Here is a 71,349-nt window from a genome sequence, read left to right on the forward strand (position 1 = left end):
TAATAGAAAAAACACCCTACAGGGTGGCCAGCGGACATACACCACGGGGGCAGCCTGACCGCCAATCGGTCATCCTCGCAGGCCACCACCAGACAATCGCTCTGTGCGGAGTGACTGACCACCAGCAGGTAGTCAGTTTGGCAACAACCAAGTGCCAAACTTTGAGTTGCCTGACAGCTCAGCACGCAGGCACCTTTGCATCACCAAAAGTGTAGGTGTGCGCAATCTGCAGGTGGCCTGCAGACCACTTTGACCACCCGCAGGCCACCAGTTTGGGGCAGGCATTCAATTGGAACTGTCTGGATTGGAATCGGGCGGGGCACGGGCACGGGCTGCTCTGATTCAAAAATGGGCATGAATAGCATAAAGCGCAGTGCATTACTAGGCGGTGGCATCGTCAAGAGTGGCAGTTATTGGAAGAACAGCTTGTGTAGAATGATAATGCACAACAGGAATGATTGAATTACATGAAAACACTTTAAATGAAAAAGAAGATCAATATCACGGTCATCAGTGTCCTCCTCACAATGATTTGTGATCTATGAGGATAAGAGTTTGGTCAGAAGATTGTCAGTCTTGATGGCAAATCAACCACTTACCCAATAGATGAGTCTCTTGATGTTTGTGATCGTGCTCTCAGCCGGAATGTTTGGCTCGCGTGGGTTGCTCAGGAGTTTGATTTGCTCAAGGTTCAAGCAGGTGATCTTTGAGCTGTTCCACCTTTTTGGTCACTCAGTCCAGCTTGTTAGACAAGGTATTGTGCTGTTCAACACTGTTGTTAGACATGGCTGCATTTTCTTCATTGAGTTTGTCAGAGAGATTGGCAATATCCAAGTCAATGTTTTCTGACAACCTTGCAATCACATCCAAAATCTTTTCAGTTGAAACTGAAATGCTCTTGCGAGCAGTCGCACTCGCGTCATTGTTCTGAATAGCCAACACAAACAAGTAATCAGTAAATGATAGTCAATGGGAGATAAACTAAAGAGAGAAGAAGAACGAGGCTGACCCCTGAACACAAGCACTGGTGTTATCAGAACTCATGGGACCCGCATTCGGGCCGCCTCCATTATAAACTGTGATAAGGATGTCAGTAAAACAACCTGGATGCGTGAAAGAGAAAGATCACTTGCCTGATGAGACTCCGACACTTTGGTGAGTTGCGCTACCACGGAAGGACCGGTTTACCAAAGATAACACATGGTTCTCCGAGAGCGTGGCAGACATAGTGTTGATTCAATCTGAATGGATAGGTTGATAAATTATCATCCTGAAAGATTGAGAGAGAAAGGATTTGAGAGAAAAAAATGTTTAAAAGGGGAGTGCTAACTCATGAACGGAGTTGACAACCTATGAGGTCCCACCGTGTGTGATCGTTGAGACAACATTACAAATGGAGTTGACTGAGGTGAAGGTAATTGAGAGAACTTCAAAACTGTGAAGGTGACTGAAGACATTGATTTTTTTTTTGAAAAATGACAACTCAAACTTGGGGGGGAAACCAAACAAGTGGGCATTTTATCTCATGTCACCACGCAAGAAAGACCTGACCCCTGGGGGAGGACAGGGGAGGACACAACACACGAAAAGATTGTACGCAGGGGTCAGCAAAGTCTCTCTTGCCCACGCGGTTATTTGGCTCAGCGGTCAGTTTTGTGAAGGTACCACGGGTCCCGGGATACTGACTGCTGACCAAAAAGGCCGCCTATGGGCTCACAGGGTGCGCCCATAAGTCGCGCTGTAGGCTGTTTTGAGCTCACACAGGGGCAGCTGGGGGCGGCCACCACAAGGTGGCCTTTGGTCTACCCAGGGACAAGCTTTGGGTTGGATTGCAACCTGACGTTTTTCAGACCAGTTAGGACCAATTTCCAACCCAGGATCCCCCTGTGGTGTACATAAACAACTACAAAAAAACGTGAGAATAAAAAAGAATTCAGACCACAATAACAATTAACTTAAAAAAGAAACATAACATATCAAAAAGAAACTTAAAAAATGTAAAACATAAGAAATTAAATAAAGAATACAAAATTAAAAAACAGGATAACAAGTAGAAGAAATTAATCTAAACCATACAGAAAACCAGTGTAAAAATAAGACCAAGGCAGAAAAAACTTGATACTGCAAAGGGAATGTGACTAGCAAAACAAGGGTGGGTGGGACGCAAAAAAGCAACCGTATAAGATAAGAATGAAGAGAAACGGTTGTGAAACTCAATAGGAAAGATAAAGTTGGTAAAGAAGGTAAACAGCTGATGACCTCATAGTTGTGGTAATATATGTAATGAAAAGAACCCGACCCGTCAGTATTTCACACATGTACAAAAGACTGAATCTATCCACATTCCCATTGGTTAATAACAAGTTACCAACTCCTAGATATTGTTACTGTCAGTGGAGTGAGTAGTTGGGTAAAATGTGGGTATGGAGGGGGTGGGTTTAAAAGGAAATGGGAACAAAGGGCTTGTACAAATATATTTTAGGGAAATTGATATGAATTGAGATCTGGGGTGTTATCATGAGTAATTGTTTGTTGTTCACCAGGATGAATCAACTCTGATCTTAAAATTTAGGGACTGCATTAGAGTTTGTGGTCTAATCTGTGACATGGATTGCAACTTCTTTGGTGGAGTTTGAGGAATTGACATATGTTTGGATGCTGAAGGTGGTTGGTCTTACACTACAAGCTCCAGCAAGATGAGGTCAATTTGATTAAAAGGTGACACTAGTGCTCATAAGCTATGATGAATAGGACAATGGCCCCATGAGTTCTCATCTTCAAGGTATTGATCTCCAATGTATTACATATAACAGATAGGACAACAGCTTGTCAGTCCTCTTCTCCAAGGGGTAGGCTTCCACACAGATGATGAAGTGGAAGCTCCCGGCCAAGAAGCAGAGACTATATATGCTACAACTAGCTGTACACTAATCATGCAACTTCCTGGGGCACAGCCATGTACACACTCACACCTCTACAACACTCTCCTAATCACTTGATGATGCTGGTCTGAAGATTCCCCAACACTTAAACTCAGCTAAGTCCCTTGCTGATTCTTGCACATTTTGAGCACAGCAAGGGACTTATGACAAACTCACAATGAGTACCTTATGAAACCTTTTTCTCCTTCTAGGGATTTTTGTCGACCTAAGAAACTTTCTGTTCACCTCTTGGAGACACACAGATTTATCAAAAAAATTCCAAGGAGACCAAGCAAACATCTCTCAGGGAATGGGTCTCTTTTGCGTTTTGGATACTTTGAAGTATCTGGTTCACGCTAAACGGCCGCAGAGGGCAGGCTTGAATTGAATCATGAGAGAGGAAGCCTGAACTACGTATACACACAAATGAAACAGAGAAATGAGATAAGCACGTGTTCTGTGGGCGGTTTGTGTGTCACACACTCCTAATTACAATATAGAGATATAACATCTAGGATAATATATTGGAACTATTTTTTCTAAATAATTTTTTGTTTTCTAGCTAAGTTAAATTGAAAAAAAAGGAAGTGTCATATTTTTTATAAGATTTTTAAAACTGAATACTGTAATAATAAGTTGGGTGGGTGGGAGGTAAATAAAAATATCTTTTTAAGAAATGTTTCGCAGAGGAAGGAAGGATTTCAGGATAATGACGATAATGAGTTCTAACAATAATAATGATTTTTGTTACGAATGAAGTGGGAATCATTAGGGAATTCCACTTCCTAATCATCCATTTCTTTGCTGACGACATATTTGATCTAGCTATAAGAGTGAGAAAATGTTGCACATCATCTGAGAAGAAATGGATAACGAAGAGACGCGTGACCCGGTACTCCATTATCCGAAACTCCTTTTCCCCGACCCATTCCCATTCTTCAATACCTTGTACCGACTACTAGGAATGGGTCTCTTTTGCGTTTTGGATACTTTGAAGTATCTGGTTCACGCTAAACGGCCGCAGAGGGCAGGCTTGAATTGAATCATGAGAGAGGAAGCCTGAACTACGTATACACACAAATGAAACAGAGAAATGAGATAAGCACGTGTTCTACCACCCTCGTAGTATATAGAGTAGTGATGGTAGGTTTTTGAGTAGTGATGTAGAATGATGATTTAGTCAAATCTGAATGAAGGTGTAGGACTCTATGTGCTTAATCTAAATGTGAATAAACTGTTTGCCAAACGGTGTAACCACGTATCAGCCGTCTATGGGATTGAAGCTGTTAATTTTTCTGAAAACATTCAACGAGAATGACTGACAATCTTCCATGAAGTGGTATTTCCACATTGGAAGGAGGTAGGAATTGCAGAGGCTGCACCCTATGAAGGAACCCTGTGTGATTCCTTGAATGTTAGCGTGTATTCGACAGAGGATTACAGTCTTGAATGAAGACTTACTCAATGCTGCCCATGACTATACGTGTCAAATGGGTTGATCACTTATTTCTGGCCCACGGCTGTAGGAAGAAAAAAGTAATGAAACATCAGCGGATCGTTTTCCTGTGGTGTTTGAGAAAAATCTGGAAGATTTTTTGAATAAGCTGGGCTTATGAATGATGTGGAGGCTTACGAGAACAGCTCCAGGAAATTGAATGTGTTTTCCCGTGGTGAAACCAGAGGCTTGAGTGACGCGTTGGGTTTTGTTCAAGTTCAGGAGCGGGTGCGTGCAAATGTAGGTGCGAAACGCTTCTGATGACCATTGTCCTATGCATTGGATGGTATCCATGTCCATTCCGTTTTGTGCATAGGCCGTTGCTCCTCCTGCGCGAAGTGAATGGCCGGATCTTGAATTTCCAAATATTTCTTGAATGCGCTTCATAAACCAGCTTCGCGTGGGTTGGCGACCATTTTCTCGAATCAGCCAGAATGGTTGAATTGGGAATCTTTTGTCGCGAGCTTGAGTATAGTTGAGAAGTGTTCTTACTGGACATGTTCGGTCTCCTGGTCTATTGACTATGGTGACTGGAGTACCTTTAAAATTTGGGTCGCCTTTGTGGTAAGGAAGATTGTAGCATGCGACGGATCCACATAGGGAAATGACAAGAGAAGATCTTCTAATTGATTTTCTTTCGTTTTGGAGATTTAAGGTATCCGGTATGGTGAGTTCCCCTAGGCGATGTAGGCCTGAGAAACCTAGTGCTAAGATGGTGTTAAACAGAGCATCGTCAAACGAGGAGTTGAAGTAATTTGCTGAGATGGTGATGTCGTAGATGGTAAAGGCGTTGGCTCGTACAACAGGTTTTGAAAAGAGTTTCTGACAACCTCGTAGCGATTCTTTAACCTTAAGGGAATTGCGGGTGATTAGGACTATAGGATACTGATCACGCATGGAGTGGGAGATGCCAGTGAGGTATTTTCCCACTGTGTCAGGTAGCACCTCTCTGGAGATGACGGAAATGAAATGACATAAGTTGGTCTCGCTAGGGTATGGTCGAATGTGGTGCTCCTTGCAGAATTTCATGAATCTTCTATAGCCGGAGGTGTACTTTGCGACTGTAGATTTCTCCAGACGATTGTTTATGTCGAATTTGTTCAATGATTCTCGCTCTTTGAAGGAGAGGGGAACTTGCAGGATCTTTTTGCTTCTCGTCATCTTCGACTATGATAGAGATGGGAGAGAACGGTCTTGGTGGCCTCCTACAAGGGTAGAAGGATCGGGAGAAAACGTTCTAAGGTGAAGACGTGGAACCAAAGAGCGGGCTAAGTCGAATTGGCCTTTTGAGAGAGCGTCCGCGACTCGATTGTTTTGTCGTGGAACAAATCAAACCTTGACGTCTATTGGGTGATAGAGCATTAAGTTGATAGCATATTTGAAAAGTGACCTAGCGGTTGAGGTTGGACGGTGAGAGGAGAACAGGTACAAGACTGATTCGGAGTCCGTAAAGATAACTGTTTTTGAGGCTTTGAAGTCAACCGCCATCCTAATGGCTGAGACAACGGCTAAAAGCTCTGCCCAGAAGCTGTTACGGGATGGTGGTGGTAGTGAGCAGCTCCAGGCACAGCCATTTGATGGTTGCCAGAAACCAAAACCTGTAGGACACGCGTCTGTGAAAAACATACAGTCAGCGTCAGAGATAGCCCAATGCAGGTGTTTCAGTACGTGTCGGCCTGGCCAAGCTTCGAGTGCATCCGCTAGCCAGTTTAAATCTTCAACGTTCAGACGGTTGAGGGGAATATGCGCATTTCTAAGTGATTTTCCTGCCATTTTATCCCATGAGGACTGTAAAGCCCATCTTCCCAAAGGAAAAATGTTGAGGCCCCAGTTGGCCCAACCCGTGATGCGCTGCCAGTCAATCAGGGGGTGTGAGAGAATAGAAGTGAAAGCACGAAGAGCCACAATGAGGGAGATACGTTTTCCTTCAGGAAGGGAAATGGAAACTTCTTCACAATTGACTGAATATCCAATAATATCTAAGGTGCTGCCGAAAATTTGTTTTTCCCAAGCCCACGGAAGGTTAATGAAGTCGAAAATGGATAGGAATTTAGCTTGATTCAAAGGGATCTGTTTGCCTTTGAAAGAAACCATGTCTGTAGCTAGACTTATACCCCATGAGTCGTCCATATATGCATTGAGTTCTGTAATATTAAACTCATAATATGTGATCCAAAGGATCAGTGAAAAGAATGCACACCATAACTTTGGGGAGCTGGAACAACCAAAGTTAATGTTCCTATCCGCGTGAAAAGCATCTTTCACTCTGATGATTTGGCGAACTTGCCACTGGCGAGAGACAGGAAGATTTTGAAAGGCGGCGTCAACGTCGGATTTCCAAAGGATAAATTTATGTTTACCGAAATAATGATAAAGCATAAATGGGATGAAATAAGGGATGCCATCTAAATCTATCTGGATGTCTTCCTTTTCGATGAGATCGTTTGGAGAGGGATTGCCAAAGGACTTGTTGCCAGACATAAGGGTGACACTTTCATACCTGGAAGGAGGGTATAAAAAGGTGGAGAGAACCTATTGAGCTTGACTTCTTTGTCTCGAGTTTTCGTAAGGACCTCTTCCGCCTCTGGACCTGTAGCGTGGTTTTTGTTGAAAACTGTGTCGTCTGAAGGTAAAGATGAAATTGGCCAAAATCCATCTGTAAGGCCGAGGATAATAGAATCTACAAATGGTTTGTTCGGGTGATTTTTGAGAAGGGATTGTAAGTTTTTTACATTGATTGAGCAGTTGATTTGAAAAAGGTCGGGTCTTCTTTTAATAGCGTAAGCTGCTAAAGGATCAGAAGAAAGAGGTGGGGCTGAAGGAAGAGGGGCTGCATGGATAGATGATTCCACTGCTGCAGAGTAACCTTTACTGAGAACATCGATTTCAAGACCTCTCAGAAAGGTTCGGGCGTTAGGCTCATTTGTGAGCGACGCTTCCCTGATGATTCTCAAAGCATCCATCTTTGTTGCATACCCCGTGTACTCGGTCGCAGTCATTGTTGCTGTAGGGACACACGCAAGCATTCCAGTTATTACAAGGCTGATCAGCCACAGGAAGAGTTTCGGAGTCGCGAATTTTATACTTGGGCTTGACTCGTCGACCTCGCGGCTTCTTAATAGCGGAGCGAGAGGAAGACTGGCAGGGAGCAGGAGCTGCTTCAATGGCGAGCCTAGGGGTTCAAGGAGTGGATTGAGTTGTAGGATATTTGGAGGAAGGAATAGCTGCACGGCCCAATTTTCTGGTTGAGCTGTAAAGAATTTGGTTGTCGATGCCCTTAAGGGATTTGTGCTCGTAGTCTCCCCAAACAAGACTGGGACGTGAGGCAAATTCTTTCCGGAGTTCAGCATCAAAATCACGTACATCTTCCCAGTGAACTCTAGCTTGAAAGAGACCTGGGAGGCTGAGGATGTAGTCAAAATAGCTTTTAATTGAAACAGCTGCAGGAGGAAATGCTGCAATGTAGGCGTGTTTGAGGACCGTGAGTAAGTTCTGCCAGTGATTATTATCAGTAATTTCTTTGGGAGCTGATCCTTCAACGTTTTTAAGATCTCCATCAGCGTTGATGCGGAGACGACTTTGAGGGGGATCAGATGATGCAACTGCTCCATAAAACTTTCAAAGATCCACGAAGCTGTATTCGAGGAGATCTTTCGTGAGAGAATTCTGCCAGTTCGCAGGTCTATTTCTACAGGAGTTGAAAGCACTGATGTGGTGTTTAATGTCGGATTTATACAATAGCGCAATTTGATTAACCTGGAAAGAGACGGGGGAGAACTCTTCGGGAACGAGGTGCTCGTTGTCATCCAAATACGGCGCAGAAGTAATAGCACCTGTAAAGGGACCAGCGAAAGCTGGGATTCCAGAGGTAGCTGGTGCTCCAGATACAGCTGGTGCTGGGACAAAAGAAGAAAGACCAGGGTGACCTGGGATGCCAGAGACAGCTGGTGCTGTAATAAAGGGGGGGATTGAAGAACGGGATGATGAGAAAGATGAATCTCTCTTTCTCTTTCCCTTGTCGATCCTTTCAAAGATGGGACGAGAAGGAATAGGCTGTTGTTTAACCACAGTACGGCGAGAGATGGTTGGATGATCAGATCGAGCTGTAACTGGGGGGTTTTGAGGGAACCAAGGACTTTTAGAAAAAGTGATACGATGAAGGAGTGATGGTCCTTGAGTTGGAGGGGGGTCAACTGCAGGGGGGCTTGGCATACGAGCACCGACTGAAAAAGCCTGGGGTAAAAGAGGAGGTGGTGGAGGGGCTTCGCCAGAGTTTGTGATAGGATTAGAGGGAAACATCGATAAATCCTCAAACCTGGAAGGTGAGGGTTGGATCGGTCTATCGAAGAACCCTTCAATGACACCGTAGACATCAATGGTGGGAGGAGGTGAAAGTCTACCGCTGAGGACAATAGGCGGAATGCTTTGAGGGTCAGGATTCTCTGGCCACTCATAAGTGAGAGGGAAACACGATCGGTTTGCTCGAGCGTCCAGATTGATGGCGGCGCGAGCCACGGAAGACCAGTGATAAAGGAAATTTGGGTCCTCATAAGGGTAGATTGAAGCAACTTGGGTACGAAGTTGCGCCATCGAGTTGTTCTTACTGCCACCGGTATCATCGTAATTGGCAAGGATTTTGTCGATATTGTCAAAAATGGCAGTTGTTTCATTGACATGATTAATAGTATCCAAATCAGTCGTCATAATAAAACAAACGAGCAAAAGATTGTATTTATTATAGAAATAAAAATATCTTTTTAAGAAATGTTTCGCAGAGGAAGGAAGGATTTCAGGATAATGACGATAATGACTTCTAACAATAATAATGATTTTTGTTACGAATGAAGTGGGAATCATTAGGGAATTCCACTTCCTAATCATCCATTTCTTTGATGACAACATATTTGATCTAGCTATAAGAGTGAGAAAATGTTGCACATCATCTGAGAAGAAATGGATAACGAAGAGACGCGTGACCCGGTACTCCATTATCCGAAACTCCTTTTCCCCGACCCATTCCCATTCTTCAATACCTTGTACCGACTACTAGCTGGTGGACGTCCACGAATCGAGAAACTTTGATCTCTTCTCAGGTACCACGCCTTTCGCTAGAGGCGCTTAAGTGAAGCCTCGTGTGTCACAGTCTATCATCCGAACACACTTTGTGCATTCCTTATTGTCATGTCTTTTTTTGATTCGATGTCGGCTCTTGAAAGATCCTGAGGACGTAGCTAGCTGTTTTGTTTCGCCTCATCAGCTTTCGTGTCTAGACTTGTTCAAAGCGATTGTTCCCTTCAAGTTATAGTCATCTAGAATCAGTACAATGCCCTCGTTCATAAATGCTCAAGTTGAGTCTTGAAGTTGAGAGCTTGATTTTTGGCAAAGTCTGTGAAAGGTACGGGTGCGCCTGTCATCTGTAAGCACACATGTCACGTTTCGCGTCCACCTCTGTCCAGGTCCGAGCCCGGGTCGGCTGAGGAAAATTATAAAACTCAAGTCTTTCAGGATCAGAATTCTGCAAAAGAAACCAAAATGGCTCAACCAAAACCAATCAACGTAGTCATCGGTAAGTCTCTTCATTCAAAACATTTGAAAAGAGAATAGGAACTAACCTGAACTTTGGTAAATATTCCTAACTAAAATGTATATGACTCATGATACACGAAACCGAAAAAATGGAGATTAGTCGGAGTAGGATTAGTTGGAGAAAGAGTAGTACATCAACTTGATACCCAAAACTTACGCAAGATCTTCCAAATCAACTCACTTTACACATCCAAAAAATGCATCAAAGTTTCTAAAGATGATACCAATTATACATCCACAAGTTTAATCAATGAACTAAAATCAACTTCAGCTTCAACAAATCAAGATGGTTTAAAAGGAATTCTAGAATACATTTTAGATCCAATTTGTTTACCAAGACCTGCAATTGTGATAGATTGTACATCAAACCAAGATCTAGCCAATCTTTATCCCGAAATCTTGGCTTCTAGTTCACCAATCCATCTAGTCACACCAAACAAGAAAGCTTTCTCTGGACTCGAATCACTTAACCAAGCCATCGATCAAGTCTCAAATAAAACCCATAATTTAGTATTCAAGGAATCGACTGTAGGTGCTGGACTTCCGATCATGAGTACTTTACGAGAATTGGTGGTCACAGGGGATGAGGTTTTGAAGATCGAAGGTGTTTTTAGTGGAACGATGAGTTATTTGTTTAATCAGTTCAGTCAACCTAACATACGTACAGGAACCAAGTTTTCAGAAGTCGTAGCTGAAGCTAAATCGAAGGGGTATACTGAACCTCATCCAGCTGACGATTTAAATGGATCAGATGTAGCCCGAAAGTTATGTATCTTGGCTCGAAACCTATCGACTCCAGTCTCTTTACCTGAAGGATATCAATCTGTACCTACTCAATCTTTAGTACCTAATCAATTATCTACAGTTCAAGATCCTTTTGAGTTTATGAATCGATTACCAAACTTTGATGATGAGTTTGAAAGACTTAAAGATCAAGCCTTTCAAGAAGGATGTGTTTTAAGATTTGTTGGAATCATCGACTTGACTTCTAATCCGAATGGTGAACTTAAAGCTGGATTAGAAAAGTGAGTAAATCTTGTTTAAAAAAATCACATCATGAGCTTTATGAACTGATTGTGACATGTTTTGTTAAATCTTACGACAGATACCCATTTTCTCATCCGTTTGCTACTCTAAGTGGATCTGATAATATCATCTCGTTTTCTACTAAACGGTATTCACCAAACCCTTTGATCATTCAAGGAGCAGGTGCAGGTGCAGATGTGACTGCAATGGGTGTGGTGGGTGATATGATCAAAGTAGCTGAACGTACCTTGGGTTACAACATTTAAGCTTGATGATTTGAAATTTATAGTCTTGTATATAAACGTCTATATGAGATTACTTGAGATTCTAATGAAGAAATTTGTTTCAGTTTATCTTGTTCTCTACCACAATTATTATGCTTTGTTTTATTTCAAAATGATTGGATATTCTTTCATTTATGTGAAGGCATCAAATGTAACATGATCACTTCCCTTCCATAGGGTAGGTTTCTTTGCATATATGAAAGGAAAAATGGGGACCTGGGTCTATAATAGATATATATTCGTCAGGAACACAATGGTCTACAATGGTCCAGTGAATTTTCATACATCAAAAGAATGGTCTCTCCTTTTTACGATTGTTTAACATGTTCTGGATCTCATAGATAAAAGACTCATCTATATGAAAAAAGCAAGAAAATTTAAGGCAATTGAGCTCTAACTTCATCTGTGTAGGTTCTTGTAAGTCGTAGAATTGTGGTTCGAAGGTTCAAAAAAAATGTGTGACTTGAGAATTTGATTCGCATTTGGTGTAATCACCGTCCGGTAACAAATTCTTTGCGAAGGAGCCAATAATACAACGGATGATGAGTGTGCACTGTGGGTGGAATAGTGGAACTTACCACGATTCCCTCCATATGGGTCGCAAAACCAAGCTGTCCCCACGACTTTGTTTGCAGAGAATTGATAAACTCACTCTCGCCGCTCGCGGTCTTATCGCTCCGATGCTAAAAGTTGAAACTGCGGAAAGGGCGTGCTCTGGCGTGCTTTGTTTGTGCTTGATATATGTATGAAATGACTTCTTTTGTTTTGGTGCGCCAAAATCTCGATTGGATGGATCTTGGGAAACCAACAGCCCGCTTGAACTTAACTTCCCTATTTAGGTGATTCAGGGTCGGATGAAAGTATCAAACGATATATGTTGTATGGTATCCAAAGCTGGCCGGCGGAAGTGAGTATCCTGAATCAAATCCAATCTGTCAAAAAAAAGCCTTGGCAGGTTTACATGAAAACACAGCCTCACTCAAAGACCTTTTGAAGAGTCAGAAATCTAAAAGTGTGCAACGTGAACTGATTCTTCCGTTGTATTCGATTGTGGTTCAAGGTTTATAAAAGGTAGACTCGAGTCTCGATTTGTTACTCATTCCTTCAACTCTCGTTTGAGTATATGCACTTGATTGAATCAAATCTTTGAGAAGCAGATCATATTATCGAAATCATGAAGGCTTTTCAATCAATTCCAAAGGCAATCTTATATTTCTTTGATAAATCTATTTGGGTTTCAGTACCTGAACTTGGTTTAATTGAAAAAGGTTATACGAGTCAAGATTATGATCATAAAGTGGTTGATTTAAGTGAGTTCCTTTATAGATATCTTTTTTGCTAGACGTCAAATTTAACTAAGATCTTACGAATCTTATTGCGTAGTGAAGGGAGAGAACTTTAAGTAAGTTGTTGGTTTCTTCGGATTATGATGTTCCTGAATAAAGGATTCCTAATAAAATGTTCTTTTTAGCCCAGAGTTCTTGAAATTGAATCCGACGGGAACGATTCCAGTTTTTGTTGCACCAATGTAAGTCACTCAACTTTGAGCCAGTCTCAACTAGAAGTGACATACATAGTCCACTAATCCTTCTTCGAGTTCCTCGTAGAAACATTCCAGAGGGAAATCAAAAACAAGAATACAAAATCTTGACTCAATCAACAGATATACTGGAGTACGTAGACACAACATGGAAACCACTGAACCGAGCCACCAACGAGAAACCACTTCCGTCACTCTCGCCTGAGACCGCTAGTCTTAAATCTGAATCTGATCAACTTATCAGTCTACTTCATGAAGATGTCCACGATCCGAATTTCCTCTTACTTGGTTGTATAAATGATGATCAACTTAAAGAAAGAGGTGCTGAAGGTTCAATGATGAGACAGTATGTAGAGAATAGAGTTAATGCTCTTAAAAATAATTTGGTCACTTATCCAACAGCTGATAAAACTATCAAAGACTTTTGGCAATGTAAGCTTCCCTTTTATCATGTAACTTTTACTTCTTGAGGTTTAGGGTACTCATGTGTTTCTTGTGTGAATTTTGTTCGAGTACATAGCAAAACTACAGACTGAACAAAAGACTTTAGATATCTTATTGATGAAGGCTCCTCAATCAGATGTGGAAGCTTTCTTCAATCGAACTAGAGTAAGCTGGAAAAGTTGTGTATCTTTATTAGGACAATTTGTTAATACTATCACCACCAACAAAGGTTAGTTTGATCACACTCTATTCTTGAAAACTGAATGATTTCAAAACAGATTTGATACTAAAGTTTTATTCTTGATATCAAGGTGAATTCATCTTGGGTCAAAAAGTTACATTAGTAGATATCCAACTTGCACCATGGTTAGCAAGGTTTTTATTAATCCTTGGTTATACAACACCACCACCTTCTTCACTCACTTCAATTGAACTTCAACAAAGACTTGAAAAGGTTTTAAAATTAATTCCAGCTTATGAGATTGATCAAAATCAATTAGGAAAGACTTGTGTTGGTTTAGAAAAGTATTGGAACTCATGGAGTAAACGTGAAAGTTTTAAGAAAGTTTATGCGGATGGACTTCATTGATTTAATATTTATGATTAGATACTAAACTCGATTGATATTTGATGTGGAATAAAACAAGTCTGCTCAGTCTTGATCATTTTTGTCTGTGTAGCAAAGAAAGATTATCATTTGAAAAGGAACATGGATGGAATGTAACTGCTTATACAGCCTGTTTGATATACAACTTTCTTACTCGATTGATAAATGTGTTTTGATCATCCCCTGCCAGGTAGGCTGTAGCGCGCTCAACCCCCCCATTCTGAGTCTGACAGACAGAGAGCTGGTCGTGATGAAAAATATGCCCCATGTGAGATCAGTCTTGTTTATCCTCAAGGCAACATTGGCAATGAATTGTTGTGATCTACCTTATATCTGATGATGATTGAAATGATCATCTCATCTTCATGAAATAAACACTGTAGTGATACATAGATCGTTAAGCAATGCTACCAAAAGCCGTGGAATGGAATGATACCATCTATTTCTCACATGTTACAATTGCTCTCAGAAAATTGAATAATCTCTATATTTGAAGAAACCATCTTTCTTATACATGTTTATCTTTTCTATTTAATCAAAAACTTGAAATTGGTATTTACAATCCAAGTTCTCTGTTAGATGATTTTTTTCTTGATCTATTTTTTTTTTTTTTTTTTTTTTTTTAAAGTGCTTTCGATTTCACATTCCGCACTAACTAACATATTGAGCTAAAAGTAAAATTAAATAATACAAGCTTCCTCTTTGTTGTTTAAGTTTAAGTCGGACTCCCAAGCCTTCCTAATCATCTCTTCGTACAAATTTTCGCACCCATAATTATGAAACAATGAAAATAAAAGTAAGAGAAAAAAAATAAATCATAAAAAAAGGAAGTATAGCATAAGATAATCATTCAACTGAGTACATTTTCACTTGTCTAAATAGGTTTTAAGATGAATAAATCTGCCTGTGTCTACAATATAATTCGCCAGGTACGGAAAAACTGCTGGGGTATCCAATAACTTAATCGCAGAATTAATATCAACTTTGATCTTTTCTTTCTTGATCTTCTTTCTGAATGCTTGACGTTGCTGGTTATATCTCTTGCAGAAAATCAGGAAATGATTTGGTGTTTCTTTCACTTTGCATGATTCACATTTATCATCATCTTCCGCTCCTATTCGGTGTAAGAATTTTTGTAATGGACTATGTCCACAACGGAGCTGGAAAATGGCAGCCGCTTGCCCCTTTTCCAGCCCATCAAGTGCGTCAGCTATGTATTTACTATTGGTTTTAAATTGTTTAATTGGAATATCTCCCCTTTTGAATTTTTCCCTCGTGTGTCGCATTAGTCCTCCTAGGCTCACTGGCAGTAAGACCACCTCAGTGTCACCTTCTGCCACGTTTTTCGCCACCTCGTCTGCTTTCTCATTCAACTCGATTCCTTCGTGTCCGGGTGTCCAATATAGGGAGATTGTGTAGTTCGACGGGATTTGGTTTTGCGCCTTGGCAAGGAGTTTTGCTAAGTACTGGAGCGTCTTGGGTTGAATCGGTTTGGCTAAGAGTTCCAATGCCGCTTGACTGTCACTGAAGATCGCCAGTGATGTGTACTTGGTTGGCTGTTCCGCTATTATGGTCCTAAATTTAACCAAACCAATGATCAGTGCCATGGCTTCCATTTCGTAGTTTGAGATACCCTCCAGTGGTCCGTAGGCATGGCTTGCCACCCCGTCGTCCGTCGCGGCTGCCGCCCCACATCCCACTTCTGGGATATACGATCCATCCGTAAATATGATGCAAGCCCCCTTTTCTTTCTCTTCTCTGATTTGCGTTGGAATTTGTTCTTTGACGGTGTCTCGTTTCTCGTCCATATTGTTCACCTCCCATCTTGCCTCCTTCCACGGGGGTTCGGGGAATGGATGTATTGTTTCTAGCTTCCACACATTGGATAAGGACAGGTCAGCTTTTCGTAGTATTTGGTGTATTGGACTTAACAGGTTACGTGGTGTTTTGGAAAACTCGTTAATCAATATTCGTTTCGTGGGATGTGATATAGGTGCCGTTAATCGTTTGTAAACAAATTTGTGGTTATAAATGATAGCTAGACTCTTGAAAGAAGACAAGTTAGCATCATGGTTCATGTGGTCCGTCGGCGAGCTCCTAAAGGCTCCCAACACTAATCTGTTAGCCATGTTTTGCAATAAATTAAAATTTTTTGTTACTTTACCTTCAGTCCGAGTGTTAAACCATACAACACAGCCAAAGAGGATCCTAGGTTTGAGGATTGCCATGATTAAGTTCTTTGTTTCTTTGGGATTTGTTCCCCAGTAACACTTGTTGATCCTGACTAATTGTGCTACGGTCGTCTTTCCTCATTGATTCATTTTCTGTATATGTACTCCAAAATTGAGTTTTGGATCCAGCCACAATCCCAACCACCGCAGTTCCTTCTTAGGCATCAACAATTGATTACCAAAATTCACGTTAGGATTGTTGTGCTTCCTATTCGTGAAATGCATCACTTGGGCCTTCTTCTGATCAAAGATGGCTCCATGGAGACGGCCCCAGGCTAGCGCTCGGTCTCCTTCATCCTCTAGATCCATGATGTTCATATCGATGTCCTTATTTGCAACTAGATGAGTGATATCGTCAATAAAACCTAGCGAGATCCTATCAGAAGTCACATCAACATTCAGGTTAATCAGCAATGCGGAATTGTAGATAATATACAGGATGACTGATAGAGGAGATCCCTGAGGCAATCCATCCTCAACCTCGAATTTCTCAGAAACAAAGTCCTGTAGCCTCAAGTCTGTCGTTCGGTCAGCAAGGTAATCCTCCACCTGTCGTACCAGGTATTCAGGACAATCTTTCTTCCTGAGTGTGTCAGCTAATCTTCGTTTGTGAACTGATGGATAGGCAGACTTTACATCTAAGAACAGTCCTGAGACGATTTTCCCTTCTCTCCATTTGTGGTGGATCCACGATGTTAGTATCACAAAAGCGTCGTCCGTACTATGTTGGCGTCTGCCTCCCATATGGCCTTGTGCCAGGGCTGCATGAGTTTCCGCCCAGTAAGTTAGTCGTCGGGCCAGTATTGTTTCCAACACTTTTCCCAAACAACTTAGGAGTGCTATAGGCCTATAGGCCCCTGCTTCTGAGTAATCGTCCTTATCATTCTTTCTTAGTATTGCTGTCGTCGCTGTCCTCCATGCCCTGGGGAAGTAGCATTGTGTCAGGCACATTTCAAAGATTCTTGTTAGGACAGGTATGAGACTTGACTCAGCTAATTTAATTAATTCATTTGGTACCCCATCGCCTCCTTTTGCCTTTTTAGTTGGGAGTTTCCTGATCACTTCAGCCACCTCTTGTTCCGTAATATGTTGATGGTCCATATCCCTGTTCTCGCCGAGGATATCTGCAATGTCCAATGTGTCACATACATTGTTTACTACTGATGTGCCAGCAAATAGTAACTTAGCTTGTTCGCTTTTGTCTGTTGCCAATGTTCTGTCCTCTCGGTATAGGGGTACCACCGCGTGCGAGCCCTGGGTTTGGGTGTATTTGAACGCCTTGAAGGTGAGTCCGCTCTGTGTTTTAGCTAGGAAAGACCTCCAATGTTTACGTTTGAGTTCATGGATAAAATACTTTACGTGATTACTCCACTCTTGATTTGGTTCCACGAACATCGCGTTTTCACACGCGTTCGACACGTTTGGGCGGCCTGACATCGGGGTAAAACGTTGTTTGCTGGTTAAGGAAGGGGGATCGGGTGGCATAGGAGGATTCTGAGATCAATAAGAGGGTTTTGAGGTGTTTTGATGATGTGAAGATGGATTGAAGGTACAGTCGATCCAGAATAGCTTGATAAAATGAAATTTATTTTTTTTTAATTCACAGCAATACAGCCCAATACAGGCATTCCTATAAGCATAGCCTACAGTTGAGATAGGTGATTCGAGGTTCAACCTCGGGTTCACCCTTATCTCAACTTCCTCGATAACAACCATTCCTTATGGTTGAATCATTCGTCCATCAATTAGTCCACTATCTTTCTCATATCCGTTATGCCATATGTCAAATACTCCCCTCAGTTGAAGGTTATCGCTCTCAATAAGTTCATATCAGGTCAACCAGTTGCCTCCATCAACAATGATCTCCTCACTTCGATCTCAGCGCAAACCTTCACACGTTGGAAAGAACTCTACGACCTTACTCATGCGGTCATCAGAGATCCGGATTCATATGATAAACGAGGACGTCCGACTCTGTATTCCGACCAAGACCGACAGTTCATGCTTGAACTTATCGAAGCCGATCCGTGCATGTTCCTGGACGAGGTCCAGGAGGCGATGTATGATCATACTGATCTACTCGCTTGTCGACAAACTATCGCCAATGACCTCAAGGAACGGCTTTACCTCACCGTTCACAAGGTTGCAAAGGTCGATAGCAACCAATCACCCGAGCTTTGAGCAGCGTATTTGGGTCAAGTTGCCCATCTTCCACCAGAGTGTCTGGTCTTCTTAGGTAAGCATCCATCTCCTTCTAAGCCTTCTATCTTCTTCTTTATATCCAATCTGACTCTATCATTTCATCCATCATGAAGATGAGACCGGGCTTCGACCACAAGATGTCGAACGAAACCACGTTAGGTCCAAGAAAGGCAAAAGACCGAAGTCTTTGAAGCGTACGAGGGCGGGGAATCACTATACTGTGCTGGCTGCCATCTGTGAATTGGGCTTACTCGCAGTCAACGCCAAGGTCAATGGCTATTGTCGAGACGAATTGCAGGCCTTTTTGAAACACATCTTGGTAAGTGACTGTCTCTCTCGCTTATTTAACTGTGCATAATGAGCTGATGCTCTCGATCTGTTTCAAGCTCCCTGTCATGGGTCTCTTCCCGAATCGAAACTCGGTTCTGGTGATGGATAACGCAACTATCCATCGCTGTGGTGGAATTCTAGCGTTGTGCGAGGCAGTTGGAGTTCTATTGGTCTATCTTTCACCTTGCTCGCCCGACTTCAACCCAATCGAGCGCACATTCAAGGTATTCAAAGATGCTCTCCGCAGGAATGGTACGCTGGCTGAGGCTGTTGATAAGTTGAAATGTCTGACAAGGGTAATGAGCCAGATTTGTACTAGCTTGTTCCTTGTCAATCTTTACAAGACTGGTGGTTACAGACCTAAAGATGATGAAGATGAGTTTTAAAAAAATGTTGTTGTACTGCTTAAATCGAGATATTGAAAATATGCAAAGAAAGATATTGTCTTATTGAGATCTCCAGTGAAATACACTGCAACATTGAGGAGGTGAATCGAATTGATGGAACACTCAAGGAAATGAGATTCTTCTATCTCATGTTTCTCAAAACATGAGATAGATTATAAGATATTTTGAGAAACGTAAAACAAGAAAAATCCTATGATTGGTTTGATCTTGATTTGAGTGAGAGGCATAAGGATTACCTTTGCAGAAATTCACTCTCATTTGGAATCTCGATCACACTTGGAGCTTTTTTTTAAAATTTACTCTCATTTGGAATCTCAATCACACTTGGAGCTTTGTTTTTTTACTAAACAACAGTTTGATTACAGCATATTTCTTTCACAACAAACAAACAATAATAGATAGCGAGTCATTTTGCTATAGTATACTGTGGCTACAACATAAGAATGTTACTCTTTAACACAAGGAGGCCAGTACATGTTTTTTTTGATTGGAGGTGGGATGTGAGGTTTAGAAAGTAGGATTAGCTTCATCCTTGAGATGCTATCGATATGATATGGCATTTTCATGGAGTCGGACACGTTGTCCAAACCCAAACCCAAAACCTGCCATCACTGCGCAGCTAAGCTCGGAGGATAAAAACATCTCAAAATTGACGATGTTGTATTTGTTGAGCAAATCGCGAGTTTCTTGATCGTCCTTCTCAATCGAACAATAGTCAAGGTAACATTCAAAGTGAGGGAGTGGCCTTGGGGCCGGGGAATCTGATCGGGGTGTGGACTCGTAGCGTGAGACCATTGGGAGTTGAGAGGTTGACTGAACAGAGCTGGAAGCCGTACTAGTAGCCTTTCGGGAATGTAACTTGCTGATCGGCAACCATTGAAACTCGGGTCCGGTAGGTGGTCTCATTAAGGTGACTCCAGGCTTATGAATGGCCTAAATTTAAATGATCAACGCACATTAATCAGTGTCAGTATCTTGAAAGAACAATTTTTAGGGGTAGAAAGTGACTTACAAGGAGTTCTGCCCATATGTCCATTGCCAAATGCGAGAGATGCATTGCCTCGTTGGTGTTGGCTGGGTTGATAATACCCATACACTCTTTACCTCCGATTGAAACACAGCCATACATCTTCATTAGAGTCACTCTATGGGCCTGAACATCCGGTTCAACATGTATAGTCTGTTTGAAAGATTGATTCTTATCAATTGAAAATTCGAAAAGATTATATAAAAACTTACCGCCATCTCCATCTCATCGACTTGATCATCGTTCAACACATTTGGAGGTTGGTGTTGCAACGCCCGATTAAAATCCACTGTCTGTTCAATTGATTTAAACAAAATCAATACCAAATTGAGAATGAGAAGAATAAGAAAGACAAAAAGGGCTTACTTTGGAATTGTTTTTGGCGGTTTTCTTTGGGTTGTCCATGAAGAGACTGAAGCCGACCTCCTTCCCCTTCTTCAAGATGATCATGGCTTGGAAATCCTTCAAAGTATCCTCGGATGAAATTTTTGGCATTGCAGTCTTACCAAAGATGCCACCAGTAGTCACGTAACCCTTAAGTATAACTCTTCCTTTGCTGTCAGCTACCCTCAACATCTTGCCACATCCCTTCTTGTGGCTGTCACACGCATTGAAAAGGGACGACTTGACCTGCCCGAGTGATTGTCCATCGACTTGGATCATGATGTCCAAAGGAGTCTTGACTGGGATGCCGTATTCGATGTACGAGATGGGCACACCGGATCGTTTGTCGGCGTCAGTGAGGGGATTGGCTAGGAAAAGGTTGAAGTAGAACTTGGCCGGGATCGGTTTGCGCTCCACGGGTTCGACATGGTGATCAGCGTCGCCAGGGCCTGGGCTTGGTGATTGAGTTAGATCCACATATCGATGTGGATCTACTGATCAAGAGATCAGTTGCTTGCTTTTTGGTGGCTTCTGAAAGATAAGATGAAAACTTACTTTCATCAACTCGGTTTCTGGCCTCTTGAACACCAAAGAGAGGGTCCCGATGGACATCTAAATCGTGTTGATGTTCTCCAACAGCCACCATAGGCATTCCAAAGCCTTGGTGGGCTATTGGAAGAACTATCGGTGTGATACCAGCATCAACATTGATTTCTACAAATCAATCGAAGGTCAGTTGATATTGAAATGAGAAGGAAGTGAGATTTTAAAAAAAGAACTCACCGGGACAAAATTGGAAAGGGCAAGAAAATTCCTGGAAGCCTGGCTCGGCGAAGGGATCGATGTGGACTGAATCGGTGTTGAGGTATTGGCGTCTGCCGTATCGACGGTCCTCCCAGTGATGACCGGGTCTGAAAACCAAACAGAAGCTGATCAGAGACTCTTGAAGACAACGAAAGAGAAAAAAAGAAAAGGAACTCACTTGTCAAAATAACAAGGAGTCCCAGTCCTGCCGGGATCAGGACTAAGGCCTTCTGGCCCAGCCTGACGGGCTCGGCGTCGCGCACTACAAATAAGATGGTCAGTAACAAGTATCAAAAGAAGGAAACAATTTAAAATACTCACAAATCTTTCTTTCTGGCCTCTTCTTCCTCAGCGATTTGTTTCTTCGTTTTTCTGGTGGGCATGATGGTATACTGGTGGTTTGGAATGGGTATTGGAAGGTATCGATGGGAAAGAGGTGGTATTGGAAGGTATCGATGGGAAAGAAGTGGTGGGATCAAGGGTAAAGAGGTGAAACGGTAAGCAGCCCAAATTCAATCGAGGGTTTCTCGACTGTAGGCTACATATGCTTATAGGAATGCCTGTATTGGGCTGTATTGCTGTGAAATTTAAAAAAAATAAATTTCATTTTATCAAGCTATTCTGGATCGACTGTAAGACGAAAAAGAGATTGGAACACGAATCCGCAGTCACTGCGGAAAAGTTAACTGTAGTGGTTCGAGTTCAGAATTCTCCTTCTTGATCTATGTCACAGTTTATAATCAGTTCTCCACACAAGCAGATCGAGCGTTTTTTCTTCAGGTTTATCAAAACGTATTGGACTCTTTTATTATCAAATCTAAAAGTTTATTTCAAACTTCCAATGCAAGAATTTCATTATGGATAGAAGAGTCTTGAACCAAAGAAGATAAAGATGTGTGGCATCGACTCTGGTTAAAACATGATGAGTGGGAAGTTGCCAGGATTAACATATGGAACACGCATGAATCCAACTTTCTCTATCGTAATCGTACATGATGTATTGCGGTAAGTGAGTACATGATCAAAGTTCTTCTTCTTTTGCTTTCTTTTGTCATCTCAGCGGTTGTTGGCATCTTCTTTGTGGCTAACTAGGCTTCACTGGAAAGCTTGGCACGACTTTTCCATTCTGGACCTTATCATGAAGCCTCTCGCCCGAGTTGGATAAATCATAATAGGGACTGGGCGAAGCTCTGCAAAATTGCAATTCAACCGTAATTGAAAGCGAGTTGCAAACAGCTAAGCCACTGTTCAATCAATATGAAATTTCCTTATTTTTTTTAGTAAGCTTTATGGCACTAAAAAAAATAGGGTGGCGCACAGGCATGACCCTCCCTAAGACAAGCTGTCTATTCAAAATTTCCCCCCCACCTCAGCCAAAAGCCTATGGCAGAACGCTTCTGGATAGCCTGATATACCTTTCACAGGTTGCTCTCGCTCTGGTTTTGGTGAAATCATCTGACAGTCGGGTCTCTTGGGCTTGTAGGAGTAATCCTGACACCTCCTGTTTGCATAAATCGCTTCGGTCGACTTCCAGGGGATTCATGCGCTTATTGAGGTGGCTAAATCCTCTGTCGGTCAAAACCTCGCCCAGTCCCTAATTCCTTCCATGTGGAAGGAATTTGTGGTTCACAAGTTTGGTTGCCACTGTTAGCCAGACAAACGGGTCTTTTCTTAGATCACGAACACTTTGGCGCATACTTAAGCTTTGTTGTAAAAGACAAAGGTGAATGGTTTCATCCGACTACAGTCGCATCTCATACCTTCTAACGGTTGATCGTAGTCTATGGTGGAGATGAATAACTAGCAACGCGTGTATGTATGCATGTTTGAATTCAAACCCGCGCATCCATTGCTGTCCATTGTACTTTCAATTGATCACGAGACGCGATTGTTGCAAAGCAACCTTCATGGTGGCGTTCACTTGGAAAAATGATCGTGACGAAGTAATTGGTATAACCGGACTTCGCATCATATCTTTTCCATCTATTTAAGAGCCTTCCAATTGACCCACAACTCGATTGACCAACCATCTCTCTAACTTCAATCATTTTCACAAGAACAATTTCCAATAAATATTTCCATTAAATAAATAAGTTTTTTAAGACGATAGACTGGTTCTCATCAATTAAAATCTCTTATACTATTCTTGTTTATCTTCTATCAATAAAGCTTTGAGAAATCAATCCTTGAACTATCAAGTCTTTCTTTCATATTCTTATATATAACTTTTTTTTTCCGAAATTTCTTTTTGAAATACTCAAAGATGTCATCAAATCGATTTCTTATCACTCTCTTTACATTCCTAGTGGCTGGATGTATGTTAGTATCATGTGTTGTTCCAGTTAACTCAAACCAAGAAGCGATCATGAGGCTAAAAGCAGAAGTAGCCAAAGTAAATCAAATCAGTCAAACTTTAGCTTCCAACGACCTTCGTAAAGACCAAATAGCCGGTTTAGCACAAGATGGGATCAATTCAGAACACGTTCAAAATGCCGATCGACTTTGGTTAGCTCAACATCAAATTAAAAATGCAAGGATTAGTAAATCTATGGATGTTTATAATGATATCCTTCATAAAATCAATGCTATTATGTATGTCAAAGCTTCTGTCTTTAGTTCCTTGACTGATTTGTTTTCTATCAAATCGAATCAAACTGACATGAAATGCTTTTTACATTTCGTATTTTCCAAAGTACCATCTTCAAAGAGATGTTGAAAAAAGGTGTAACCATTGATGATGCTCATCAAAAGATCGCCAGGATTGCTCAAATTCGTAGCGTAGCTAAACCACGTAAGTTCCCTTTTCGCGTCTTTTCCAAGTCATCTAATCAAACCGACCTCTTTGCTTACTTTGAATGTCGTTCTCAATAATGTATTTTTTATATACAGTTAACGCCAAGTTGATGGACAATGCGGGTTACAACGGTCCATAAATTGTATCTCTTCATCTCTTACTTTGAATCTTTGGGAGTCTTTGATTATATATAGGATGTGGATATTTTTTGATCATCTCTTTTTGTGAAATATGACAATGCACATTTTTTGTTATGGGTTGGTAAAGATTGGAAATTTTCATCAACGAAAATTTCTTTTGCGATGAACAAAGAGTACTGCTACCCTAATATGAGTTTGAGAGAGGTTCAGGATATATGTTGCGATTTCTCTTGTATGTGTTACCTTGCAGAGGAAACAAGAAATTCCAGTCAGCAATCACCGTATCGGAGTTCTTACAAACAAAACATAAAGGTCACAGCAACTTGACGTTAGACACACTTTACACTAGAGAAGCAAGTAGGTAGATGCAAGAAATGATTAGGGGCCACAAGAATGACAAACGTACTATTGACGAGTTCATGCAGACTCGTTTTTTTGTTTCCAGAAAGAAAGAGATCAAAGCAAATATAGATACCTGAATGATTTCCCGGGACAAATGGATCTTCAAGGAGTGGGATTTAAAAAAATAACAAACATCATTGGAGTCGAAGAGGTCCCACATAACCTTATAGAAACCCGAATTATGGATTTGAGTTCTTTTATAAAAAGAAAATCAAATTGAGACCCGAATGGACTCGAAGGGCTGGGCTAATATAGAAAAATAAGAATATCCAATCAAGGATAGTTCAGACCACTTGATCGATAACATAAAAGTATTAGGAAAATTGACTGACACTGGGGTTGGAGTTAAGCCCTTTGCACGTGGTGCGCGGTTTGTAAGATGTCAAGTAATTAGATCATGAATATGCTCGTATTTTGTCCCGCATCCTTGTATAGAGCCATCATCTAAATACATTATCCAATCAGTCTGTCCAATGTTTATGAAAGATTGATGAAATAAGGAAACAAAAGATACTCACTTAGCTATGTTTCTGGTCCACAGGTGTTCTGAAGTTGGATTTGTTTGGATCAAACTTGTCGCATTTTGGGCAATTCACGCGCTCTATTTTCCATTCGGTTCAGGATCGTGCTCCCTTGTTCTCGTATTTGGGCTCGGATAGGTCCCACAAATTACTCCACGTTTTTAGATGGCTCAAGAGCTCTGAGATACCTGCTGGGTCCAGCAGTGGCATTCACGGTTTTCAAAGACGGCCCTATCGCTGTGAATGTTGATCGCCGGTATGCGACTTGATTGAACAGCGTTTGTTCAAGTAATAGCCTGCCTGTCATTCCATTTTACACAAAAGGGGAAAGTTCAGATGTAGAAAAGACTTGCCGTCAAGATAGCATAACTTACGATTTGGTCGAAAGAGCTGGAAGAAATTCTTAGAGTGAGGCCCAAGGTTTACAGCTGAGTCCGGCACTTAAGCTTGAGGGGTTGTGAGTTGATCCATGAGATGGGCATCGGGCTGTATAGGTCAAAGGAATGAGGTATTGAGAATCTTGTAAAGCAGAAACCAAATTTTTCACGAAAGATTAATTCACACAATAGCTTATAATTGTTAGATTCTAGTCTCAAGATCCCAGTGGTATAGCTGGATCTGGGCGCCAATTCTTGGCTTGAGATCCTGGATATCCGGATTGCATAATTCGGCTTTCTGTTGAAGCCGCTATTCTTGATTTGAGAAAGTCTTGGAAGAGACTTCAGGTGAGGCATCCGGTATCGAGCCAGGTAAGAGTGCAGCAAAGAGTCTGGTATATGCGGCACCTCATGGTAAGCAAACGCATGAGCTCAAGCCGACTTGTGAGATACGACGGCCCGTCCATGGACAGTCGAGTATGAATGGTAATGGTCTTGATGCCATAACTCAACACCTGAGCGAGGTTCGAATATGCATCTTCCGGGCTGAAAAGGTTCCTCTGGCGACCAATTTTCAACATCCATAAGGAGCAGTTCAGAGTTGAGGCCTATCAGGCATATGTCGGCTATCGAATCGTGTTGCGTAATATGCATTCTTGAAAGATTTCAAGCTTAACGAGGTACAATAAGACGTCTCGTCTGCACCGGTGGGTTTATTTGTCTAGGAGTGTAAGATAGAGCTGCTCATGATACCAATAGGGTTGCTCAAAGACTGATATAATTTCTTGAAATCAAAGAAATACATCCAATCGATGTTCACGATGAAATGTCGATTTCATCAAACGGTAAACCTGGCGAGCCTTTTACACGGATCCCGACCTTTCGCACAAGTGACATTTCATAGCTGAATACTAGCGCATATATCTCAGTATTGAACTATTGAAACGAACTTGGTCAAATAATTCGAACCTCAACAGCATTCATTGTCATTCATACTTTTTATTCTTCAACTCGGATCCCTTTGAACCTCGGATTGTGCGATCGTGTAGGACATTTATATTGAACGTTGGTTGTGGGTCTTTCAAATCCTATGAAATTGTGAGTTTGACTCAATGCTGGGTTCATTTCGAATATATAAACTGACCAGTAGTGTATTTCCTTTAGATTAGCAAACTTGAAGGGTCTATGCAAAAATCGACAAATGAAGATCTCTGAAAGTCATCGTACAACTCACCTCTCGAACATCTTCCTCGATCCAGATACGAACCCTAGCCAGGAAACGACACTTGATAGAGCCCGCTTGGCCAGAGGATGTGCGGCCTCAAGCTGTCAAGCTCAGGTTATAACTCGATAACTGTGTGAGGACGGACTCTTAGCCAACAGTTTTGATTCTTGGTCGTCTTGTCGGATTCATCTGGCTTGAGCTCTACGTGAACTACCTGAATAAGACCACGGTAAACAGGGTAGTAAGATGGTAGAGAACTTCGATCGTCAAAATCTGCTACGAAAAAAGGGGGACATTGTGATGAAAAAGATTTGCTCCACATCCATCTTTGTGTCACTGGTTATAAGTAAGCTTGATCTGTCTTTCTTAACCACCGCTTGCGTTGATCGTGCTTTGCAAATATTTGTGCTTCTATTGCAACCCCACCCAGAAGGAACTCCCAGCTTCAAACTCGATGCGAAGCTGAGCACGAAGTGAGGTCATGAAAAGCCCCATCCCGATAGGATAGAATGGGAAAGACGACAAGAGAGAAAGAGATGAGTTTTTGGGAGAAATGTATGCAGACAATGGGCATGACTTTCTTGTCCCTCTTTGAAATGTAAAGTGTTTGTTATCACGACCGTCTCAATATTGTAACTTAGCAATAACCATTATGATTTCGCATATTGTATCCTATAGAGTCTTACTGTTGTAGTCTTATGATGCAAAAATCGATTTGTCATTGAAATATATGCACATTTCGTCATTTGATTGAAATCCCGCGAAAAACAAACATTGCACATAACAGACAACTCAAAGATTAATTCTTATTCCGTTCAATAAAGGTAAGCGAACTTTGAATGAGGGTAGCCAAAATAAATTTAATATTTTTCCAGCAGAAGATCACGACTTTGAATGAAGACTTAAAACAATTAATCGATCCAAAATCTCTAAACAGATATCAAGATTTCAAATGAGAGTATCGGAATAATCATGAAAATCAGAAATCAAAGAACTTTAAACAAAAAAGAAGATCAACATCTACATACAAATGTGAACCAAAATGTCAGTATATGAAGGAAGAGTCGAATAGATCAGAAAGAAAAGATGAATGAAGATTGAGATGACATACCATGAAAGATTCAAACCGAGTTCTTTAAACATCACAAGTGAGGAAAGGGCGGGGAGGACCAGGAAGACCGTTATTTGAGGGACCTTCACCTAAAACAAAGATCGCATAATAAAGAAATGGTTAGAGTCGTTTATCAAATTATCAAAATGAAGAAAACTAGAGAAAAGGACATACCTAGATCAATCTCAACAAATTCGTCTGGAAGAGTGTTTTGAGGAGTTTGGTTTTGAGGAGTTGGAGCAGGAGCAACAGGGCCAAGTTCAATATCTTTGTCGGCGTCGGTAGAAGGGGTTTTTGGAGCGGCGTCAAAGTATGAGTAGAAGGAATGAGAAGAAAGAAGAGCCGAAGAGAGAATGATAAACAATTTCTTAGAAATCAACTTTAAAACAAACAACTCGGGGACTTTGTGAGGAGAAGAGATTTTTTGAATGGCCCAGATTAAAAAGATAACACAGAAGAAGTTTAAAGGGAAGTAAACTAAGAGGGTTTTTTTAAAAACATGGACCGAAGATAGTAGACAGATTCATGATGGTGAAGAATTTGAAGGGAAGTTATAAAAGATTCAAAAAGATGTACAAAATGAAATTATGGGACAGTTGAATCGAGTGGTGGTAGAGAGTGGGAAGGGGAAAAGGAGAATTTCAAGAACCGCGAGCCTTTTGTACTCGAAAATACAACTGAGAAGCTGATCCGCACGTGACATTACTGAAAAATGTACCATTAGCATTTATACATAACACAATAATAATGATCAAAATGTATTGTAAGTACTCATTCTTCTTCATCGACACGACCAAGTTTCTCTTTGTGATTTTATCCTGAGTGCTGATATTTTTTGGTTTGTTTTATGATTGCTAGTGATAGCGTTGAGATTTGCAGCAATAAAGCATTCTACGCCTCTCCATATACTCATAGAATTTTGCGCCGTGAAAGGAATGCCCTCTGCCTTTGTTATGATTGTTTGGCAGAAACAGCATCAGAGGATCCAAGCTTAACATATAGAGTCGCCCAAATCCTTGAGCAATACTATGGCCAGCGCCTGTCGGTCGATATATGACTTGTAATCCAATACACTTAGAGCCAAGACTCCAGGTGTAGCCTCAAGGGGATGAATTTTCAGTCTAAATATGGTGTAGGTTAGATCACAACCTATCACGTTTTCACTTCAAGTCAACGATGCTTCAGATTAGGAGTAAAATTCTTTTCTTGTGAGAAGGCTTTGTGAAATGAATGATGCATTTTAAATCAACAGCAACAGACAACAAACGTGATTCAACATATGAACATGATTATCTCACAATAATGGGACATCAAGCGCACAGAGATGAGCGTTCAAGTGGCCAAGCTCAGTGCTCTCATTTCTCAAACTGACTGGCAAACATCTTACATCACCCTATCCTCGACTCTGTGATCTGTTCTTGAATTCTAGAACTCGGGACATTAATTATTGTTTTGGCCACTTTGGTCATACCGCTGCGCTCTCGCCCAATGGTGCTACAAACGTACCCTCCGTTTGAGCAAGAATTCATAAGCAATTCAAAGTCAAGTGAACATATATTGAATACAATAATTTGAAACCTATGATCATATTTGTTGAGCGTTGATTAGAACTTGATAATTTCTTTGCTTTTTGTAGGTGGGATAGAAAAAGAAGAAAGTTGTTATGGAGAAGGTCCTTCATCTCACTGGGTTTCCCTACACTCTTTCTTTAAGGAAATCATGTTTGCATCTCTTATTTGTCATTTAAAAAGACACAGGTAAACAGGTCTAGTCCTTAACAAAAAATCAAAGGTCTTCAGCTTCTTCTTCACCAGCCCTCCCTATGAGTGCTGTTGGTAATCATTTCTTATTTCATTGCTTTTTTGATTGTTTTTTTGACAGTGTTTTTGTTTTCATATATCACAGTGGTTGTACGTAAGTTCAATGTAAATTACCATATATACAACATCTTTTTGCGTTCAATCTTATGATCAATGAACTCTACCATTGCTCGTGCCAGCCTGTTCCAGATTTCTTTGGCACTCCTCCAGATCCACCTGATCCCGGCGATGGACCCCACCCAGACTGTCGACGATCAAGTTGTACTGGTTTGTAGTTTCGAAGCTAATTGATGCCGTGGAAAAATGTAAATAATGATTTTTGATATTCATAAAACCCAGAAAACTTACAGGATTATCAGAATGACGCAAAGCCATCAAAGGTTTTTCATCTATACCTTGTCTTCCTGAGTTGTTCTCTAATTCAGTGTCACATGGGATTCCAATATTTGTTCCAAACAACATGGTGATGATGAGTGCAAGAGTCATGAAATGAGGTGTGATGAATGTCATGTTTTTGTTGATTGAAAGATCAAAAGTGAAGAAATTGAAAGATAATTTTATACAAGTTTAGGTACTGATCTTGAATCAAAATCTATATACTGGTATAAATGGAAGGTGGAATAAGTTTTGTGGGGATGGGAAGATGAGTGGATGTTTAAGTGGTCAAATGAAAGACATCTTATACCAGAATCATCACTAATCTTGTCTTTGATACCTCCAAGAGACCCAAGCAGTACAGGCATGGCTTTCTGTGCACTGACAACGCTCGACGTGCCAACTCGCTCTACTGCTTCTTGCCGCGTTGATCGGACAGGGCTTTCAACTTCAAGAACTATCAAGCTGAAACATACAACCAGAGAGATGGTGGAATGACCCAAAAACAAGCATACAATCTAAAATATTTTACACACCTTGAGCAATTTCATCATCACCAAACCTATCAAGGCAAAAAGTGAAGGAGCAACTTACTTAATTAAAGGCTTCTTTTGTTCTTCTCATGTTTACTACATATTTTGGTTTGTTCAACACGATCAAGATGAACTTCATCTGATCATGCTGACTACTGTAAAGATCCAAAGATCTCAAAAACTAAAAAGGAGTAAAGATCTTTTCATAAACACACACACACACACATAGAGAGATAGAGAGAGATAGAAGAGACAAGAGAAAACAAAAAGGAATATAACAAAGGCTTTTACTTATATAAACAAAATAGAGACCAAAAAAACAAAATGATTTCTCTTTGGATGATTGACTTTGTTTTCACTCAAAGTCACACATACCATAAGATCCAACAGAAAAACACACACACACAAAAAAAAAACCAATAAACAATCAAAAAAGAAACACTCAGGTTGAACACACATCCACAGTTTAATTGATATCACCACTTAAAAAAAAGAAAAAACATCCAATTTTTCTTCAGAGAATTAAAGATATTGGAGAAAAATAAAAAGTGAAAAAAAGAAAACACACACACACACACAGAGACATAAACTTCTTATCTTCCATAAAAGAAAGGATAACAAAACAACCAGAACAAAACAACAACAACATAGTGTTATAAAAAAAAGGAAAGAAAAAAAAGAAAGAAAAAGCTTGAAAAAAAGAAAGAAAGTAAAGTCTGTTCGTTTTTGGAAGTAAAAAAAACAAGACCTAGAGAAGCAAAAAAAAAGAATTCTTTACATATATATCAAAGTCACAACTTAAATAAAATTTCAATTAATCAAAGAAGTGAATCTCAATGTCTTCTTTATCTATTCCCATTTTGTTTAACCTAGAAAACCAAAATCAAAAAACCCAAAAAAATGATCAAAACTAACTCTAAATTCAAAAATCTCAAACAGAAAAAAGGATACAAACCTTAAACTCAGCCAGTACAGGAACATGATCACTAGCGAAATGAGCATTAGGAAATCCCACGACCTTCTCCAAATAAGTTTCATCAATCTTACCCAAGACGCCAGTGACATCCAAAACCTCTTCATTATAAAAGATATAATCAATGACACCTTTGAAACCAGGTGTATAATTTGTAAAAGGTAATTCACCCAGATGAGAATAAGCTGATTTGAGTTTTAATGGATGTTGAACTCCTTGTTGAGTATAAGGACCATAATTAAACGAATTGAAATCGTCATGTGTAGCTTCGATATTTCCATGTGATAAATAATCATAGACTCCTGAGGTCGGTACTGAATTGAAATCACCACAGACTATGATGGGAATCTCAGTTCCTCTTTGATACTTAGGTGAATGTGAATGTCTTGGTGGGAGTTTTGCGAATCGATCTGCTAAGTTTTCAACTTGTTCGATTAACATTGCGGTTTGAATCAATTTCACATCTCTGAATTCGGGATCCCAATGAATATGAACATTAGCTACTAATTGTCGTGTTCCACTTCTTCGATGTTCTAACATGGCTATGACTGCTATATTGTCCTTGGTCATCACTCGGTTAAACATATCGGATGTTTTGTGTGATTCGGATCTCATTGGGATTTGATTAAATTCTACACATTCACGTTCAATCAATTGAAATCTAATTTCGATTCAAACAAAGGAGAAAGGGAAAAGAACGTCAATTCAACCCATCCATCAAATCCAAAAAAATCAAAAAGAAGTAGAAAGAAACTTACATTGAAGTTTTAAAAAAAGTAGCACAACCATCCACATGTCTACGTTCTTCAGATCCCATGGTTCTAGCCCTAGACTTAGGAAAAAAGACACCTTCATAACCTTGATCTTTTAAGTTTTGTACAAAGAAATCTTCATATTGTTCTACATCTACTTCTTGTAAACAAATCAAATCGGCTCCATACTGCATTAATTCTTGTAAAATCAAATCTTTTCGATATTCCCAATTCAAGGCCCAAGATGGTGTATAACCATACATTCGATCTGATGCATATCTTTCACATAAGATATTATAACACATCATTGTAAAGGTTTCGTTGGGGATCTCATGAGTGTTTAAGTTGGATGGTAATTCTGATAAAAGTGAACATTCAGGTTCGATCGATATCCAATCTCTTTCAGATGGTGGTAATGGAACTGGACACGAATCTCGAAGATAAGCTACAAGTGACGAAGTACCTTCTTTTTGTATCGTACTTAAAAGTGCCTCGGCTAATGGATTTCCTTCGACACCTAATTCTTCAAGTTGATGTAATGATCCTAGTTCAGGTGGTAATGAAGTTAAATGATTATCAAACACAAACAGTTGTTGAAGTGTGGTGATCATGCCTAATTCAGCAGGTAAAGCCGTTAGTTTATTAGATGAAACATCCAGTACAGTCAGTGAAGTTAATCTTGAAATCATAGGTGGTAAGGAAGTAAGTGAGTTATGTGGGATATAAAGTGTTGTAAGGAAATCATAATTAAATAATGCATCTGAAAGTGATTTCAATTTAAGTCCTCCCATATCGACCGTTGTCCATGATTGAGTCACTTGACCGTTACTATGTTTTTGACTACCTCTCTCTGTCGGTATGAGTGAGCCTCCATTCTTACTGACCAGATTAGGTCTTGTTAAACCTCCTTCTGGACTACTACTTGGTTCAATTCCATCTGGATCTTTATTCGAAATCGTTCCACTACTCATCGAATTAACACTTTGAGATCTAAAGGTTTCAGTCGTATGCATTGAATCCATGTTCGAGTCGCGATGTCTAGAATGAGGAACAGCTGTAGAAGTTGCAAAGGATGTGATAGGTTTTGAAGGTCGATTGGGATCTGTGATCGTTAAAGCCGAACTACCTTGACCTCTGATCTGTAATTGAGCTGCTCTAGCATGATGATGAGCCGCACCACTGGCACGTGAGATTTGAGCGTGTTCTACTTGTTTTGCCCATGATGATGTAATCGATCCTGATGCGGCTATAGAAGTTTGTTGTGATTGTTGTGATAAAGGTCGTAAGATACCAGAAGATAGAATTCCAATCGAATTTGATGTGGTAGGATGACCAGGACCGGGTGAAGGATGATAAGCTGGATGAGGGTTTTGATTTGAATGAGTTGAATAAGGAGTTGGAGTGGTATTGTTTGGAGTCGTTAGAGCCGAAGGATGATGATTGGGATAAGTAAAAGAGGTTGAATGTTGATGAGAATGATGTGGATGATGTTGAGGATGCGGATGATGCTGGTGCTGCTGCTGTTGTTGCTGTGATTGAGTTTGTTGTGGGTGCTGATGATGAGACGGAGGTGGTGGTTGCTGTGATTGCTGTGCTTGTGCTTGTTGTGGATGATGATGAGGTGGATAATGAGCTAGTTGTTTGATGAGTTGAGTTGATTGCCATCGACTATGAGCTCCACCAGGTGGTGGTAAATGACCGTTTGGAGGATGATACATGTTGACTCTATCGTCTTGGGTGATATTGTTTTGATCGAGTCTGCTTAGGTATAAGTTTTTGTGCTTTGGTTTTCTTTTTCTGTGTTTGATGAGAATGTTGCTTGTTGCTTGTGATGAGGTGGATGTTGGATGTTGGATGGTTGATAGTGCTTGGTCTGCTTTGATGGATTGATCTTCACTGAAACTGAGACTCTCGACCACTTAAGATATCTACTAGCTTATGTACATACATACATAGCTTAAGGTACGCGTATGTAGTGTTACACTAATTCAAGCTACTTTTCAAATTGCGTCAAGATCGTTCCTTCTTTTATAGCACGGTAACTGCTGGTAACAGTTTCAGATACTTCATTCCCCACTTTCAATAGAAACAGTTCCCCAGAATCACTTTCACTTCATCTTCATCTTCATCTCTTGACTCATCATCATCAAATTACAGCTTGTATCAAAGGGATCATCATATTTCATCAGATCTTCATCAATGGGGAATTTATCTTGTTGTTATCATCATCAAGGGATCAAAGGGAAACTTTTCGTATCTCGAACGACTCAACCTGATTTCATATGCAATCAATTACCATGGATCATGAAAGATTATGAACTTGATTTTTTTCAAGTACATAGGTTTTTCAAAAGAACATTCAAGCAGGAAACTATATAGATATGTTCGATGTCCAGATGCATATAATTGTAGCATCGATATGCAAGCCAGCGTTCAAAACTTCTTTAGTCAGCTTTTGGTCAAACCACGCTCTTTGTATTCTGGAGTAGGTAGCTGTAAATTGATTGCTAGCCAACTTGAGATGATCCGTGTAAATAACATTTCTGTCCTCTGAAGGAATTTAAAACACGCATCTATCTCTACTTCACTTCTACCTAGCTCCAAGAAAGGAAGTAGTGATTTTTGATGAATGTTCATATGTATATGCTTGGAACACAACACGGAATATAAATCTTGGAATCTGGAAAGTTCAGAACAACAGTTAGGAGAGATGAGTTGTTTGGCAGAGATGATTGGGTATGGAGATGTAGCAGGCCAAATGGATTCTTTCACCATTGTACTATCATTGCCTTGCATGACAATCAAAACATCACTAGATAGATATATGAGATCTTCTAACCTAAAAAAATCATATATCTCAGGCTAAAATCCACAAGTTTCAACACCCTTTGGAAGATCTTGGACTTGATCACTATTTCCTTTCCTTGATTCTGATCACTTTTTCCCTTCCTTGATTCATCAACCTAAAATATTTCAAACTTATTTATATATACAAGGGAGAAGTCAAATGTGAACAAGCTTCATTCAAGAAAGTATCACTTATCCACCACGTCTGTGTAGTGTTTGAATTACCACACATACACAGTATATTATCAAATCCAAGTGTTTGTTTGAATGAGCTGTTTTAATGAATATTATAACCCTTTACACATCATCAACCTTAACTAAGCCCCTCTTCTAACATGGCCATGTCTGCTCTCAAAGAGGTGCTTATGACTAAAACCCCGGGCCCAGGTTTGGTCTGAGCACAGCAGGATTTTCCAGTACTTTGGCTTGAAATCTCATTGTGAGGTCTCAAGACATTATGTAACCTCACAAAAATTGAACACAGTTTCTTATACACCTTGTACACGCACTTGTGCCAGTATTAGCACAACTTTTACTCAAGCAAAGTAACACAGTCAAGTTGTTGAGGTCTTGTAAATCTGGATCTTATTAGATACATGGCCTACATGTGTGCTTGACCCATTCAAAATTACTTCATCTTGGAGTCAAATGTCCTCACAATACAAAACTGTTGAAATAATAAAAGTGGTACAAGGATACACAGAAGACCTTGATTTGTGTGTTTTTAATTGTCTTGTCTATTATCTATTGTCACAATATCTAGATGTGGACATATATATTCATTTTACTATAATGAAAATGTCATAGGTAGACTATACTAACTAAGCTGGTGTGCCTGAGGCAAACCATCACTTCCTGTGTAAGGAGAGGCTAGGTTTCTTGAAGAGGGCTACTCAAAAAGAGTAGAGGGGGGTAGGACCACCTGCAACTGTGGATGGGGGAGCTCTAAATGGTGGGCTAGGAAATCCCCAATCTACACTACAACATCTACATACATATAAATACACAACCATCCCATTGGATCCATTGCCCTTGGTACCAAACAACCCAGTAGAAATGAGGATTAGTAAGGAACATTCCAATAAAGCCTTACCGTAAAGTCTGACTACTATCTGTACCTGGGTGGAGGGTGAGTAAGAGTATTTGGTGCATTGAGAAAAAGGAGGAAAACTGAAGCAAAATTTCCACAACTTCACTTTTTCTCCATGTCTGCATCAAAGAAAGAGTATCCTTGGTAGCAGGATACTTTCTTGGAATTACCCCAAGACAATACCTTTACTGTGTCATGGAAAGCAGTGGTACCAGTGTGCCTCTGGGTACCACCTATCATTACTCAAACCCCCCTTATTTATCATCTGTGTCACCTGACTGAAAACAACTCCCTCATTTTTCTTGGTCACTTAGATATGATCTCAATTCTTTAGTTCATAACACTGCCATAACTGTGATCATATTCAAGTGGGGATATTCTCTTGATCACTGATACATTAAATCAGGTCTTTATAATTCTTAATGCACAAATCATTAGCAGGGTTCAAGCTGTAAAAATGCCTAAAATACCACTGTCCCTACACCAAGATGCTACTTACAATTTCCAGATTTTGAATACACTATCAAAAAGCCCCACCAAAGAAGCACATTCCCACCAATTTATTTTTTGAAAAAAAAATAAAGGGCAAGAAGGTCAAAGTGCATAAAATTTCAGACAATTTTTGGCCAAACTTGAACCCTGCTATTGTGATGAACTTCACCATATTCTGATCAGATTCTTACTTCATCAAATATCACAGACCAGATCTTCTAAGGCTCTAAATAATGCATGCCAACTACAATATCTAATAACTTTAGATCAACTCTGTGACATTCTTTTTGGGATATGTGAAAAACAAATGAAAAAACTCCTTATGTGGATTGTTTTTACAGCTGTTCCAATGTTTCTGGTTGCTCATTTTTGAAAAAGGAAAAGTGAAACCTAAGTTTTTACTTGATGAAAATTTGAATTTACCTTTGATTCAAGCCAAGGCAGTCAACTTTTAGGTTTTATCCAGTAAAAACTTGAGTTTCAAGCTCACAAACTTTTTCTTCTTCATGAAATCAAGAAATCAAGTCATGTTGGAATGCCTGTAGTTGTTCAGGGTAGAAAATCTTCAATTATGTCAACTATCAACAAAGATCTGGAACATTCAAAGATATATAGATCATGTATATACATCACACATAGATCATTTTTAAGCATAGAGATCAATAATTTGAGAATTGATCACTTGAATGCTATATATATATATATTGATCTGACTGGTAGAAATGGTTAGTAAAGAACTGGTTTTGCATATATCATGGTCTACATCAGAAAAATTAAAAAAAAGATAAAATAATGAGATTTTTTTGTATGAGGAAGGTTTGTGACAGGTTACCATGTGTAAGATAAACTTGATTGGACACACTTTACTTTGATTTGTTTTGATGGAATTTAATGAGGAATTCTCATAGCTTCAAGTTTAGTTTGAAACCTCCTCCAATTTTGTTCTTTGATGAAAGTGGATTTTTGTAATGTATCTTAATTGAAACTGGTTGTGAATGTCTTCAAGGTTTTTTTTGGATTAGTTTTGGATCAATCTGAAATATCTCTTTATATTTTCAGTCTGGTATGAATGATGTTTTCAAAAGGAAGCAATTCATCTGTTAAAAATCATTGGTTGGTGTCACCAATTGTGGATTGTTTGATTTGTTAGAAGAGGGAGCTGCAGGTTGTTGCTTGGAGATATTTTTCTGTCTTTTCTTAGTGTTGAAAGGTAAGGAATTTTGAAGACCTCTTATTGTAGAGGATCATCTGTAATGTCTGTAATAATTGGTGGTGGTGGGTCAAACATCCTACTGGAACTTTCTTTCTTAGGACCTGAAGCAGTGCTTGAATCCAGGTTCTGTTTTGAGGTTCTAGCCGTTGGAACTGTGGTCTTTTGAAATTCTTGAGGATAATTGTCTTCAATCTCTTCAAGATATGCCTTTTGTTTACTCCCAGGAACATTAGGATTGGAACCCCAGTTTGGCTGAAAATTCTGTTCCATGGGTCTCTTTTGAGTTGGCACAAACTTATTGCCAGCACCAAAACTTGGATTTGTGCTTGGTAAGTAGTTTGATGTAGATGATGGACCATTCCAAGGCAAAGGTGTCCGGCCAGCTCCTTTAAGCAGATGTTTTTGGTTATCAATGGCGTGGGTAGGAATTGCCATATTAGGCCCACCTCCAAGTGCAGCAAGGTTTTGAAGATGGCCGGGTCCACCTTGGACTGTGCTTTGACTGATTGCTGCGCTGATTCGAAGTCCCGGCCTATTGGTTACAGCAATACCGCAACCGCTCCGCTCGAATGAGCGCGAGCGGAGCGTGAGCGGAGCGGTTTTGGCATCCGCTCAAACCTCCGCTACCCAGAGCGGAGGCTGCGCACCGCGCTCCGAGGAGAGGAAAGTCCTGAGCGAAGCATATCGCTCCGCTCAGAGCCAGGGCTCGAGTCTCTTTTTTATGGTTTTTTTAGACTTTTCAGGTCTTTTGTAGTGATGAGCGCCGCACACTGGTGTTGCACTACGCACACCAAAGTAAGAAAAAAAATAAAAAAGAGCGATATTGTGCGTAGTGAGATTGAGCGCAGCACTGCGCTCCGCTCCCAAAATAGGTCGAAAACCTAACTTACAGGATCTCGTACAACTTCTACCTTCTGTGTTTTTATTGATGTAACCTCCGTTCCAGAACCATCAATCAGTCATTCTCTAAACACCTCTAAACAATAAAGTCACCATCTCCTTGTGGAGTTGATTACTATCTACAAGACAGGTATCGTGGTGATCTATCAGTTTGTGTGGCTTCTTTAGTAGTATGATTGAAATATTTATGGAATAAAAATATAAGATGGGATGAAAATATAGGATGAGATGAATATAACAAGATGACAATTCACGGACATAGATGGAAACAGCAAGAACAAAGATTGCACAACATGATAAAGGAACATGATAAAGGAAAGTGGATGGAATTATAAACCTGGAATTGCAGTTTACTATAGCAGGGGTTCATTATTGACACATAAGTAATCAAGTTTCATGCAACGTCATCTTGATATAGTACCCAGTGTAATTCAAAACGCATCACCTAGTGCATAATTGCAGTGACATAAACGTCAACTTTGGAATGAGGTCAACATCACGTCTGACCATCGAAAAGAGACCCCATAACCTGAACCAGAATCTTAATATTGAATCAGAGTGTTAGAATTAGTTCAGTCAAAAATTGGAGTCGCTGCTGTCATATGAATCAGCATAAGCACATCCTGGTCGTTTTCCAAAATAGTCCTCATATCGATCTTTCTTTTTGGACTTGTAAAAAAAACTAAGATCGCATCCCGAATGATCATCGTCATCATCCTCCTCCTCCTCCTCCTCCTCCTCTGAAGAATAAGATTCCGTATGAAACATTATCTCAATTCCATATTTCCTGCACAAGTCTTCTAAACCTGAAACCTCTTCACGTGTGCAAGACTCTACACTGGAGATCTCGAATGTTTTAAGCTTAGGCCAAAGTCGGTCTTGAATCAGACGTTGTAATTTACGAGGTCGGGAAAGCGCTTCGTCGCCTAACGAGAGCCAGGAGAGCTTCTTTGAATGTTCAAATGCTCGTGGGAATCGACCTAGAGTCCATGTAGAAATTTCTAAATTGGTGAGTCTAGGTAACTTGAATTGAATTGTAGCATCTGGACCAGATTCCAGGGGCTCAGGAACGCTAACCAATATAAGTGTCGTTAAGGTCGATTTAAAAAGTTGGACAAAACCGTGTAAATCTGAGAATGAGTCTGAGACTGAATAACAATATTTCAATGATAACGCCTTCAATGAGCTTTTCCATTTATATTGATTCCACCTGGCATCCAAACATCTTGCTCCTTGCAAATGTAGTTCAGTAAGGCAAGTAAGCGAAGCGAGGTGTAATCCAAGTGGTGATTGAGGCGCTTTTTCGCCGCCCAGACGATCAGCAGCAATACTTGAACAACCGAAACTTTGGAGTTGATGAAGGTTTGACAGAATGTCTACAAGAAAGGTTTCTGTGTAAGATGGTCGTGTGTCTGGACATGTCAGTGAGAGATGAGTAAGTGAGGTAAGTTGAGAGATGGGTTTGATAAATATGTTTGGCATTTGATCGTAAGATGATGAAGATGAAAGGTCTTGAAAGCTTCTTGCGCGCGTCTCTGAAGTTTTGGTAGGCATTGAAGGTTCTGGATCCAGATCTACATCGAGATGGACAAGATTTGGACAAGCTTTTAAGATTTTAAGTAAAAGTCCCGATCGTGCCTTAGGACCCCACTGTGACTTCCAAGATCGATCGTAGCGACTTTTATTTGAGCGCACTAGTTCCTCTCGCTCCTCTGAAGCGGATTTCGAGTTTGAGACTCTCCACTGGAGTTTCTGAACATGATATGCATATTTTTTGATAGTTTCTTCAAGTGTAGATGTTAATCTATCCACCGTAAGACCCGTGAAATTTAAGCTCTGGAATGGAGATCGAAATCATTACATACTGACTCGTGAAAATGCGATAATAACGAGGGAAGTAAATTACCTCGAAAAGATAAGGTGTGCATATTTGATAGAAAGAACGATTTACTGAAGCCAGCGATCGAATATCGTTCAATGGGTTACCTTTGGAAGTTCAAAGATGTGCACCATTGCAGCAAAGTATATAATCACGCACAAAAAGGTTATTTGATGTATTATCAGCTTGATTGTCGATCAAAGTGGATAGAATAGTAAAATTGTTGAGCAACTTTACTGACCGTTGCTTTGTTTCTGAAATTTTCGAAGGCCTCGAAGGTCCTTATCTTCATGGTCAACTTCCTTGTAGACCGGATTGGTTTGTTGATTTTGAGGTATTGGCTGAGTTGAAGGAAGATGATTGATCCAGTAAACGATCATTTCTATGACTTCGTTTGGCATACATGACAAGTTCGCATTTGGTGAAGGTGGAGTTGTAGTTGCTGTAGCTCGTAACTTTGAAGCTTTGGACGGTTTTATCGCTCGTTTCGTTTTGCCAGCCATATTTCTGTTTCCTCGTGGTTGGGTTCTGAATCACTTTTGAAACTTCGGAGGGATCTCGATTTATGTTGGCGGTGGAACCATAATTTCAGATTCCGTCGCGTCAAGTTGCGTCCTCCGTTCCGTGACTGCGCAAGCTCCAACTCAACTCGCGACTCCTTTTTCACACTATCCCATCACTTTCCCTAGGGAGCAGGGTTTGAGGATGTTACCTTATACAACAACTATGTAAGTATGTACGCCCAAGACGCGTCAATGAATGACTCTTGAGAAGGTCACGCTCTCTCAGATGACCGTCGGAGGACCCATCTTGTCCACTGCTTTGTAGCAAGACAAATCAAGAAAAAAACGCGTCTAGGCTTCCCAGCGTTTTGCCCGCTTGAAGAGGCCGAGAAGGTTTGACACAACACGTTTGATCTGGATTGCAAAGCTGACACCGACTGAATGACCGCCGTATCCTGATATATCACATTCTTTGTATGTTTTACTGCGCTGCGACATGCATGGTGATACAGCAGACATTGCCACTCAGCTTGGGCTCAAGTAAGGTCTGCTTTTGCGTATTTGGTTATTTAAACATTAACGGCATTAACATTGAGCAATACATGGCAAGACTGTGAGAGGTTCTAGTTTTCTTTGAACAAGTTAAAATCAACAATGCTGCACTTTCTCTCTTACCAGGATGAGAAATTGCTTTAAACAAGAAAAGACTTCAAAACCTGAACTACAAGTGTTATGGATCCCTCAAACTAAAACAATATAGACGATAAAAATACCCTTCCGCTTCATAATCTCAGGGCCAGCCACCATAAAATATCCAATCTTCACCATGAGATCCATGCATATATCCCTGGAGTTCATCTATGCCGATGCTATGATCCGCGCCAGCACCATCATATACCTCATCTTCATGACTATAGAAATCCACATTGAAAATTGTCTCAATTGAAAATCTCTGACACAAGGCATTTAAACCTTCAACCGCTCTACGAAAGGAAGAAGTATGACTATTGATCTCCAACTTTTTCAGATTAGGCCAAAGTCGTTCATTGATTAAATCTTCCAAATCTTGACGTGGCTCCAGCGGATAGTTACCCAACGAGAGCCATGAAAGGCGCTTTGAATTTTGAAAGGCTCTTGAGAATCGAATGGCCGAGTGACTTATGATTTCTAAATTGGTCAGTTTAGGTAATTCAAATCGAAATGTAACATCTTGAATATAGTCTGGATCCAAAGTGCATAGGTTCAAAGGGTCTGGATTATAACGGGAAACCTCAACAAATGCAAGTGTCTTCAAGGTAGCTTTAAAAAGTTCAACAAAGCCTTTTAAGACTGATATTGAGACTCGATCACAGCGGTCCAATGATAATGCCTTCAACGAGCTATTCCAGTCAAGTTTAACCCAGCTGATATCCAAACATCCTGCGTCTTCTAAATCCAATTCAACAAGATCAGTAAGCGATGCGAGATGAATTCCCAGTGGAGATAGGCAAGCTTGTCGGCCATTCAAAGGCTTCGGATGAGCAGCATCAATACGCGAACAACCAAAACTTTGGAGTTGAGGAAAGTTGGAGAGAATCTCTACTAAGAAGTGCTCCGTGTAAGGTGGTCGTGGGTGAGGAGATGATAGTGAAAGATGAGTAAGCGAAGTAAGTTGACAGATAGGTCTAAAAAATAAGTTTGGAATTCGATTCGACACTGAAGAGTCTTGCAAGGCTCCTGAGTCGAATATGTTCGGCCTTGTGGCAGGTACGAGACGTTCTGGGTCGAGATCGATATCGATATCGGTAAGATGAGCACAAGATTTCAAGATTTTAAGTAAAAGTTCGGATCGTGATTTAGAATTCCCATCTGGCTCATGACTATATGAGAATCTCGCCCGGATTTCTCTGAATTGATCTGAATGTCTATCGATGATGTCTTCAAACGTGAGCTTTAGTCTATTCGCCGCGAAACCTTCGAAATCGAAACACTGGAGCGGAATCGAGATCATCACATCGGTTGATGAATCGTAAGAATAACATGGTAATACGGAGCACACATTACCTGGAAAAGATAAGGAGATAACATTTTATGTAATGAACGATTGACTGAAGCAAGTGATCGTAAATCGCACAAAGGAAGACCTTTGAAAGTACAAGGATGTATCATGATGTCAGCACAGTAGATAATCACAAAATCGCGATATTTGACACTGAAGCACACAATCCAATGATTGGCAGATGGGCCGTGAATCAAGATGGCTAGAATGGTGAGATTGTTAAGCAAATGTACTGACTATCATTTGTTTCTCGGAATTTTCGGAGACGTGGATAATCATTTTCATTAAGACTGCTTTCGGTCTCTTGGTACTGATCAGTGTGCCGGGTTGAAGGAAGATGATGAACCCAGTAAAGAATCATCTCTATAACCTCGATTGACATAGATGATAAACCGGTAATATTATGGTTATTTGAAGGTAGCATTTGTGGAAGTATCATGACCGGAAACGGGTTTGATTTTTAAACTGTTCAAGAGACACAGAAGCTGAACCCAAGTTGCTGACTTAGATCTAAGTTTTGATGACAAGAACTGGAAATAATATAGGAAGGTCCAACTGGTCAGGCGAACGGACGAAAATCGGACAAATGGATATACCTCACCGTCTTCTTTTCAATGATGGGAAAAAGAATACAGGTGGTGGTCAAATGATTTTTCATGGCCGCGGGCTGGTTGGGGTAAGTTTGTTATACAGATATTCTTGTATGTAATGGGAATCAATGTATCGACACCGCTTTGGGAGATTAGATTAAAGTGAATCCCTAACTTAACCGAGTCCACCGGGCAGAGAAATCTTAGAGGAGATTCAGAAGGTAAGGTTCAATTTCATGGGTTCACAAAATCGCAAGTCATGGGTTTCAGCAAGCCACATATATTTCAACTTTCAATTCAGCATATCACTTTGTTTACGGTTCCTTGGAGCAAACTTCTCGAAAGGAGAATAGGTTACATGTACTGAAAACGTGACACAGCTCGGACAAGCAATATGTAAGCAATCATGTCGTGTATGATCTGCACGCTGTGCTCACTACCTTCTCCAAAAAGACAATCCCTCATCAGTCTGCTCATGACCATGATCTTGAGGAAGCTCTTTACTCGCATGACAATCCTATATATGATTGTGGACGGTCACAAAATCAGTTCTTCCCAGCTTTATATTATCAAAGAGATTTAAAATTGTCTTCCTAGAAAGTGCTCATTACTTTTTGAAGATCTTCCTGATATGAGGTCTATCTCACTGATCTCACATATAATTTCTTTGGTCGGGTAAACTTGTTACCTCTTTATCACCATTTATGTGATAGTTTTTGATGACTAGTTTTTATTACTATGTCACATGACATTCCTCAATTATTCACTCAAACCAATGCCATTCCTATAAACTATCAAGCCGCAGATGGCAGTAATAACCCCAGCAACCTCTTTGCTGAGGTTGTCCCCAAGGCAATTTTTTGTCTTTATGTCTACAATGGCCTGTTTTGCAATTCGGTGGGATACGCCAGTCGTGCATTTCACAGCACTGGCAAAGGCAACATTAAAAACAATTGAAGCCTTCCGGTGTCCATCTTGCCCACAAGCTCTGACCACCACATCAAATCCCTTGGCACTATGTTAGCAAGGAATGTCCTGCTCTCAGGAGTACATTGCCTTCTTGTTCCCATTTCAATTCAAAAGCTGCCCCCACCAACACTTTCCTTGAATTACAGTCTGCCTCTCCAGGAACTGCCCATGCTGATCCACATCCTGTTTCCACAGGTATACCCGGTCTCCCTCCATCACTGCTGATCCCTGGATTACCACTGTTTACCCCATCAGGCCACCACCAACTCCTCCTCCCTTGCCTCAGCAGTAAGTTCAAGCTCAACCACGTCCCTGTTCAGCCGCCAGACAAAACTTACCACATCCTGGTCCAGATGCTGGACCATCTTTTTCTACCCACAATAAGGTTAAAGGTCCAGCTCCTCAACCTGAACCCTATCCTGCTCTTGCAATGGGTACTAAGGGGAGACCCCAGACATGGGGAGCACCTTATTGGAAACCCGTGGTCTTACTAGTACTGGCACACCTAGTTTCAGAATGCTGTCCTCTTGAGACTCTTCAGCTCATCTTTTGGACGGTCAAGGTCTTGAACTGCCAGCAGTTCCTGTTGCTATTCCTCACTTGTTTGAAAATCTTCCTGCTCCTTCACAAGATTTCATACCTCCCTTGAAGGCCTTTTAGCCAAACACCACGGTTAATTTTGATGCCTCAGCTCCCGCAGCCTCCCATATCTACCTGTTTGAAGTCAATCTCCCTGAAGTCACCAATGCTGATTTATTACCTATTGCTATCACAGCTAAAGAAATTGCATTTTTTCATCAATCTTGCATTAGATATTCCTGTTTGCACTACAAAGGTTTGAAAAATAAACCCGTCAACTCCCCTCCTACACTTGTCAGCACCTTGTTGGAATACTTGTTGGATGACTTGGCTCAGCTCAATGCTGAACAAGCTTTATGTGGCACTGCCAACATATTTGCCTCAGGTTGAGAAATCCGAGGCATCATCGGATGCAAATCCTCGGACAAATCCTGTTCAAAGTTTCAATCCAAGGAAATCTTATCCGCCATGAAATGGCTTGGATCAAATCCTCGGACAAGGACTGTCCGAGGGTTTACACCCAAGAATACCTTGGATTGAGAGATCCGAGGTAAAAATGTTGGCAGTGTGGTATATCCAGGACTCAATCTATTGACAACTCCTACTCCCATAAAAACTGATAATTCACTTCCTTCCAGCAACAGACTCCAATTCCAATCCATACCATTGCCTCCTTCCAGGATCTCATTGGACCTCTTAAACTTGCCTATATGGTAGTCTTCTTTTCAGCTGTTGACTCTATTCTAGATTATTTCAATATCATCATTGAACATACAAAATCTTGTAGAGCTAACATTTCTCTGCACAATACCATGGCCTATCCTGAATCATAAACCTCTCATCAAATTTTGTCATCTGGAAGGTCTTCAAAACAAAATTGTCAACTACCTCTCTTGTGGAAGGACACACTTGGTGACAAAAGCTTTCCCAAACTCTCAATTCTTTATTCTTCCTTTCCCCACTCATTGTGAACAACAAAGTATCCCTCCCTGCAATGACTACCACTACCATTGTGCCTTATGATTTTTTGTTGGTCAACGCTCAAATCCAAAATGATATCATATCCAAAAGGAAAGTTGTCACCACCAGGAAATACTGTTCAGCTTACAAAAGTTTTGAAAACGTTTGCTTAGAACTCACACCGCGGGAATCAATGAGTGTGAAACTTTATTGAGGAAAGTTGCCGTGACAGAGTCCGCAACTTTCTCCAATCACGAATTGGGTTTGCATTATGTTCACAATACGTTTGCTGGATACCCTTGAGATGTACAGCTGTTTCAACTCACCACAACTTTCACCTTCACCTACGCTACAAATCCTCCAATTCTCATAAACCCTCCATTGAATGGTTTCACAGAATATTTTACTCCTTGATTCACCAAAAGAATTCTCAATCAAGTGCTTCCCTCCTGAACCCTTCTACTTTTGTCAGGAATGCTGGACGCTTTCAGCCTCACTCCGTTTGTGACTGTGAGTGTGACATTATGAATATCTGTGCTCTTTGAGCATAACGTACATACTAGAAAATTTTCCTCTATACTTTAGATTCATGACATGTTAGGATTGGATTTGTGGTGTAGGTGAATGTGGCGGTTGTGGTGAGTTGACATGGCTGTACATGGCTGTCTCAAGGGTATCCAGCAAACGCATTGTGAATGTATTGCGAACCCAATTTGCAATTGGAGAAAGTTGTGGACTCTGTCACCGCAACTTTCCTCAATCAAGTTTCACACTCATTGATTCCCGCGGTGTCTTTTATAGAACGGTAACTGCTGGTGGCAGTTTCAGATACTTCATTCCCCACTTTCAATAGAAACAGTTCCCCAGAATCACTTTCACTTCATCTTCATCTTCATCTCTTGACTCATCATCATCAAATTACAGCCTGTATCAAAGGGATCATCATATTTCATCAGATTGTCATCAACGGGGAATTTTTCTTGTTGTTAACATCATGAAGGGATCAAAGGGAAACTTTTCGTATCTCGAACGACTCAACCTGATTTCATATGCAATCAATTACCATGGATCATGAAAGATTATGAACTTGATTTTTTCTCAGTACATAGGTTTTTCAAAAGAACATTCAAGCAGGAAACTATATAGATATGTTTGATGTCCAGATGCATATAATTGTAGCATTGATATGCAAGCCAGCGTTCAAAACTTCTTTATTCAGCTTTTGGTCAAACCACGCTCTTTGTATTCTGGAGTAGGTAGCTGTAAATTGATTGCTAGCCAACTTGAGATGACCCGTGTAAATAACACTTCTGTCCTCTGAAGGAATTTAAAACACGCATATATCTCTACTTCACTTCTACCTAGCTCCAAGAAATGAAGTAGGAAGTTTTCAAGAATGATCATGTGTATATGCTTGGAACACAACACGGAATGTAAATTTTGGAATCTGGAAAGTTTGGCAGAACAACAGTTAGGAGAGATGAGTTGTTTGGCAGAGATGTTTGAGTACAAAGATGTAGCAGGCCAAATGGATTCTTTCACCATTGTGTACTATCATTGCCTTGCATGACAATCAAAATATCACTAGATAAATACATGAGATCTTCTAACCTCCAAAAAATCATATATCTCATGCTAAAATCCATGAGTTTCAATACCCTTTGGAAGATCTTGGACTTGATCACTTTTTCCCTTCCTTGATTCATTACCAAATATTTCAAACTTCTTTATATATACAAGGGAGAAGTCAAATGTGAACAAGCTTCATTCAAGAAAGTATCACTTATCCACCACGTCTGTGTAGTGTTTGAATTACCACAGAGACACAATTATTGAATCAAGTGTTTCTTCAAATGAGCTGTTTTAATCAATCCTTTACAATGTGCATACATCATTAACCTTGACTAAACCCCTCTTTCAACATGGCCATGTCTGCTCTCAAAGAGGGGCTTATGAGTCTGACTAAAACACCAGGCTCAGGTTTGGTCTGAGCACAGCAGGATTCTCAAGTGCTTTGGCTTTAAATCCCATTGTGAAGGCTCAAGACATTGTGTCACCTCACAAAAAAATTGAACACAGCGTTTTATCTCTATTCTCTACTTTCAAAATCTCTAGATTTCAACATATAGATTGATTTCTTTATATTGAAAATGTCATAGATAGACTATACTAACTAAGCTGGTGTGCCTGAGGCAAACCATCACTTCCTGTGTAAGGAGAGGCTAGGTTTCTTGAAGAGGGCTACTCAAAAAGAGTAGAGGGGGGTAGGACCACCTGCAACTGTGAATGGGGATCTCTGAATGATGGGCTAGGCAATCCCCAATCTGCACTACAACATCTACAGTCAAGCCTGTGCGCTCACATAATTTGGGTGGAAGACTTTTGCTATGCATTTTCATGGGTTATGCAATTCCGTTGTCAAATTTGGCAGTAAAAATTATGAAGATTAAGAATTTTTTGTATGCATTATCACGGGTTATGCATTATCATGGGTTATGCAGCTGCACAGGTATGCAATTGCATGGGTTTGACTGTACATACACATAAATACACAACTGTCCCGTTAAATCCATTTCCATTGGTTCCAAACAAACCAGTAGAAACAGGGACTAGTAAAGAACATTCCAATAAACATTTACTGTAATGTCTGACTACTATCTGTACCTGGGTGTAGGGTGAGTTAAAAACTGATAAAAGTGAGAGAGAAATGAGATGATTGATTTCCTGAGGCAACTTTTCCAGCTTGAACCCTGCCAATGATTACAGTATTTATCAAGACCTGAAATCATGTATCAGTGATCAAGAGAAAATAGGCACCCTAAGATGATCACAATGATGTGAGTAGTAGGAACTAAGACCTGAGATCATGTTCAATACTCTTTGTCTCACACAGACATGGAGAAAATGTGATGTTGTGAAAATCCTGTTCCTTCAGTTTTCCTCCTTTTTCTCACTGTACCAAATCCCCTTTTCTCTCCAAGATACACCCTCACTCTGTTGGCTCAGGAAATCAATCATCTCATTTCTCTCTTGCTTTTAGGGTGTATCTTGGAGAGAAAAGAATCATGCATGTCAACTACAATAGAGGCTCTCGGAATAGACCCAGTTCCAACAAAACCTGGTTGACCCAGTTGATTTTTGGCAGTAACTTTGTGTATCAACTTGAAATTTGCTGACAGCTCCTAGCCAAAAAAAAAACTGGGTCAATTGGGTTTTCTGAAACTGGGTCTACTTTGAGAGCCACGAATATTCAAGAACTTTAGATCAACTCTCTGACTTGCTTGTTGGGATATTGAAATAATTCTTTATGTGGATTGTTTTTACAGCCATTGAAATGTTGCTTGTTGCTCATTTTTGAAAAAGGAAAAGGAAAATAAAAGTTTTTACTTGATAAAAGTGTGGCTGTAGTTGTTCAGGGTAGAAAATTTCCAATTATGTCAACTATCAACAAAGATCTGGAACATTCAAAGATATATATATCATGTATCTACATCACACATAGATCAATTTTAAGTGTAGAAATCAATAATTTGAGAATTGATCACTTGATTATCATATATATATTGATTTTGACTGGTAGAAATAGTCAGTGAAGACTAGTTTTTCATATATCAAATGGTCTACGTCAGAAAAAATAAAAAAAAGATAAAATCATGTGCTTTTTTGTATGAGGAAGGTTTATGAAAGGTTACCGTGTGTAAAATACACTTGATTAAACATCTTTTACTTTGATTTGTTTTGATGGAATTTAATGAGGAATTCTCATATCTTCAAGTTTAGCTTGAAACTTCCTCCAATTTTTTTCTTTGATAAAAGTGGATTTTTAAAATGTATTTTAATTGAAACTGGTTTTGAGTGTCTTCAAGATTTTTTTGGATTAGTTTTGGATCAATCTGAAATACCTCTTTATATTTTCAGTCTGGTATGAATGATGTTATCAAAAGGAAGCAATTCATCTGTTAAAAATCATTGGTTGGTGTCACCAATTGTGGATTGTTTGATTTGTTAGAAGAGGGAGCTGCAGGTTGTTGCTTGGAGATATTTTTCTGTCTTTTCTTAGTGTTGAAAGGTAAGGAATTTTGAAGACCTCTTATTGTAGAGGATCATCTGTAATGTCTGTAATAATTGGTGGTGGTGGGTCAAACATCCTACTGGAACTTTCTTTCTTAGGACCTGAAGCAGTGCTTGAATCCAGGTTCTGTTTTGAGGTTCTAGCCGTTGGAACTGTGGTCTTTTGAAATTCTTGAGGATAATTGTCTTCAATCTCTTCAAGATATGCCTTTTGTTTACTCCCAGGAACATTAGGATTGGAACCCCAGTTTGGCTGAAAATTCTGTTCCATGGGTCTCTTTTGAGTTGACACAAACTTATTGCCAGCACCAAAACTTGGATTTGTGCTTGGTAAGTAGTTTGATGTAGATGATGGACCATTCCAAGGCAAAGGTGTCCGGCCAGCTCCTTTAAGCAAATGTTTTTGGTTATCAATGGCGTGGGTAGGAATTGCCATATTAGGCCCACCTCCAAGTGCAGCAAGGTTTTGAAGATGGCCGGGTCCACCTTGGACTGTGCTTTGACTTATCGCTGCGCTGATTCGAAGTCCCGGCCTATTGGTTACAGGATCTCTTACAACTTCTACCTTCTGTGTTTTTATTGATGTAACCTCCGTTCCAGAACCATCGTGGCCGTGTGGAAAAACTTGATAACTCGCTTGAGCACTCTGAAAAATTGGTTTTTCGGAGTGTCCAACGGAGAGAGCAGTGGGATTTTGATTATACCTATCTAGAGTTTGCGGCTTCTGTGCATGTCGTTCAATGGCGTTCGATGTCAAGATGTGAGAGGGAGTCGCGTCCCTCGACGGGGCTACTATGAGTTGAGAGTTGCGATCCACACTGTTCGATGGTAAAATTGGTTTTGTAATGGTCAAAGCATTAGAATTTTCAGTCGCCGTATTTGGATCACCACGAACGGGTGCTTTGCGTGGTGGTCCTCTCGGTGCGGTTGAGCTTGCTCGTACAGCTTCCTGGGAATTGGTATTTGACTTGTCTTTGTGAGAAGGAGCCGGTTGAGGCATTTCGTTAGGGTTATTGGGGCCATTGGGATTCTTTGGTTTTACCGGATGGCTGGCCACATTCGAACCTCCCCTGGAGTCGTTCGGTGGTTGTGGTGGGCTTCCACCATTCGAACTCTCAGAAGGGGTAGGGTCATTTTGTGCACCCTTGAAATTACTTCGATTTGGCACGGGTCCTTCTTCGGGTCGAATGACTACCGCATCTTGGGCAGGGTTGATAACTTTCTCATCCTTAGATTTAAAGAAGTTTAATTTTGCAAACCAATGTTTAATCTTTTCCCAGAATTTGATCGGCCAACTCGAGAAGAAGGTTCGGACCTTGCCCATAAACTGACTGCCTCTTGTATCATCACCGGCCAATGATTCAAAATATCGGCTATCTTTTGGTATTCCTCCAGTTTTTCCTATTGGTCCGACACTTTTATCAGATGTATCGAGTCTGGGTGAAGGATATACTTTGTTACCTCTGTTTACGTCAGTGAAGACAGTCTTTCCCCCACCAGACTCCTTCACGTCTCTAGCCATCGACCCGTCCAAGGCACCTTCCAAGCCCACTGCGGGATAAGAACAACTCCAGTCAACCAATCCGCAAAGAATCAGAAGACTATAGGTGAACAAAATGCAAAAAGATTTCATCTTCAGATCAAAGATGAGTACTCTTATATACCGATGCAATATTCAGTGGTGGTGTTTAAGGAAATAATCAGCTAAGTGCACCATATCATTTGAAGCAGTGAAGTGCATCATACCTGGAAAGAAAGGGTAAGTTGTACGTTCTGTGCTTGTGAAGCTGACGATGATCCAATAAGGTAGACTACCGGTCTGTAAGATCAGTGCTGAGAGCACCGAGTGGTATAAGGATTGTATAGCTGCAAGATCACAAAGCGTAATGCGCAAGGAAATGGACAAATATTTCGAAAAAGTTGCTCGAAGAATGAATTGGAAGGATCGTAAAAAGCTGGTCACAAACGTGGAGGTCAAGAAAGATAGACGGTCGCATATATATTCGGCTGAGGCTGCTGTTTATATAACTAGCCTGAGTAACAGAAAATACTCGGTTTGAGATCAAGATAAAGTGCTACAGAACCTCGTGACTTTCTTGAGGAACTGGTCTATCCGCCTGGTTTTCGAAAGTTGTAAACTATACAAGGGTCGAGACTTGGATACTGCGCCTCTATAACGAGTGCCCTCATACCATTTTCAAAGCAAGCGATTGAAGGCGACTGCCGCGCAAGCCATCAGATTATCAGATTTCGCACACACCCGCAATCACAGTATACGGAGGGACAGGCGGTAATGGAGAATACAAGTGCTGCTGGCCGAGCCAACGTTGAAACATCTCAAACTTCGAACTCTCAGCAAAAAGTTGATCAACTATACCAACGCATGACGAAAGTATTGGGTATATTCTGGGTGCCACTCTTCTTTTCTGACCGTCCCGATGGCCTGAATGGCAAGAGTAAAGACAGTGAGCCTCAGGATCAGGCTGGACACATTATCCAGTTCGTTTAGCTGACAGTTGCTAAAGGCTGAATCCAACTGCCCCCTGGACCCGGCCCCGGTCCCAATTTTTTGGGGGTTAAGTTTGATTTTTTTAGCTTCTTCAAATCTTCAATAACCCATCAAAGTATACTAGGATTCAATTCAGCAGAGCTTCCTGAGTACCATTGCTTGATTTTTTTCCAGACTTTGACCGGCCCATCACCAAAGAAGGAGGAGAGTTTTTTCAGAAATGTCTTCTTGTCTTCTTGAGCCAGCTTCTTTGGTTGACTTGCATTGTTAGTTTGACTCCCTCTTGCATTATTACCGGTGAATGGTTGCACCCCCTTCAGAAAAAACCCTCTTTCTCTGTTTTTTTGTGGTGTACTGCCCACATCCACAGCTTCCTGTCAGGTTCACTGGGGGTGGTATCTGGAATCATTAATACAAATACCTGGCACATAGCTGTACCCTACAGTGGGGGTTTATGATGACAAGGGACAATCACAGCAAACAATAACCCAATGGCCTTATGTATGATTTTTTTGGTGGTGTTGTTGTAGTTTGTGGCAACCCTGAATATTTTCAAGTGCCCTGATATGATGAAAACTGGCAGTCTGGATCAGCAATTTCTATATACCATTACCGGTCTACCACATCTATGATCTAGTGATATAGGAAACAGTTTTAGGTGCAAGGCTTCAAATATCAAAAAGGTACAAGGTACCTGCACAATTTTTTTCTGACCATGAGTTTACTATTTTGTCTTTTGGTCCTCCACTTCTTGCACACGTTCTGGTTTTATTCTGCTTTATACTCTTTATACTCCATCTTAGTTGGAAATTCTTCCAATTCTGTCAGCTCTTTTCACCTCGAGGTTCTTTCATCAACTTGCTTCATCTCTGTCAATTGGTCCACAACAAAGCTGAATCAAATCAAGCATTGTATGGAGTTGCTCAATAAAAACCCTTTAACTTTGTTCTGCCTCATGTCTATGCATGTCTATTACATTTTGAGAAGGTCACCCCAACTTTTGTCAGTTTCAAACATGTCAGACTCATTATTCAAGTAAAAATTAAATTACATAATTCAAACCTGCTACATTCAAACTTCAAACCTAAGTTTAACTCTTTAAATAGATTTGTTACCTCACCAAATTACCTCTGTTTCATTGTCAGTTCACTGAGGAAAAAGGAGGTGTAAGTGTTTCTCTTCTTACAGATTCACAAATCCAAGTGACAAGTATTGAACTTTTGTACACTTCTCCTATCTTATATGGACTATTGTTGTTCTTGTACCTTTTAAATTTGTATAGGTCTTTTCATTTTGCCTGTGGTCTTCAGAGCCATTAAGACTTGCATACAATTTCTGGCGTTCAACTTCAAGACATCATTATAGGTGTCACAAGTCTCTTTCATCATTGCACTTTTCACTTCAAAAGGACTATAAAAGGATTAAAATTAATAGGTCAAATAGTTACATTTGAGCTAATTATATTCAAAAGTTTTCCTCTTTTGTTCTCTTGAATTTAACTTTTGTTGCTTTAATCACTGATCCTTCTTTTCAATTACATGTATCTATTGTCTATTGGTATCAGAACAAGGTTATGATAAGCACCTGGTTCCAACTCTACAGTACAAAGATTGAACTTCTTTCAGGGAATTATCACTTAAATTTGTATCCTCCTCTTGATCAATTTTTTTTGACCCAAACTTAACCATACTCAGCTTTCTTTCTTGGCTCAGAGGATTTCAAATATTAATCCATACCATACTTTTTATCTACCTCCAAGAACACAACACTGTGAACATCATTCAACTTCCCCAATTTGGAAGAGGAAAATGATTAATAGTACAGCTTGTCATAAAAGGATCCAATACTGCACACCTGAGCCATAACACCCACACTACATAAGTGCAGCAAGCAAAATATATAGGTGTCTATTGTGTACATACAGGTCTGTTCAGTTTTTTGCCCATCAGAATAAATAAATCACATGTTATACCCCATGTAACTTTTTTGACTTTAAAAGAATTGTCCCAAACATTCACTACATATAATTCTGTAGCTGCTCAGGCAATATTGTTGAAGCTCTTTCTTAGTAACAGAAAGGGTGTTAAACACAGTTGAGTTGATGAGATTACACCAAGACGTTGAGTCAGTGTATGTAGTCAATCTTTTGAATGCTTTTGTCAATCTGAAAAAAGTTACAGCATGTATTACATATGAACAACCTATCCTGATAAGTAGATAACTGAGCAGAACTGTATGTACATGATAACCAGCTATTCACTGAGCCTGCTACACATATGTAGTGTGGGTGTTATGGCTCAGGTGTGCAGTGATAGATAATTTTATGAAAAATCATACTGCCAATCACTTTTTCCTGCCCACTTGGGGAAATTGAATAATGTTTGTAGTGCAATAGTATAATCTTTAGTTCTCCTTGACTATCCAAAATCCAATCAAGATGGCAACACCAATTCTTGAAATACTCAAATTAAGGCTAGAACATTGCATGTTTCAGGTCCAATGGACCTTTATAAAATAGTTGATTTCTTTTGATGAACTTTCACCGTTGCCTCCTCCATTCATTATTAATTGGTACTGTACAAAGTTGGTAAAAGAATCAAAGTTAAGATATATGTCTGAATGTTGGGTCTTACAAAGATTTCAAGCCCTACACTTCAAGTCATACTTGAAAGTATACTACATTTCACCATGTAAATATCCGGGTAGCACGTCGACGTGCACACACGGAGAGTTTTGAAATAAATCTCAAAGTCTTTTGGTTGAAATGAGACTGAGATTACTGTTGAGCACCCTTTGTGCTTTGTGATTTGTTCAAAGGATCTGCATAATCCTTTGTTGTCAGCAGGGGTCAACTGCCTTTCAACCTCCCAGGTGATAAGGGGAAGATGCGCTTGATGTGGCACCTCTTTGATGGGTCATTACAGGTTCTACGGAGAGGCTTTCGTGTGTGCACGTCGACGTGCTACACAGATATTTACATGGTGTTTGGTTCTATATAAGGTTTACCTCAGGAGGCAAGGGATGTGGTGATGTTGCACAAGCAGTTTTTGAGAAATGATAAGCATGCTTAATTGGAGATAATTTAGGCTAAGCCAGCGGGAATGTAATGTGAGTGGAAAATTGGATTGAAGTTGAGAGGAGAAAATTTAGCCACATTACAAAAGCTCTACAAAAGGAGAACATTCACCATTATCACTTAGGGGGAACAAGCAAACAGATGGCCTATTTCAGACATGCCTGCCTGGTCACTAGTTTGGTCAAAAGTTCAGAAACCCCTGGGCCTACTTCAACACCCAAATTTGCCAGAAACCAGGAAATATTTGGCTCTCTATACTGGAGCATCAGATAGCTAGTGCATGAGTGCACTTTTAAGCACATTCAGGCTAGAAGAATCTATCAAAATTATAGCCAACCAAGAAGAAGAAAAAATTCACCCCAAGGCTTTGGGGCACTTGGAAATGCCTCAGCTGGACAATGTCAGGAAGACACCAGAGAGGAGGCTTATTTGACCATAAGGAGCAATTTCTAATTAACTTGATACTCCATGGGGCCTGGCTGACTTCAGGACTAAAATATGAACCACAGGCATAGAATTCTACCTTCTTGGCTGATGAAAACAAATTCACCAAGAAATATGTGTATAGGAGGCAGTTGTGAGGGAACCCAAGGGTGGAGGGACACCTAAAAAGAATTAAGTGGACCCACAACCTACCAGTGGCTTCATTGTTTTTGCCTATTTGTGTGGTATGCAAGACTTCAACATGTTCCTAAAAAAGCAGGAGATTCATAGATTCTTAATTCCTGGTCAGATAATTGTAGTATCATTCACATTGGATAATATTCCAATTCTACATATACCTTTTAAATTCAATTTTAATGAGAGTAAGGAAATATTTATGTTGAGATGAGTATGAGGTTAAGAGACCAGTTATATGCACCTTGATGAAGATTGAAACATGTAGGAGTTTGAAATAAGTTTATCAAATAATAGTAGGCTAGTTTATGATCACCCTACATCATAACAGGTATGTAAAATGGAAAGTTACAAGTTAAAAGAGGAGTGAACACAATGGAGGGTAATTTGTATATCTAGAGACCCCTCTAGCTGGTCTGAAATCTAAATTTTATTGTGACTTGCAAAGGCTTTATCAACTGTTTCTTTTATCAAAAATAATTCAGCCAGTGTCTTTTCACCAAAGCTTGAAGGGTCCCTATTTACTTCCAGAATAACTTTCTGCAAAGAATTTATAGAGGCCAAGTTTCTGGTCACTGCATTGTCCAGTATCCTCTCAGCTGTCTCCAGTAAGTTGACTTCTGTGTTTGTTAACACCAATCGAGATTCTGCCGTGGGTGCTACTGCTTCTGATATTTCTAAGTTGTTAGAGGAAGACTCCAAATGGGAAACTGGTGTCCTGGTTTTTGAAAGTTTTGGTCGGGCTTCTTCTATGAGAGTTTTCTCTATGATATCTACATAAATAGAATATCTTTCATTTACATCCCGCAAGGATCTCTCGGTGTACTCCAGGAATTCCTTGTAATCTTTGGCGGGGGTTGTCAAGGGAGAGATCGGTTCCTGTATGATGGTAGGATTTTTTATTTTTTGTTCTAAGAGAGATTTTCTCTCCTCATCTAAATGAACATTGTGTCTTTTTAGTATATCTTCCACAGATATGATGACTTCTTCAGCTTTCTCATCTAAAAACACCAATTTAGATGGTTTGATGTCCACTTGCGGTTTATCTAATTGGTTGAGGGATGAAGCCAAAGGAATTGGTTCTGGATTGTTCACTTCTACTTCTTTGTTGTTTGACGGGATTTTATCTTCCATCTTTTCAATTCCCACTGACTCGTCCTCCAATTGGTCGAGGGATGAAGCCAAAGGAAATGGTTCTGGATTGTTCACTTCTACTTCTTTGATGTTTGACGGGATTTTATCTTTCATCTTTTCAATTTCCCCTGCCTTGTCCTCCAATTGGTCGAGGGATGAAGCCAAAGGAATTGGTTCTGGATTGTTCACTTCTACTTCTTTGTTGTTTGACGGGATTTTATCTTCCATCTTTTCAATTCTCACTGCCTTATCCTCCTGGGGCTGCATTGGGCTAGGAATTTCTTTGGCAGATTTCGCTACCGCCGATTTCTTGGGTTTAGGACCCTTGAACCAATTTTTTCTGAAAAAACTCTTGATTTTGACGAGTTTCTTGTCATCTCGTTTGAAGATATTTGCCTTTGAGAACCATTGCTTGATTTTTTTCCAGAATTTGACGGGCCCGTCCCTAAAGAAGGATCGAATTTTCTTCAGGAACGACTTCTTTTCTCCTTCAGCCGGTGTGTTTGGTTGGCCCTCTTTGCCGGGTGGGCTAACTCTTGCATCATCGCCGGCCAATGATTTGAAGTCTTCACCAGCTTTCGCAGCATTTTGATTTTTATCTGCATCAACGTTTTTCAGTATGTTCAATGAAGGATCTGCCTTGTGACCACTGTTGAAGTCAGCAATGCCAGCTTTTAATTCCCTGGAATTGACGTCTCCTTCCATGGTTGTGGCTGCCAAATCGGGCACCTCAATTTCCGAAATAGTTGCAGGATGGGAATCGCACCATTTGACTAATCCACAGAGAATCATAAGCGCGTAGGGGGCAAAGATACAGAGAGATTTCATCTCCATGCCAAACGCGAGTGATCTGAAGAACCGCTGCGGCTGGTGGAGTTAGAAGTGATGGTGTCAGAAAGAAAATATATATAAGGCTTCAAAATTCCGGGAGGACTGGGTGATGTACGGAGTGTATCGCTAAGCGAGAAAACAGCGTAGGACCAAAGAAAACGGAGATATGTTTTGAAAAGTTGCTTGAAAAATGGACGACAAGGTCTGTAAGAAAAGATGTCACCAAGCGAAGTTAAAAACAGCTAGATAATCAGATCGTCGATTATATATCGAGCCTGCTTCACAGAAATAATCGGTTAGAGATGAATGTAAAGTCCTACAGAGGATTGCTGGAGGCGTGGATGTCGGCGATTCTTATAGCTTAGTTCTCAGAAGGTGTACACTATACATGGGCTAAGACTCGAATTCTGCGTCGCTATACCAGGGGCCCTCACACGTCAGGTGAGTGAAGTGCAAGTCCAATATGTATACCATTTCGCACAGAATCTTTCACAGCCTCTGGAATTTTCAAGGAGTATGGACTCGCAGGCGACAACAGGCGACAACCATTTTACGACATCTCAAACTTTGCACTCGCAGCTACAACTGAATGATTTGATCTAACACGTGAGAGGAGTGTACAAATATCCATACATGGTGAGGGTTTGTAAGTTATGAACTTCGCTCAGCTGAGATGATATTGTGCCTACTGACGATGGTTGTTCTCATCAGCTTTCTCCTCGCAGACCAATTAGGGACACATCAGTGTCTCGGAACCTGGAGTGGCTCAATTCAAGTTGACCTCGCTGAAGCAAGGTCTTTGAACTCTCCTGTTTCCAGCAGTTTTACCTTGACACGCCCACATTGAGCACCAACAAATTCTGTTGGAGGACATTGATGCAGAATTCAACCTATCATTCAAAGACCACACGAGGTTCCAGCGCTCCGAGCATTGTGGCTTTTCCTAAAGTACCTTTCCCATAGAGTACTCTGGGTAACCCACCACAATTGGCTGTTCATCGTTGGCCGGATTACTAATTGTAGTTTTTTTATAAGCCTATAAATTTATGCCTGAGCGTCACAATCTGAGGATTCTTGAGTGAGATGATCGTAACCTTTTATGCATTTGTATTAATCCTTTTTAAGAGGCATATGCTAGTAAGGAGGTTGAAAGCTATGTAGCGTTGACTCAAGATGTGTATATCGAGTGTGGCTGTATGAAATTCTAAACTTTGCATTGGACGCGTCTCTGTTTACCAAGCAACTCTCCCCACCACTCATTCTCAACATCGATCAACAGATTACTTTTCATAAACCATTTGATATCCATGAGAAGCTTCGTATAATCACCATATCTCATTATATCGAACTCAAAAACCTCAACTCGAAATGACATCAGGCCTTTCTATGACATCTCCAACCCAGTTGGGCAAACGAATTCAAGAGGCCGATTACTACGAACAAAATGAACTCACGAGTCTACCTTCTATTCCGCCATCAGATTCTTCGCTATCAGAAAACAGCTACGAAATGAGACCTCAGGATGGCTACGATGTTGGAATCCGTGAACTCAGTCAAAACACTGGATTTGTTTCACGTACACAGTTCGGCATCGATGCAAAGAACGCTGCCCAGCCCTTGAAAACACCTGGTCCATCACGCCCAGTCAATCAAAACTTCCCATCGGGTCGTAGCACCTCCCATCTCACCTCGACGCCAGCAAGTCTTCCTTTAGATCGTAGGAAAATGAACAACAAGAATCAATTTTCCAACCTTCCCACTCATGCAGAATTCAACCCTTACGAAACTCAGGAGAATCAAAATGAATTTGGAATCAAATCACCTGAAGCAAGTCGTATCATAGAAGACCAAGCTGCTCAGTCTCAACGCGAAAATATGATTATCGTGAGTAGCAGCGAGAGCGAAGCTCAAAGAAAGCCAAAGTCGAGCTCCTCCAGCGCAGGAAGCACAACACGGCCCGAAGACTTCGCTTCTGTTAAATCAAGGCTATCAGATGCACATCCAGAATCTGATGAGTCTGAGTCATTTGCGTCCAAAACTTCACTAGGCGATGTTGATCTTTCAGCGCTAGATGATATGGAGTACAGTTTCGACATGAAGGCCAACCAGCTGCCCACTCTCTCTACCTCGGTCGCCCCTATCAAGCGTCTTTCTTCCTCGCCACCTAGGTCTGCTCCCTCACCGGTGCCGTCCAACAAGTCTAGTTCTCAATCGACTCTGATTGCCCAGTCCCCAAAATCGGAAGGAGCCTACGCTACTGAACGACGCGTAGATCACCTCAATGATCTCAAGCATTCAAACCTCCGAACGTCTTCCTACACTCATCTTAGTAGCCCAGGTATTGGTCGACGCGATTCGCCTCATGTCCATGCATCTAATTCATTTGATGAGCTTCAACATGACATCTCAGAAGATCTGGAGATGCACCAGATGCATCATTCAGCATCACATGACTCATCACGTAATCTGTCTTCCTTCTCACCTCATCGTGAAAAGATGATAACCCCTCAAAAATACCCTGGCAACACATCGGTGCTACGACCTACAAGTATAAGGACTGATTTTGCTCGTCGTCAGACTGTATTGTTGTCAAACTCGAAAGCTGCTCAGCCAGCTGTTCAACTTCGATCGGCCAAACGCACCCATGTTCCTAGACGTCTGGCAGAAGCAGCCGATGACACATCAGAGCTCTCTGGGTTCCTTGCCCACGGTGGACAAGCTAGCTCTCTACCGGATGTCACAGTGGCAGCTGAAGTTGTTTCCGACTCAGATTCCACAGCGCACGATCTGACCACTCGTGCCGCCAGTCGACACCTCAACGGCAACACGTCTTTCCCAACCAATGACAAATCTCAAAGGTTCAATGGTCCAAAACTCGCCAACTATCTCCATAGTCTTAATACCCGATTGACGGAAGAGAACCATAATTTGTGTGATGAGATTGAACGCTTGAAACGCGAAAATGATGCATTACAGCAGACTGCTTCCGCAGAATCAGATCCCAATCACTCACAATCCTTCCATTCTGGATTTCCTAGCCATAAATCAACGGCCGAAGTATCCGTTTTACAACGTGAAATCAAACAAATGAAGACAACGATCGAGCAGCGTGACACGGAACTTCGTCATCTACAACAGCAAATCTCCAATCTCTCAACCTCACGAGATTCAGGACAGCCTCAAGACGCCTTACTGCAAGAAATTGGTGACCTTGAAAACAAATTGGCGACCATGAATTCAGAATTAGCCCGTAAAAATGACGAGATTGCCAGATTGAAATCTGCCTCTAAACAAGCAAATTCTCCCTCCTTCAACGAGTTACAAGCCGAGCTAGCACGCACTCGCGAGGATCTAGCACAATCTGAGAATGAACTTGCCCGGGCACTTCAACGTCTTCAAGAAAAAGAGGAAGAATTCGCGGACAAGATCGCCTCGATCAAAAGTCAGATTCCCGAACTTATGGGACAACAGGATCAAAAACTCGCTACAGCTGAATCTGAACTCCAAGAGACGCGCTACGTGGCCGATACACGCCAGGAAGCTCTAGAGCAGCTTGAAGCCGAGTTGCAGGAAGAACGCAACGAGCATGAACGTGAACTGCAGCTGTTGAAGACTAGGAACACGCAGCTAGAAGGAATTCTGAGCCAGCAAGATAGTGTAAATCCGGGGAATTTTGTCGACCGCGGTTTCAGTACCCTCCAGGCACATTCACAGGAATTAAACGAAACCCTCGCACGCCAAAAGAAAGCAGCCCAAGATGCCGCTTTCACCGCCAAAAGAAAGGCAGAAAGGCAAGATGCTGAGATTCAACGCTTGCAAAAGAGAATTAAAGAACTTCAGGAGACTTTTGATCAGATGTCAGAGCAACACGCAGCAGCGACTTCCTCAAATCACATTCTCGAACAAGCTCTCCATGAATCCGAACGGACTACTAAATCCCAGGAATCTGAGCTTGCAAAGCTCAGATCTGAATTGGATTTGATACAAACGACGCGCGACACACAGGCGTTGACCATCAAGGACCTCGAGCAACGACTTTCGCAAGCATTAGAGACGAGCTTCTCTCAAAATGATCATCTAGTTCCGACTCCTCAACGAAGAATCCTTCGATCAGCTCAACTTAACAGTAGAAATAACGAGGAACTAAATGAGGCTTATGATGAGATTAAGCGATTAAAAGCACAGCTGGCTACTCCTATTGAGAAAGTAGATTCTGAGATATTGAAAATGAAAATCACTACACTCGAAACGCACCGAGCTCAATTAGAAGAACGAGTCCGTACATTAAGGCAGCAGGCTTCTGCATTGGTTACCACACCTGGTCGCTCATCCAGCCACTCTTACCTTTTCAAGTCAATTGCCAGTCTTCGTACTCCCAAATCACCGAACCGCATGTTAGCAAATGTAAGCCTCACTTCCAATGTTCTTCTCTCTTGTTCCTCTTAGCCTTCCCTCTGACAAACATGATCGTTGTGTAGATGACCACATTTGCCAATGATGCATCCTCGGATAACACTATAACCCCTATGTTGAATGAGATTCATGTGTTAGAGCAAAATGCTGAGAACCTTCGACATCAGTTGAACCTGGCCAATGACGCGATCGATAAAAAAATTGATCATCTGGCGAAAACCAATGAGCAACGTGTCCAACTGTCTGCTGAATTATCCGAGTCGAGATCAAAGGTGAAAGATCTTGAAGGTCAACTCGACCGATTACTTGGATCCCGGGGGACGATTAATAAAGTCAAGGAGCGACTGGCGGATGTAAAGTGTCCTGAATGTGACTGTCAGTTTGATGCAAATCAGATTGTTCGATTTCGCGTCTTGACGGACATCAACGCCCTGGAGATCAGCTTGTGAGTTCAACAGCGCTGACTTTGTTACGTTTCTTTGCTCACCACGTCTATCATATCTCATTTGTGAACAGTAATAGTGAATCTATCACAGGTGATACGTACAACCACACAATGGATACCAATTCTGCACTGAATCCGCAACCAAGAGCTAAGAAGGTTCAACAATTGGAACAACAACTAGAAACTAAGAAGCGAGAGTTTGAGGACCTCGAAGCTAAGCAACAAGCAGATGAACAAGATTTAATCCGGCTCCAAGAAGTTCGTTGAAAATGTCCTCTTTCGAACCAAAGAAAAAGCACAGATACTAAATCTCTTTTTCCTTATTTCAGGATCTAGAAAGGGCTCATGATGAAATTGATCAATTGCGAGCGGACTGTCAAGATCGAGAACGTCTTCAACGAGAAAATGATCAGTTTAACCATGTGCTCACGGAAGTGAAAGAGGTGAGGTCCATCATCTCATGGTTTAGATCAAGTGCTGTAACTACGACTGACGTAGTTTTCGGGTGTATGTTATCTTCAGAAACTTCGAGAGACTGAGATTGAACTTTCTAAAGCGTGTCAGGCCCGCGATTGTGCGGATGCCGAACTGCGAGGTAAGCAATTCGATTCGAACAAGGCCAAACAAATATTGACTGATGCATTTTACTTTTCTAGCGCTACAAAACTATAAAGGGGAGTCAGATAGTCTCTCAAAACAGCTTTCTCAAGCTCAAGCCAGAGTGAAGACACTCGAAAAAGAAAAAACCAACTTGGAAGATCAACAAGCAGCCTTACTGGAAGAAATTGAAGGCTTGAAAAATGATATTAAACAAACATCAAACTCTCAAAAGATGAACTTTGAAAATCATCAGGAAGAATTAAAGGACCTTCGTCAGACCTTAGAAATGAAATCTAGTGAGGTTGTTAGGTTAAGGGATTTGAAAAACGATGTTCTCAAAGACACAGAAAACTTGAGAGATGATCTATTTCAAGTCAGAACTGAGGCAGCTCAACTCGCTCATGATTTCAAACAATTCAAACAACAATCACGTTCGAATGAAGAATTTGTTAAGGTTCGAGACGAGCTATCGGCTCGCACAACTCAGCTGAACCAATTACTAGCCGAACAACAAAATTATGTCTGTCCTGCGTATGTAATCTTTTCTTGATTTTATTCTGATATCACTTAGATCTTGCGATCCAATATGTATACTCCTTATCGAGATTATTGACACCTTTATCCTTCTCTTTATTCGCTTTTTGCAGTGAACCTGGTACAATATCAGTCGCTGATCAGAAAAAGCATTCAGCAGAATCAAAAGGACTTCTACTGAGGATCCGATTCCTTAAGCTCTTATTCACTCGTGAAAGTCAATTCCGAGCCGACCTGGCCGATCAGAAAAGGATAATCTTCGGCAAACTTCGTCAAACGGAAACCACGTAAGACTAAACAATGTTTTGGTACTTGAGATGGTTGATAACTTCCTTGAAACTCAACTTTGTGAATGTTCATTTTTTTAGGAATGTGGCTATTAATCTCGCTCTCGAGAAGTTTGATCTAAGGGCTGGTCAAATTGGAAACTTTACCATTCGAGCTACCGAATGCTCCTTCAAAGGTGCAGCAATAGCTGTAAGGGCTGTATGCAGGATCAAGTCAGTCTTCACTTTCCGTTTTTATCCCAATCGCCGTCACCAAGTGGTCATCAATGCTAAATTGAATTTTGATTGATGTACATTTTTGCATTAGAATCTTGTCCCAAAGATGGAAAGAAGAAGAGAGATCAAAAAAGAAACTCATTGAAGCTTACCAAAGAGTTAGAGGCAAGGCATTTGAACCTTGAATCCCCAGTTCCTGTTTTTTTTCATCAATATTCTTGTTATCCTCTTTCTCTCCTATTTATTGGTTTCTTGGATTTTTCTCTTTTGTCAAAGTTTGTTGTTATTAATTGGGATTCAGGACTCATGTTTTTTATGAAGGGTAATAAGTTTTTGTTGAAGAGTGTTTGTAAGTTTTACTTGTTTTTATATAATATCATCAGATTTGTAATTCTAGAGCTCATTTTCTACCTCAAATCTTATTTTGGAACACATCTTGTTTTGGATTCTGATGACCTTTGTTTGCATGGGACTTGATTATTCTGCAACTGATTTTATTATTTGGTTCAACATTAAGGGTACACAAACATTACAACCCATTTGAAAAACCCATTTAAGAAAAAATATAAAAACCCATTCAAAAAAATATTTTTTTGAACAGAAAATTCCAGAGGGACCCAATTTATTTTTCTGTTCAAAAAAATAATTTTTTAAATGGGTTTTTCTATTTTTTCTCAAATGGGTTTTTCAAATGGGTTGTAATGTTTGTGTACCCTTATTGTCTTAGCCTGTGGTACATACCTTCTTCACAACCGCCCGTCTCTCCAAATACATGACTCTTTGCACAGAAGTGAGCATTCAAGTCTTGGTCCATGTAGTAGTGTATTGTACACTTTTTGCGACCCAAGCTGATGAAATTGCCTATGTTCCAGTTTCCTCAAGCAAGTCCCGAGTTTGTATAAGACTTCATTATGTAATCATTTTTAGCTTAACACAAGTTCCACCCAAGAGGAGGACACGCTCGGTTCCAGGGAATTATGTACAGTCAAGCTTGACCAATTTTGCCCGCAAAACTCAGCAAATGGGCGGGGAATTTGTGATAAGCTTTTCTGAATTGACTGTACATAGTTGGAATTATTTCTGGAACACCTGCTGGATATATGTATGAACACAGCGTCACCTCAAAACCAATAGAAGTGTGACTATCTATCCTTTTCACTTCTACATTTTCAAAGAGCTTCTTTGCAATTCTTTGCATTCATTCTTCGAGTACATTTTCGAGATATTTGTTTTTTTTGTGTTACGCTTCTTGCAGCTATACCACTCACTGTATCAGGACATCGTCAACTTCAGAAATACCAACCGACAAAATTTACCGTCCTTTTCCGGGTATGACGCACCGTCACGCGCCTCACTCTTTCAAACGGTGTGGTCCACTCTAGCTGACGGTTCCTTCCAAACCCCACCATCGAATGCTACAGCTTTATTTACGATTGCTCATTTGTGGTCAGAAGATGAAAGCTTTTTGCATAATGATCCCCTGTGGCCTTCAGATCCTCTGTGGATTGGTTGACTTGAGCCATTCTCATCCTACGCCTGCAACGCAAGACAGCCTGGTGGAGTCTCTAGCACGAAACATGAACAGTGATGACTGGTGTAGTGAGGCAAAAGCTGTTATTTCTGACGTTGACAGTGGTGATAAGTCAGATAATTCGCCACAAAGCTTGAGGAGCACTGATCCATTTGGCAACAGAGGGAATCAAGCACAGTATTCCAAACCAACCGGAAAAACTCAAAAAGTTACAGAAACAGAACAACCCACTCCAGAGGTACAACTATCACAAATAGATCAGGAAGGCAACAAGTTCTTAGGCAACCTCCAAACTTTCTTCTCAACCTGGGCCCGCAAACTTTGGGGAAAAGTCAAGCAATTTTTTTCTAGATTGAAGTTTTCTAAGTCAGAAAACAAAGATACTTTCAACCCCAATAGACCTACAGAAGAGCTCCTACAACCAAAGTTTGTAGTAGAGGCAATGCCAAGTCCACCCACTGTCAAAAGTGAAGGGAAGAAGCCACAAGTAAAAATGGAAGAGGCTAGGAGACAGCCTCTTCATCAAGAGTTTGACAAGGTCACACCCTCAAAAGACAAGGCAGAAGATTCAGAAGAGCTAGCACACAGAGTGAAATCAACTGCTGTCATTGAAAAACCTGATCATATCCACAGGCCATATACAGCAAATCCAGAGATCACTGCCGGACAAAGCTTACAGACAAAGCCCATTTTAGGTGGAATCTATTGCCAGACAACAAGAAATCCATCTGGATACGTTAAAGAAAAGCCTGAGAAAGGAGTTTCAAAGAACACTCCTATGTCAAACAATAAGAGCCATCAAAACAGCCTGACTGCACAGACTACAGCTTCTTTTATTCCAGGAGTCAAACCAGAAGTGATGAAATCAACCAAGAATATAGATACTCTTTTGGAGGACTATGAAGCTCACAACAAAGGAATAAATGATCTAGTGTTTGATAATGCTCATACTGAAGGCACACTTGCCCAGTCAACCAAAAACCAAGGAAAAAAACAGAATACAATTGACTATCAAACCTACCTTGAGAATGAGTTGAAGAAAAGCTTCAGCCCAGGAAAAATCCAGATGATTGTGCAAGTCAAACCCCCAACTACCAGGACAGAACTAAAAAAGGCCTGTCAAATTAATCCTGATACTTACTATCATGAAGATGGGTCTTATGAAGGGATGGTTGAGGACATAACTGATTATGAACCTACGACCCCAAAAAAACAAAAAATGACCAAACATGTCCCTAATTTGAAAAGAATTAGAGCTCACTCCACATCAGGGAAAGGCTGGGTCTATCGCAAAGACAAGAAGCCATCAGAAATTCATGGAAAGAGTGAAGATAAAACTCTTCATCAAGAAGTTGAAAATCCCAAGCCTACACAGAGCAAGCAAGTCAAAGAAAAAAATACTGATCTAAAGTATACAGATTCTTCTTTTACCCATGTGGAGAGACCAGAAGTTTCAAATAACATCAATAATGAAGATGTTTCTTACACAAAAGAAGAAGATCTGATGGATAATGAGTTTAGTACCCCAAGAGGTACACCAGTCATGTCACCCAAGCACTCAGAAACAAATCCCAATTTAATTGACTTGAAAACTTATTTTGAAAATGACTTGAACTCAAAACCCATCAAGAACATGAATGCTCCTTATACCACAGGAGAAGATTATACAACTGATGATGAATTTAGTACTCCTAAAGGTACACCTGTCCAGTCACCCAAGCACCAAGGAAAAAATCTCATGTTGTTTGATGATCCAGTCAGGAATAGTGATGTTGGGGAGAAATCAATCAGCAGCAATTATGAAAAGTTTAAAAGCCAGGAGATTGCACCAATTGTTTTAATGAAACCCCCAATTACTGATGCTCAAATAGATAGCACCTATTGAATCAACACCTACTTTAAATTACCAGGATGAAACTAATGATGGGGAGCTAAAAGACAGAAGTTACAACAATGAACCTACCCAAAAGAAGATAAGAATAGTATGGGATCCTTTTCAGAGCGGCTCACAACACACCCTTAATCATAGCTGATGTTAACTGAAGAAAGCTTATCTTCTCTTGAAAACTCCCTTGCCAATCATCCAGAGTTAAACAAGGTTAAAATACAAAAATATTGATAATGGTCCAAGACTTTTGAATTCACCACTTAGTTCTCATGAAGCTATTTATAAAACTAGGTGATATAATAAAGGCTTACCTCCATATGGGCAACCAACCTTATCCAGTTATCATTATTTTTTCTTCTTTTTCCTCTTTTGTTCTTCCAAATGATATAATGTGATAGTGGAGTCTGAAAAATCAATATCATGGGCATAATGCAATTGTGTAATGTATGCTATGTGGTAAACTGTGATCAACTAACTGATGCCTCTACCCAAAATGGTCATTTGATTGATGTCAATATATGGATTATGTGTATTGGATGAAGGGATTGATCAGTCTCTTTACTTCACCATGATCATCTAACATTGTTTTTGGAAAGAATGACCCATTTCAATATATATAGCATATATAGCCTCACACATTTGATAGCAATAGAATTTCTACATACCACTTTTCCTTGTATTTTCTGGATTGATCACTTCCTACTTACACACATTACTAAAGTCTAAACTGCACAAATATATACCCACACACTTACAGTTGAATTTTGAGAATGTTCAGAAGAAACAACTTACATGCCCCTTTTCCTTGGTGGACTGATGAAGAGAAAGTGGTGTATGTGTGCAGGGTGATGATTGTATTGATGTATAATACAATAGTGATATTGAGTCAAGTTTGAGATTGATCAGGTGAAAACATTCATTAGTTTGTGATTGTTATTTATGGAGCTTGGATTTAGATAGCTTGATGTGTTTGAAGTGATTAACTGTATCCTGACAACAACCACACTAAAACCTCTTGCATTTCACCAAACCTCAATTGCTTTTAACAACTCCAAGCATTCATGAATATGATGATCCTTCAACTCCTTGAAGAAAATCCATGATATTTGGATCTTTTCCATATTAGGGTCAATGCAATGCTTCTGTTGCTTCTAATTTTCTCCTGTTGTCATCTTCTCCACCTGTTTTGCCTACACTGGACTCTAAGTGTTTATAGTAACAACAGGAGACATTGAGGCAAACAAGACACCTGATTGAAGAGTTTTACGGAACCAGTCACCACAATTTGCTTGAATTGGGTTTCAAGCAAAATAATTCCCATGGTGTAAGCCACCACCCTGTCCCACAGCTTGTGTGTAGCTTTATTCTTCTAGATCCTTGCTACATTATATGCACTGTTAAATTGTACATCTCACTTTCAGGCATGTCACCTGGCTCTGAGGAAACTCCACTGGCACAGTCCTCAATTAAAAGTGAAAATGTTCATCCAATATTTCCAAGAGATCATATCTTCTGACCAAGCTACATGGATGTTCTCTGTCTTTGGCATTCAGGGTTTTTTCTTCAGGGTCTTGATCATGTTTGGAATTACTCTACTAAGTAGTAGTTCTTTTTGAAATGCTACCTTGAGCTCTTTGTTGAGATTAGACCTCACATTTGCAAGGAATTGCTACTGATGCCACACTTGGTACTATGTTGGTTCAGCTGAGTTTAATAGGTGAAAAAGAATATCAGTCATGGAAATAGAATTATTTCCTCCACCTATTACATACAACAAGGGTCCTCAAATAGAAAACTTGCAAATACATTAGCAAATGCCATACTGGAGAGGACAAGAAGGAAACCAATAGATCCCAAAGGCAATTTCTCAAGTTGAAATACACTCATGCTTCAAAGTGATTGTACTCTTTTTGATTCAGATGTAGGAAAAACAGATGGAGGAAATGTAGATAATTTAGATAATGGCCGGATAAGCAAATGAAGAAGCCCTTGATGAGGGATTGAATTGCAATTGTAACAAGATCTCAAGGAGCAGGACTTATGTAGATGATTGTAGAGGGTGCAAATTTGCCATACCACTCTTCCAAGGTTAAAATTGAGTATCTGATACATATTGTACCTCTGTATACATCAAGGGGCCTGTTGAGATCTGTTTTAAGCTGCTTTTTTCAAGAATCTGCACCCCAATTTTTTCACATCAGGCCCTGATACATTTGATTATGAACTAGTTTTATGTATTGAGTAGATATCAAATGAGCAGGCTCCAACCAATGCCATGTGTTAGCATGTGTTACCCAAACCTCTTCCCACAGTGATATTCAATTAGATGATACAAGCTGTGAGCTGTTGTACATCTCATGGAAGGTCTCACATATAGATATTGTGGACATCTTATCTGAAGAGTGTGTGTCCTAACTTTTTTTACATCACTTTGAGACATTTCATCATGAGGCATTTCTATTTATTCAGAATAAAATGCCTTGTAGGAAAGTCTCACAACACAAGCAGGATCCCTCAAACCTTCTGTTAACAATTTAGAGCAACAAGCTATCACATGTCATCAGCCATCTTACATCAGCTCCATGCAATTGCAAAATGTGACAGGAAGATTCAGCCAATGTTAGCATATACACATGAAAGTCAATGTGGCTATGCAGTCACATCCTGCATCTGGGCTAAAACTGAGCAATTTGCCTTGAAAAATCAGGTTTCTACAGCTCAAAGCTGTGCAATATTGAGAAAGTCTTGAAATACGGTCTGAGTTGGGAAAAACAAACAAGTTCAGAGCCTCATCTCAAGTCTGATAAAGATAACAAGCAAGAAGT

The 71,349-nt window shown here is 40.4% G+C and overlaps 12 protein-coding genes across 12 annotated transcripts; 5 read left to right on the forward strand and 7 right to left on the reverse strand.

The window, feature by feature from the left end:
- Positions 1-5,745: 5,745 nt before the first annotated feature.
- MELLADRAFT_88916 (uncharacterized protein) lies at positions 5,746-9,120 on the reverse strand (the record flags this gene model as incomplete). The annotated part of the gene is made up of 4 exons (XM_007404817.1): positions 5,746-6,907; positions 6,949-7,715; positions 7,780-8,031; positions 8,173-9,120. 4 exons carry the CDS (start codon positions 9,118-9,120, stop codon positions 5,746-5,748), a joined length of 3,129 nt encoding a protein of 1,042 aa, XP_007404879.1.
- Positions 9,121-9,946: 826 nt separating this feature from the next.
- On the forward strand, positions 9,947-11,421 carry MELLADRAFT_41627 (uncharacterized protein; the record flags this gene model as incomplete). The annotated part of the gene is made up of 3 exons (XM_007404155.1): positions 9,947-9,982; positions 10,103-11,027; positions 11,108-11,421. Coding segments are annotated over 3 exons (1,148 nt in total), but the record flags the coding sequence as incomplete, so codon positions are not given.
- Positions 11,422-12,486: 1,065 nt separating this feature from the next.
- Positions 12,487-13,885, forward strand: MELLADRAFT_101568 (uncharacterized protein; the record flags this gene model as incomplete). The annotated part of the gene is made up of 6 exons (XM_007404156.1): positions 12,487-12,622; positions 12,696-12,714; positions 12,784-12,840; positions 12,920-13,284; positions 13,373-13,525; positions 13,608-13,885. The coding sequence occupies 6 exons, from the start codon at positions 12,487-12,489 to the stop codon at positions 13,883-13,885; spliced, it is 1,008 nt and encodes a 335-aa protein (XP_007404218.1).
- Positions 13,886-19,800: 5,915 nt separating this feature from the next.
- MELLADRAFT_88919 (uncharacterized protein) lies at positions 19,801-20,208 on the reverse strand (the record flags this gene model as incomplete). Its single annotated transcript, XM_007404816.1, has 3 exons — positions 19,801-19,850; positions 19,910-20,006; positions 20,086-20,208. The coding sequence occupies 3 exons, from the start codon at positions 20,206-20,208 to the stop codon at positions 19,801-19,803; spliced, it is 270 nt and encodes an 89-aa protein (XP_007404878.1).
- A 3,343-nt stretch (positions 20,209-23,551) lies between these two features.
- MELLADRAFT_101569 (uncharacterized protein) lies at positions 23,552-24,221 on the forward strand (the record flags this gene model as incomplete). Its single annotated transcript, XM_007404157.1, has 3 exons — positions 23,552-23,880; positions 23,982-24,079; positions 24,178-24,221. 3 exons carry the CDS (start codon positions 23,552-23,554, stop codon positions 24,219-24,221), a joined length of 471 nt encoding a protein of 156 aa, XP_007404219.1.
- A 6,548-nt stretch (positions 24,222-30,769) lies between these two features.
- MELLADRAFT_46528 (uncharacterized protein) lies at positions 30,770-33,976 on the reverse strand (the record flags this gene model as incomplete). The annotated part of the gene is made up of 4 exons (XM_007404815.1): positions 30,770-31,455; positions 31,542-32,220; positions 32,318-33,186; positions 33,878-33,976. The coding sequence occupies 4 exons, from the start codon at positions 33,974-33,976 to the stop codon at positions 31,432-31,434; spliced, it is 1,671 nt and encodes a 556-aa protein (XP_007404877.1).
- Positions 33,977-37,971: 3,995 nt separating this feature from the next.
- MELLADRAFT_58884 (uncharacterized protein) lies at positions 37,972-38,388 on the reverse strand (the record flags this gene model as incomplete). The annotated part of the gene is made up of 1 exon (XM_007404814.1): positions 37,972-38,388. One exon carries the CDS (start codon positions 38,386-38,388, stop codon positions 37,972-37,974), a length of 417 nt encoding a protein of 138 aa, XP_007404876.1.
- A 3,637-nt stretch (positions 38,389-42,025) lies between these two features.
- Positions 42,026-43,712, reverse strand: MELLADRAFT_88921 (uncharacterized protein; the record flags this gene model as incomplete). The annotated part of the gene is made up of 4 exons (XM_007404813.1): positions 42,026-42,349; positions 42,818-43,204; positions 43,279-43,358; positions 43,511-43,712. The coding sequence occupies 4 exons, from the start codon at positions 43,710-43,712 to the stop codon at positions 42,026-42,028; spliced, it is 993 nt and encodes a 330-aa protein (XP_007404875.1).
- A 1,028-nt stretch (positions 43,713-44,740) lies between these two features.
- On the forward strand, positions 44,741-45,481 carry MELLADRAFT_101572 (uncharacterized protein; the record flags this gene model as incomplete). Its single annotated transcript, XM_007404158.1, has 3 exons — positions 44,741-44,882; positions 45,028-45,120; positions 45,153-45,481. The coding sequence occupies 3 exons, from the start codon at positions 44,741-44,743 to the stop codon at positions 45,479-45,481; spliced, it is 564 nt and encodes a 187-aa protein (XP_007404220.1).
- A 4,980-nt stretch (positions 45,482-50,461) lies between these two features.
- On the reverse strand, positions 50,462-52,075 carry MELLADRAFT_101573 (uncharacterized protein; the record flags this gene model as incomplete). The annotated part of the gene is made up of 1 exon (XM_007404812.1): positions 50,462-52,075. One exon carries the CDS (start codon positions 52,073-52,075, stop codon positions 50,462-50,464), a length of 1,614 nt encoding a protein of 537 aa, XP_007404874.1.
- Positions 52,076-57,068: 4,993 nt separating this feature from the next.
- MELLADRAFT_58886 (uncharacterized protein) lies at positions 57,069-58,613 on the reverse strand (the record flags this gene model as incomplete). Its single annotated transcript, XM_007404811.1, has 1 exon — positions 57,069-58,613. One exon carries the CDS (start codon positions 58,611-58,613, stop codon positions 57,069-57,071), a length of 1,545 nt encoding a protein of 514 aa, XP_007404873.1.
- A 7,904-nt stretch (positions 58,614-66,517) lies between these two features.
- MELLADRAFT_88925 (uncharacterized protein) lies at positions 66,518-68,521 on the forward strand (the record flags this gene model as incomplete). Its single annotated transcript, XM_007404159.1, has 1 exon — positions 66,518-68,521. The coding sequence occupies one exon, from the start codon at positions 66,518-66,520 to the stop codon at positions 68,519-68,521; it is 2,004 nt and encodes a 667-aa protein (XP_007404221.1).
- Between the last annotated feature and the right edge of the window lie 2,828 nt (positions 68,522-71,349).

The sequence above is a fragment of the Melampsora larici-populina genome, assembly GCF_000204055.1.
Source record: "Melampsora larici-populina 98AG31 unplaced genomic scaffold MELLAscaffold_2, whole genome shotgun sequence".
NCBI lineage: Eukaryota > Fungi > Basidiomycota > Pucciniomycetes > Pucciniales > Melampsoraceae > Melampsora > Melampsora laricis-populina.